This window comes from Chanodichthys erythropterus, chromosome 10 (assembly GCF_024489055.1).
Source record: "Chanodichthys erythropterus isolate Z2021 chromosome 10, ASM2448905v1, whole genome shotgun sequence".
NCBI lineage: Eukaryota > Metazoa > Chordata > Actinopteri > Cypriniformes > Xenocyprididae > Chanodichthys > Chanodichthys erythropterus.
The window spans coordinates 28,364,065-28,415,764 of NC_090230.1; the positions used below are offsets into that span (position 1 = coordinate 28,364,065).

Here is a 51,700-nt window from a genome sequence, read left to right on the forward strand (position 1 = left end):
AATATCAAAAATCCTGTCATAGGTCTACATCTGCTGTGTATTGACATTACACTGATGAAGTTTGAAGCAAATCAGGAAAAAATAAGAGGGTGATCTCAAAACATTTCAAAAAGTGATACACTTCCTGCTGCCAGTTGGTGGCGCTATAACTTTGACTCACAATAGTCACATCCATGTGATCAGACTCCTATAACGAACACACTCGTGAAGTTTCATAAAGATCAATATATGTATTAAGACGTTATAACACATTTCCTGTTTCCTTTTTCTCGCCATAAATTCGTTGCCTCGCCACGGCCAAACCGTTCGAGATATCAAAAATCCCCTGGCAATTTTTAATCATCAGTGTCTTGACTTCATGCTGACCGAGTTTGGTGGCGATCGGATTAATCGTCTAGGAGGAGTATATCAAATTCCAGAGCATGCGTTTTTCAAACAACCCTTAATAGCTGACTTCCTGTTGGCGTGGCGATTAACTTAGAGCGCGAAAGTTGTTCGGCCCGATGAGGTCTATATGTGTACCGAGTTTCATACTAATACGTGCAAGCATGTTTAATATATGGACCAAATTTTCAGACTTTTTTCAAGGGGGCGCTGTCGAGCCCCCCTGCCACGCCCGGGTACCAGCCTCTCCGGCGTCCTAATGGCCGCGGATTCCAATGTGTGTGCCAATTTTCAAGAGTTTTTGAGCATGTTAAGGCCCCCAAAAAGCCCCGGAAGACGGAAAAAAAAAAAAAAAAAAAAATAATAATAATAAATATAGCTGCGAGCAGCGATGGCGGGCCCAAGCCCGGTGGCACCGCCACCCCGGTGGCTTCAGGGCAACTGTGCACAGCGGGCAATAGGCACTTAAAACGGTTAAACATCAAAGGACTATGTCAAATTCACTCCACATTTACTGCACTACAAGGTGCCGCTATAGAGCCCCTCCTCCCTGCCCATTTTCAAAGGATTACATGTGCCAAGTTTTAACATTATTCTGATGAATTTTGAAGCAAATCAGGTAAAAATAAGAGGGTGATCTCAATGTATGCTGAAAGTGACACATTTTCTGCTTCCAGTTGGTGGCGCTATGACTTTGAATCACAATAGTCAAATCCATGTGATCAGCCTTGTACAACGAAGACTAAGCCAAAGTTTCATCAAAATCAATTAATGTATGCAGAAGTTATAACACTTTGTTTCCCTTTTCTTGCCATAAATTCGTTGCCTCGCCACGGCCAAACCGTTTGAGATATCCAAAATCCGTTTGCAATTAAACAACTTCAATGTGTTAGCAACAAGTTAAAAAAAGCTTGGTGTAAATTGGATAAACCCTGTAGGAGTAGTAGTATAAAATTCATAGCCTGTTTTTTCAAAAAATTAACATTCAAACCAAAATAGCTGACTTCCTGTTGGTCGGAGCTAATGAATGTAAATTAGAAAATTGTCCGGCTTGATGAGAATAATATGTTTACCGAGTTTGGTGACTGTAGGAAAAACTAACCCCTCCACTTTTGTCAAAAGGTGGCGCTACTGAGCCCCTCCACCACGCCCATTTCTATGGCTTTGTCCATGTCTACTGGTTGACAATATTGATGTGTGTGTCGAGTTTCATGCAATTTGAAGCATGTTAAGAGCCTCAAAAACACTCAAGAATATTATTACAGTTTGACCTGTTGCCATGGCAACAATATTTCAAATATCAAAAATCCTGTCATAGGTCTACATCTGCTGTGTATTGACATTACACTGATGAAGTTTGAAGCAAATCAGGTAAAAATAAGAGGGTGATCTCAAAACATTTCAAAAAGTGATACACTTCCTGCTGCCAGTTGGTGGCGCTATAACTTTGACTCACAATAGTTACATCCATGTGATCAGACTACTACAACCAACACACTCCTGAAGTTTCATAAACATCAATCAATGTATGCAGAAGTTATAACACATTTCCTGTTTCCCTTTTCTCGCCATAAATTCGTTGCCTCGCCACGGCCAAACCGTTTGAGATATCCAAAATCCGTTTGCAATTAAACAACTTCAATGTGTTCGCAACAAGTTAAAAAAAGCTTGGTGTAAATTGGATAAACCCTGTAGGAGTAGTAGTATAAAATTCATAGCCTGTTTTTTCAAAAAATTTACATTCAAACCAAAATAGCTGACTTCCTGTTGGTCGGAGCTAATGAATGTAAATTAGAAAATTGTCCGGCTTGATGAGAATAATATGTGTACCGAGTTTGGTGACTGTAGGAAAAACTAACCCCCACTTTTGTCAAAAGGTGGCGCTACTGAGCCCCTCCACCACGCCCATTTCTATGGCTTTGTCCATGTCTACTGGTTGACAATATTGATGTGTGTGTCGAGTTTCATGCAATTTGAAGCATGTTAAGAGCCTCAAAAACACTCAAGAATATTATTACAGTTTGACCTGTTGCCATGGCAACAATATTTCAAATATCAAAAATCCTGTCATAGGTCTACATCTGCTGTGTATTGACATTACACTGATGAAGTTTGAAGCAAATCAGGTAAAAATAAGAGGGTGATCTCAAAACATTTCAAAAAGTGATACACTTCCTGCTGCCAGTTGGTGGCGCTATAACTTTGACTCACAATAGTCACATCCATGTGATCAGACTCCTATAACGAACACACTCGTGAAGTTTCATAAAGATCAATATATGTATTAAGACGTTATAACACATTTCCTGTTTCCTTTTTCTCGCCATAAATTCGTTGCCTCGCCACGGCCAAACCGTTCGAGATATCAAAAATCCCCTGGCAATTTTTAATCATCAGTGTCTTGACTTCATGCTGACCGAGTTTGGTGGCGATCGGATTAATCGTCTAGGAGGAGTATATCAAATTCCAGAGCATGCGTTTTTCAAACAACCCTTAATAGCTGACTTCCTGTTGGCGTGGCGATTAACTTAGAGCGCGAAAGTTGTTCGGCCCGATGAGGTCTATATGTGTACCGAGTTTCATACTAATACGTGCAAGCATGTTTAATATATGGACCAAATTTTCAGACTTTTTTCAAGGGGGCGCTGTCGAGCCCCCCTGCCACGCCCGGGTACCAGCCTCTCCGGCGTCCTAATGGCCGCGGATTCCAATGTGTGTGCCAATTTTCAAGAGTTTTTGAGCATGTTAAGGCCCCCAAAAAGCCCCGGAAGACGGAAAAAAAAAAAAAAAAAAAAAAAATAATAATAATAATAATAATCCTTAGAAGAACAAGAGGGCCCTGCGCGAATTTTCGCTTGGGCCCTAATAATCCTTAGAAGAACAAGAGGGCCCTGCGCGAATTTTCGCTTGGGCCCTAAAAAGGGAAAACGTACAATTACAATAGGGGCTACAGCCCCTTCGGGGCTTGGCCCCTAATAAACTTTAAAGATTTAATTTAAACAATTGCTTAATTTTAAAAGATGTAATTGAAACTTTTACAGTTATGCTTTGAAAATAAAAGTTTGCACAAACAAAATAATGTTTCAAGACCACCGCTCTCCCCCTCTGTCTCTGTGACTATCATGTATTGTAGCAAGTCACTTGGAGAGACAATGAGATAATTTGTAAACCATTTAATGTTAAGGACATCAACAAGCAAGGACCGCACACTGAAAACTGTAAGATATTTTTATTTTCATTTAACTAAAACTATAATAATTGGATTCAGTAAATTTAGTAAGTGTTTGTGATTATTAACTGTAGAAGCAATAATCGGGCAAAGAATTGACTCGGTCTTTGTTCAGATTTCAATGGTTTACTGAATGTTCTTGTACAATAAACAGAAATAAAATAAACTCTGGTCAAAAAATTTTTTAGCTCCGTCTTTCTTTCTTTCTTACTAAAGGGCACCACAAACAAAAGGTACTAAAGGCAATCCAAAAAACAAAAAAAACAAAACAAAAAAAACAGAGCAAACCAAACCATTACATAATAAACATGGGGGTGTTTAACAAATATACATATAAATCCAAACATATTAAAATATATATATATATATATATATATATATATATATATATCTTATTCATCCATTTCTAACTTTAATATTAAATTGCATTATTCAAATTATGGCTCCTATATTAATAATGTTTAAAATATATATATACAATTATATATTTTATTTATAATCAATTAAAGAACTAAATGTTTGAAGTGTGTGTGTGTGTGTGTGTGTGTGTGTGTGTGTGTGTGTGTGTGTGTGTGTGTGTGTGTGTGTGTGTGTGTGTGTGTGTGTGTGTGTGTGTGTGTGTGTGTGTGATGTAATTCATAAAATATACCATGGGCCTGTACCATGATGGTAGATGAACAAACTCAGGGTTATAGGATTATTTTCGAGTTGACAAAACCAAACCACTCCAATCCGGCTTTGTTGGTACCATGATGCTGATCATCAACTTTCTCTGTCAACTCAGGCTTTGATCCTGAGTCTGTGAAGTGTGTGCACATGAATCTGTGACATCAGTGGTGAACAGCCAATCACATGCCTTGCAACAGAAATAAACTGTGATTCACTTCTCACGAGAGAGCCAGCGAGATTCAATTCACTGAAAATTAAGAATTTAAACGCATTTACACTAATGGAAAATACTTATCTTTGAAAGAGGACAAATAAAAGAAATGATCTTTCTCTATCAGTCCAAGTGAAGTTAGTTTACATGGTTAATAATATATAGCGATAGAGACTCAAACATACAAGCTCACATGTAGTCATATTTAAATAGTATATTTACACCTTATTTATATTAGCCTACATATGATCAATATTCATTGAAACTAAGTGCTTAATAACAACTGTTAAACTAAACTTGCATGTGTGTAATGGATTAATAAAAATATAGATCATATACAAATCATATATAAATTATATTATCATTAAAACCAGACAATTTCATCATTAAATATTTGTTTTTACTATATAATGACCTTTAATTTGGAGGAAGAGAAACTGGGGGAGTGACTTTATTGCGTTGGGTGTGTCAGTGTCACTTAGCTTACACCTGATTGGTCCAATTTCAGTTTGAGATCTCTAACCCTGAACATAACCTGCCCCGGTAGCAGGTTAGCCGTGGAGCGTAAGTTACCATGGCGATGAATGGTACCTAAAACCCAGGATTGGTGCAAACTAATCTGAAACTTACCTGGCTAGCCAGCTAATCCAGCTTCATGGTACAGGCCCCAGGTTTATTCTTTTGTTATTTTGATCCAACTGTTTCTTCGATAGATTCTTATTTTTGTCACTTGCACAGAGAGAGAGAGAGTGATAAGAGTGGCCCGTGAGCAGGAATGCGGATGCCACCACACATCTGCTCAACACATATTTGACCCAGAAAGTTCAAAAATTACCCCCAGGACTTCAAAAAGCACGGTCAAAAATCATCAGTTTGTTCCACCCCCAAAGGACCCATAGGTCAACAACATATGTATTTCAAAAATGCAGGGATCAGTAGTCATATTGATAACCAATGTCAAAGGTCAACCGTTGAGGAGGAAGGGATATATCCTGAGGGTAAATATCATATGTCATAAAGGTCAAATGTCATAGCTCAGGTCACCTGTCAACTCATCAATCATTTTGACAAAAGCACCATTATAATAACTACTCTGGATACCTTCTGTCCAGCAGGCTTCACCTTCGTAATCCCTGACTTTATGATCTCCTCACATCCGGCTTGCTGGTCTCTGGCTCTTGGCCCTGCTTCTCCTCATGCATCTGTTTCTGCTCCATGGTCCTGGCCCACCTTCCTGCCACCAGCTCCACCTCCACTCTGCTTCCCACCGGTTCTTTTGTGTTGGAGCATCTGGAAGCTGCCCCCTAAGTTTTACCTGTCAGCTGTTAATGCCATTATGTACCAGCAGATGGCAGCCTTGTCCATTATTGTCTCTGTATACTTAAAGTCTCTTGTCTCTGTTAATCCCAGACTACATTTCCTAGAACCCATTGCTCATTATAAGTTTACTGCAGGACTATTCAATTAGCTTAATTTGAGGGCTGGATCATCAAACCGAAAAGTTGAGGGTTGTGGTGACGCATAACACTTTCAATAATTGAGCTAAAATATACCTTAAAAGTATTGTATTTACTTGAAAACGTGAAACCCAACAGTATACAGATATAAGACCATAAGTAAAAATGTATAAATAATTTACCAATTAGTACAACTATTGAATTCTAAAAAAAATATGAATTATACAAGCTCAAAGTTATTGATAAGAATTGTTTTATTTATAATTATCATATTATTATAGGCTTAAATGAAGATATTCTTGGTAAGCACAGGTAAATCCGTACTGGCTACTCTCTACCACTGTCAAATGATTGACACTTGGCTGTGCAGCGTAGATCAAACTAGTGAATCAACTCAACAACAGCGCGATTTGTTCTCTTGATATACGGTCTGTTTGTTTCACTGAGCAAGAAACCTCCTCAGATGATTCAGTGACATAGTGGTCAGAACAAATCTGAATAGTTTCAGACCATTATGCAAGTGTGTTCATTTTAAGAATCGGTACTATAGTTAGAGTTTTTCATACAGTTGGCACTACATGCTGGTCAAAAGACTTTTGAAAAACAAATAAAAACTCTAGATAGTTGCTGAGCACAGGTTTGTAAGACATAACCACAAATATTATCTGGAACAGGACTCTTGTGTGTATTGTATTGTATTATAGTGTGTATTGTGCATTTTTGAAACATTTTCTTGACATCAGCTTCTTCTATGATAGAAAAAATATTAGTCAATGTCAAGATATTTTCTTCATTTTTATTTCTCTCTTCACTATTCCACTCAAAAATGAGAAAAGAATAAATTTAACCTGTTTGATAGTTCAAAATCGTTTTTTTCCCCATCATCATATTTATGTTTTTATTTTCTATACTCTTATGATTCAGTTCATCGTCCGGTATCGTCTACGTTACGTGGTTGTGTTTCTCCTCATGATTCTCCTGTGTATTGTGAGGATTATTAGATTAAAGACTGTTCTCTGAGTTATTTCCTGAGTCGTGCGCTTCACTACAGCCACCGTCGCTGACACTAACAGTGAATGTTAATCTTCTCTAACTAATTTAACCAGTAATTTATCACATGGTACCAGAACAGACACAACTGAAGCCATAAAAACACATTTCAAACTCACCATCCAGACGCCACAAACAGAGCAAAACTAACTTGAGGAACATTTTCTTCATCTGTTCGCTGAAAAGCCCACGATAGTGACTCTTAAAATGTCTGAAAACCCTCAGATTGACCTGAAACACACTGAACTGTGATATTTATCTGGTTGTGTGTGAATCCTCCCATCCTCAGTTAATTTCCGTTCACACATCAGTCTGCTTTAACGTCACGAAAATCAACAAGCTTTTTCTGATCTTACATTTTCAAATGAATTCTGGGCCTGAATGAAAACTAACAGCAGAAGAGTGAAATATTGGACTAGATATCTGAATCTACTGGTGTGTTATTTAGTGCTGTGAGCTGTCAATCATATTTGACCTCTGACCTGTGACTCTAATTTGACTGTTGATGGATTCACTTTATTTCAGTGTAAAGATGTTTAGTGTGGAGTGGAAGATTGTGATCTTCTTATTAGCAGGTGAGAAAATGAAGTAATGCTTCAGCCTCAAACTGCTGACACATGAATCAACCACAAACATCCAGCAGAAGCTGTTTATCCACCGACAGATCAGACCAGTCACACTGATGTTTGAACAGATAAAATAAAAGAGAAAATCATCACAGGGTTCATTTGACTCAAAAGCCAGTAAATCACGTGTATAATGTTTGCCTGTGTTGAGTTCTTACCAGAACCACGAAGTGTGACCATATTAGCCCGGTTCTGTCAACACTGCAGAGTAGAACTGTTTCAGCAGCTCCTGTGGCAGGTTGAACTTCCTCAGCTGGAGAAGGAAGTATAGTGTCTGCTGGGACTTTTTCACGCTGGAGTCTATGTGGAACTCCCACTTCAGGTCCTGAGAGATGGTGGAGTCCAGGAACCTGAATGACTCCACTGCTGCCTCAGTGCTGTCCATGATGAAGAGTGGGAATAATGCTGGAGTGTTTCTCCTGAAGTCCACTATCATGTGCACTAAGTGTTTTGAGTGTATTCAGCTCCAGGTTGTTATAACTGCACCAGACGGCCAGATCTTTAACCTCCTGTCTGTAAGCAGACTTGTCACTGTCCTGGAAGAGGCCGATGAGTGTGGTGTCATCTGTAATCTTCAGGACCTTGCCGGAGGGATCTTTTGTGGTGCAGCTGTAGGTGTAGAGGAAGAAGAGCAATGGGGTGAGCACACATCCCTGTGGAGCACCACTGCTGATGGTGCGGTGATGGATGAGATTTTCCCAGCCTCTCTAGCTGTTGCCTGTTTGTCTGTTTGACTGACAGATGGAGGTGCGGGCCTCGAACCTGGGTGTCTGGCAAGGAGGCTAAATGCTGCAACCTAGTTTCAATCGTGTTGCAAGTGAAATGATCAGATGAACAGCTGACATCTCACTTTGTTGCTTGACAATAAAGTTAAAGCTTCTGAGACCTGGAAATTCGACTCTGAGAGATTTCTTTGAGATCAGAACTGAAGCAACACTGAGACATCGAATTTGCCACAACATTACTGGTGAGCCAGCCAGGAGCCAGGAAGAGGTCTGGATAGGACCATGGTGGCTGGCACAAGGCTTCACAAAACAAAGGAAACAATTTTCTAAATTTCACACGCTGTTATTAAGAAAATAAGAAGTACCTGATAGAAATAAACAGTGACCGGGTGACTTGTGTGTGTGAATAGAGAAAGAATCTGTTTTTCTCTCTCTTTCATTAATGATTCACAGATTATGACTGTTTGAAAAAAAGAACAATATCCATTGATAGAGATAAACTAGAATCAGGAAAGAACACTTGTTTCTCTCTCCTATAGCAAAAGTAAATGGTGACTGTGATAAAAGAGAGAGAGAGAGAGAGAGAGAGAGAGAGAGAGAGAAAGGAGGGGCTGACTCTGACAGAGAGAGGAGGGGTCATGTGAGAAATCTTGTGAGTGAAAAGAAGGAGGAGCTGCAAGAAGAGAGTGAGACTGAGAGAGAGAATTGAAAAAAGCCCTTTATTACTTTAAATCACACTTCATTGTACACAGTTAACAAAAACACACAATTACCTTATGTAAGTACCAAAACAAAAACAAAAACCAAAGAAAAATACATAAAATTACACCAAAAGTGTAAAAAATAAATCCTCTTCAATAACAGTACATAATGCTCCATTACCACACCATTTCATTTCAAATGTTAAAAGATCTTTTGTAGACTTATAAAAACAAAAATCTATCAACACTCGTGATTTCACCAAATTTAAAAACAATATTACTACATCTTCACCAGAACATCTTTCAACCTTGTTTTTCCTGCTCAAATAAATAGCCAGTTTTGCCTGACCTAAAACAAAATTCAAAAGCTGACAAGTAAACCTTTTACGTCGGACAAACTTAAAACCAAAAATAAAATTCCTCATGGAAAACAATTCGCTAAAAGAAATAAAAACATTTTCCAACATTGAAAATAAAGGTTTTAGTCTGTCACATTCCATAAAAGCATGAAAAACTGTTTCTCTTTTTGAGCAGAAAGGACAATCAGCATTAACTTCAGGATTAAGAACTGAAATAAAAGCATTAACAGCAATAGCACAGTGAAGAAGCCTCCACTGCATGTCCCCTGCCCTTTTAGATAACGGTGGCTTATACAATGAGCTCCACTCAGGTTTTACATGCTCTTCAACATCCAATACTCTACGCCATAGCGTGTCAACTTTATCATTCAGTATCTTTTTATTAAAAACTTTTACACATATTTTATAAAAATCTTTACCAGTGGCTTTTAAAAAATCCAAAGACAATGGTCTTTCAGCATTTAAAAAAAGTCCACTACAACCATCTAACTTAGGTGACATGGTAATCATAGGAAAACACTTATCAGAAAGTGTACTAGGAGTGTTAAACTCACCATGTCTATCCATCAGCAAATCTTTTTCCTCAATACTGACCAAAAGTTTCCAGTTCTTTAACATTTGCTCAACCGTCCGCAATGACCTGACCTTTAGACAAGAGGCCACATCTTCTATTCTTTCAAAATCCATTCCAGCTACACGAATCAAACGTCCAAACGTGAAGATCTGCGAATTCCGCAACAGTACATTAAGTCCATGAAAGGAGCAATTGTCATTTGTTAAATCAAAACGAGCTCCATTTATTAGTGGCTCTTCCAAAAGCCAGTGAAGAGAAGGTGCTGTCTCATTTCTCTTTGATTCAAAGAGACTTCAAACCTTAAAAAGATTGCAATAAATCACAGGCAGTCCATTCATGTTCACTTTAAGGGGGTCCGTTAGAAACAGGGATTTGTCCAACCCCAGTCCTTCAGTTCTCTGTAAAATGGAACATGTAACAACCCGCCACCCATTCATTAAAGGTCCATACAGAAATCTCTGTAAAAATTGCAACCGAAAGGCTGCTATCCTACTTTTCAAATGCACCAAACCATGACCACCCTCCTCTTTAGGTAAATACAACACACTCTGTGGGACCCAGTGCAACTTATCCCAAAAAAAATCTACCAAAATCCCTTGAACTTTTACTAGAAGTTGCGCTGGAGGATCCAAACAAGCTAGCTTATGCCAAAGGCAAGAAGCTACTAAATTATTCACAATTAATGTCCTCCCTTTATATGACAATTTTGGTATTAACCATTTCCATCTATCAAGCCTGCCTTTTACCTTATCAGCTACCCCCTCATCTCCCAGATATACTCCTAAATACTTAAAACCCCCTGTTCTCCAGGTTAAACCATCAGGAAGAATTGGTTTCCCTTTTAACCAATTTCCAATTAAGAGTGCTTCACTCTTGTTCCAATTCACTTTTGCTGATGATAAATTTTTAAAATCTTCTAAAATTCTCATTAAAACCTGCACATCATTTTGTCCATTAATTAAAACCACCACATCATCAGCATAGGCCGATAAAGAAATGCTATTTTCACAAATAGGTAGATTCAAACCACAAATATTATCTCTTAATTTTTGCAACAAAGGTTCTATAGCAAGGGCATATAACATACCTGACAAAGAACAGCCCTGTCTAATACCCCTGCATACTTTAAAAGGAGCGCATAAGCCACCGTTTATCTTAAGTACACTCTCAACATCACCATAGAGCACTTTCACTTTATCAATAAAATCCTGACAAAATCCAAATGCTTTTAAAGTTTTCCACAAATAAGAGTGTTCAACCCTATCAAAGGCCTTTTCTTGATCTAGTGAAATAAAACCAGTATCAATGTTAAGCAGCTTGGAGACATCAAAAATATCCCGTATAAGGGCAACATTGTCAAAAATTGATCTACCCGGGACACAATATGTCTGGTCTGGATGCACCACTTGATCTATTACGCTAGCTAACCTATTAGCTAAAACTTTTGAGAGCAATTTATAATCAGAGCAAAGGAGCGAAACGGGACGCCAATTTTTAATTTCTAAAAGATCTCCTTTTTTGGGGAGAAGAGTGATAACTGCTCTACGCCTACTCAAAGGCAACCAGCCTGAGCTCAAACTGTCATTAAGCACCTGCAAAAGGTCCTCCCCAACCTCTTTCCAAAAAAATTTGTAAAATTCAACTGGAAGGCCATCAATTCCTGGCACTTTCCCAGAATCCATGCCTTGAAGGGCCTTGTGCAACTCCCCTATGCTTAAAGCACCCGAGAGCTCTGCATTGGCCCCCTCCGACACTTGAGTCAAACTTTCAAAAAAAACACTCTCAGCATCCCATCCTAACCCCAACTCATTCTTGTATAAGTTTTCATAAAAAACACAAGCTCTTTTTCTTATTTTCGCATGACTAGATAAAATCACTCCTGCCTCAGAGCGCAAAGCGTGCAAAAAACGTTTTTGGCCATTCTTCTTTTCAAGGCTAAAAAAATATTTTGATGGTGCATCCATCTGTTCAATACTTAAAAAACGAGAGCGAACCAAAGCTCCTTGTGTTTTTAACCCGAGTAGATCTGCTAACTGGGTTTTCTTGTACGAGATCATCTCTGTGTAATTTTGATTACTTGTTAAATCAGTTAAACCCTGTAATTGAATTATTTCTGCCTCCAAGGCCTTCATAGAACTATTTAAATCTTTGGTGACATTGAGGGTGTACTGTTGACATAATTGTTTTATTTGGACCTTTCAGCTTACATATATTTATATATAATCGATTTTTAATCTCTATAATAAAAATGTACAATTCAGATTTTGATCTCCATATACATTTACATATATATATCTTCCAAGGGGTTTTTTCCCTCCTAGGACTTTTTTCCCAGTGCTAGCACGCTGGGTTTTTCTCCTAGGGGGTTTTTTCCACCCCTGGAAGTCAGCCGACATTGGCTTAATGTAGCACCATCTTGTATATGTTACATATTACCACGCTTGTTTGTACAGTTTTAACCACTTCCCTTTTTTTTCTGTGCTTCTAATATGTAAAGCTGCTTTGAAACAATTACCAATTGTAAAAGCGCTATATAAATAAATTTGACTTGACTTGACTTGACTTTCCAAAATCCCACCATTGCTGTAAATCTTGAAAAGAACCTTTCATTTTTTTAAACTCTTCCCAAAATACTTTAAATACATCCTTAAAATCATTACTACACAATAAGTTAGTATTGAAATGCCAGTATGCACTATGTGGTTTAATTTGATTTAAAAAGAAAAAACCCAATACCATATGATGATCAGAAAAACTGACCGGTGAAATGACACAACTTTTAAAAATACCCATCTGATGTTTAAAACCATAAAAACGATCTAATCTAGCAAGAGATAGAACATTGTCACGAACGTGAGCCCATGTATACTGTCTCTGTCTGTCATGAAAATGCCTCCAAACATCACATAAATCATTCACATTTATCATCTTAATGAGATGGTCACGTGATGCCATATGGGGCTCAATGTGATTTCTGTCAATAATATTTTCTGTACAATTAAAATCTCCTCCTAAAAATAAATATTCTTCAGAACTACATTTTTGTAACATGGTGCTAAGGGCATCTAAAAAACCCAATCTTTCCGCTGCTGCTGTTGGAGCATAGACACAAACAAAAACAAAAACATATTTTTCAAAAATAGCTCTTATTTTTAAAATTCTTCCTTTTATAACTTCATCAACTTGATAAGAGACTGGACAAAAACTCTTAGTAAATAAAATACCCACACCCCCACTAAGTGTGGTGTTGTGACTGAGGACAGAAATGCCATCCCACTCCTGCATCCAATCAGCAGTATTTTTAACATCACTGTGTGTTTCTTGGATAAAAATAATGTCTATTTTTTTCTGTTTAATAACTTCAAACAATTCAGCTCTTTTTTTACCATTTCTTGCACCATTCACATTTAATGATGCAATACACACTTCAGCCATACTCAAAAATAAAAATAAAATCAGACTATGATTCATATTCATTGATTTAAGCTTTTTCACTGCCATCATTTAACTCCAAATGGACTTTTCGCACTATTTTCTTTAACCTGTACACCTCTTTGTTTGAAAAACAGCCTTCAGCCATGAAATTCCTTGTTTTTTCCACAAACTGTCCAACATCTGGGAAGTACTCATTGACCAACACCCCTCTCTTGTTCTTCGTTGATTTGAGGAACAGTTTAATGTCATCTACATCATAATTACGGCTGGAACACTCACTTTGTGACAATGTAACACTTGAGTCAGATAACTCACTGTCACTCTCTGAATCAATCGGATCAACAACGTCCTCCAGATCTAATTTCTTTAATTGTCTAAAATCATTACCTTTATCTGACTTCTTCCTCTTTAAAGGCACTTTAAACAATGCTTGTTCTGAATCAATTTCATTAGGCCTACCGTCAACTTCCCGAACATCCCCCATAACCATTTCTGAATCTCTTTTACCGCTTGACTCACCTTTGTCTCCCTCGTTCTCAACATCATTAACACTTTCGATGTTTTCCCCCACTGAAACCAAAGCATCCTTCTCCGTCCCAGTCTTCACCGGTCTCACCGGACTCCTCGGCCTCACCGGCCGGATGCACAATGACGTTATCTGCGCCTTCCGCGTCATCCAAGCGATTGTCTTCTTCTTGTTTGCTGGGACAAGTTCGGACCAAATGGCCGACTTTACCACAGCCAAAGCATTTGATTTTGTCAGTGGTAATGAAAACCACATAATCAAAATCATCCACACGGAAAGTCAGGGAGAGATCTAAATCAGCGTCATTGTGTATAATCATATAAACGGATCGTCTGAAAGATACAACATGTTTCAGTAGGGGAGAAACACGGCCAATTGGAATTTTTTTAATCGAGGAGACTAGTTTTCCGTAACGAGACAAGGCTTGCGTTAAAACAACATCGCTAATAAATGGCGGGACGTTCGAGAGAGTAACTCTTTTAGACGGTAATGAAAGTGGAAGAACGGGGATAAGAACACCTTCTAAAATAATTCCCCTCTGAACTACTTCGTTTGCTTTTTCTAGTGTACTCAAAAAAATTACAATAGCGCTATTCATCTTTGAGGCAGACAAAACATTCTCATGTCCCACAATTTCCCCTACAGCTAAATAGCAACTCTCCACACTCGCTGTCGCTGCCACTTTTACACCGTGACGACGCTTGAGTGAACCCAAACCATGAGCACCTGGAACCGCCATGTTCCCCCCACCCCCAAAAAACACTCACCCCCCTCCAAAAACAAAACAAAAAAAACTCAAAAAACGTGCCTAAAACACCAAAAACAACAACAACAAAAAAGATAGAAAAGTAAGAGAAAAAACAACTCAAGCACGAGTCACCACTCACGCTCACACTCACACCGCACTCACTCCCAGCATGCACTCCGAAGAGAGAGAGAGAGAGAGACTTTGACTTCTAAACTTTTTATTTGAACATGTATTTAACCTCTAAAATACAATATATTCTACTCATACAGTACTGCAATGCATATTCAAAACAAATTTCAAAATGTAGCAGCAGCTTTGACGTAGTGGCTCTCAGATGAGAGAAAGCCAGCTCACTCACCACAGGGTGATTGTCAAGAGGGCCCACAGAGGGCAGAATGCTTGAAGTCATGATCTAGCTGGAGTTTAGGGGAGCCGAGGCTTCAGCATAGTGCTTCATACTCTCTCAGAGAGAGGAAACCACTCCACTCAGCCTAGGGTGCTTGATCAAGGAGGCCTAAAGAGGGCTATACACTTGAAATCGTGATCTCGCCTGGAGCTCAGTAGAGCGGTGGCTTCAACTTTTTAGAAAGACCCTCTAAGCTGACTCACTTAGAACAGAATGGTTATCTAGGTGGCCCCCAGAGGGCTGAACACTTGAAATATCAAATACCTGGAGCTCAGATGAGCAGTGGCCTTGGTTTCAAGATGACTCTCCAATTCAGAGGAGGCCAAGCCACATCACAACAGGTGATATTTGTTCTAATGCTACCCACTATATTAAGAAAACAACTCTCAGATGAGAGGAGGCACATGGTAAGGGTGTCATGACAACCTTCCATAATAATTGGAGCTCCAGGGCCCCAGTTAAATTGCCCCAATGTAATAATGTAAAATATAATCTATAAATCTTAATTCCTTTCTATATCAATTCAGTGACCTCATCTCCTTAATGGTTCTAACCAATGGTGAGGTGACCTACAAAGCTCAACCTGTGACTTCAGATAGTGGAAGCCTACCGCCAGACCCACAGAAAGTTTTCAATAATGGAACAAACTCGTCATCAGCCCAGTCTCAGGCCTGATATTATGAGCACCTGGAGGTCGATTGGTATGCTTAAAGCACTCTCATAGTGTGTAGTGCAGAATGACCTGCTGCCACATATGTCCTGCCTTATGAGGACAGCGCTGGAGCTTTCAAAGTCGATGCCTCTCCAGCCGCAAGATAGTCCGCAAACATCATGTCTATAGGGGCATTGACACGTATCTATGCTCACGCAACCCCCTCGGCATCTACATCATTTGCATGATGTAGGTTCAGGTCATACTTAGAAGGGAGAGGTTATTATGTGAGTATCGGTGACCATAAGTCTGAGTGGACATCCATGATATGCGGAGTCCCTCAAAGTTCAATACTTGCACCCCACCTGTTCAACCTATATATGCTGCCACTGAGCCAAATAATGATAAAGAACCAAATTGCATATCAGAGCTATGCAGATGACACCCAGATTTACCTAGCCCTATCACCTAACGACTACAGCCCCATTGACTCCCTGTGCCAATGCATTGATGAAATTAAAAATTGGATGTGCCTAAACTTCCTTCAGTTAAACAAAGACAAAACTGAAGTCATTGCGTTTGGAAACAAAGATGAAGTTCTCAAAGTGAACATGTACCTTCACTCTAGGGGTCAAACAACTAAAAGTCAAGTCAGGAATCTTGGTGTGATTTTGGGGTCAGTTTCAGTAGCCATGTAAAGACAGTAACTAAATCAGCATATTATCATCTCAAAAATATTGCAAGAATTAGATGCTTTGTCTCCAGTCAAGACTTAGAGAAACTTGTTCATGCTTTCATCCCCAGCAGGGTGGATTATTGTTATGGGCTCCTCACTGGCCCTCCCAAAAAGACCATAAGACAGCTGCAGCTCGTACATATTATCTTTTTATTCTTTTAATTCCTTGTCCTGTTTTTATTTCATTTTTAATGTATTTTATATCTTTTATGTATCATCTTGTTATCTCTGACTTTTAATGCATTTTAAATATTGCTGTCTGGTTGAAAGAGCTGGGAGAATTAGGAAGAAAGCATTTGTGAAAATTTGGTAAATTTGGATAAGGGGACAAACCATGGGGATTATCAGTTTGAAGTGCCTTAACAGGTAGCAGTCCTGTCGTGTGAGGAAGATCCATTTAGATCTGCTCTCATGGATAGATCTGTTTAGATCCACTCTGACGGACAACAACAAGAACAACAAGAACAACAAAAACTCCCTAAGACTTCCTAGCTCATCCATCCAGATTGCAAAATTCTCAAAATTCCTCTTTATGTAAAGCACTTTGAATTACCATTGTGTATGAAATGTGCTATTCAAATAAAATTGCCTTGTCTTGCATGCTGATGTTGGTGGATGCAGGTTAATTACAGATTCTTCCATGATCTCTTGATCTCAGTGTGGAGATCAGGAAGTAATGGAGAGCTCACAGAAGCTGAGGGGTTATGGCTGTGTTGTTATGCATGGCACTTTAAGGGGCATGGCCAGGAACGAGGGCAGAACAATCAAAAGTTGATGGTTACATGGCTAGAGAATGACTGTGTTCGGGTCTGTCTACAAAATAATACAACCTAAAACAATGGCCGGAAAGAAACCGTTGGTGTTTCCATTCTTACACAAGTGGTCTCTACACTAAGGTGCTCTCATGACAGCTGACGGCTACGTGATGCACGCTCCATAACACCCAACTCTTCATACACGGGGCAGAGTGGCTGCAGGCCATCTCTTGCTCTTGCTCTTTTCTGCAAAGAAGAACTTTCTTTATTAAAATAGCTTAGAGAAAATGCTGCTACCAGATGAGATTCTGAAATTAACGGACAATTGAAAGAGATGGTTTCAGAATTTATGAAGAATTGATGAACACGGATCAGTGCTTAATTTCCAGATGGCTTCTGAGACGGCTGCCTCGCTATAAACGAAAGCAACTGGACTGTGCAACAAGTGAATGTAACGACTGAGACAAATCAGACACAGTTATTTGTTATATTCAACAAATAATGTATAAAACTCACTCTGGGGTCTGTCCCCATTCCTCATCCCCAGAGAAGACACTGGAACTGTGTTTTTATTGCCCAAAACTATGTGGCCATGTGGAAAAGCAGAGACAAAGAGACCAATAGAAACCCTCAAAACAGACTTTCCTGTATTAATTTATAGACAGGCTGTTCCATAAATGAACATGCATATCCATAGGACATGGCATCCATTATTACTGTTTGTGTATTGTATTGTATTCAGTATTGTTATGCATATTTTATAAGAACCAATGGTTAATGTAAACTCACCTATACCAAGTTTGGTGTTTACGAAGTTGTATTCTGAAGATTTAAATGATTTTGCATATGATATATTGATACCTGTGGAACATATTAGTATTACAAGAATCTTTAAAAGTTTCTTCAAAAACAACTCATATGCAGTTGCCCTACTAGAAAGCAAAGATCTCGTAAAAGCCCACAGAGGAATTTTGCCGCTCGGAAATCCTACCCATCTCATTGGTTAGGTCAACCCTCAAGGGTTTGACTTCTCCCGGATCTTAAAAGCTCATAATGCTCCTCCGTCTCTCTTGCTTCTTCAACGGACTGATATTTTGTTCAACCGAATCACAACAGAGGGCTTATGATAGATATAGATATAGATATAGATATAGATATAGATATCTCACCTAAAATCAATAATTGAATCAATTGCTCTGTATGGCAGTGAGGTATGGGGACCCCTAAAAACCCAAGATTTTTCAAAATGGGAAAAAGAGTAAATTGAAACTCTGCATACTCAAATTTGTAAAAGCATCTTAAAAGTAAACAGAGTGACACCAAATAACTCATGCAGAGCTGAATGAGGACAGTACCCTTTATTGATAACCATCCAAAAAAGAGCTCTGAAATTCTACCAGCACCTGAAATGCAGTGATCCGAGCTCATACCAGGCTGAAGATCTGAGGACAGGAGCAGAACCTGCTCAAGAGCGCCCTCTCACAGCTGGTGCTGAAACTACAGCCAAACCTACACACCACAATCTGGCACAACCAAACTGTTCAATTACAAATACAAAATTACATCAACTATTGGAAAGAGGCCACTAAATTACAAAAGAAGATGGAGCTCAATGTACAACTAAAAAGAGACTACAAACCAGCAGAATATCTGAGCTGTGTGAAAGAACATATACGATTATAGCCTAGCTGTAGAGAGAGGACGGCACAGACAGATGGCAGCCGCGAGAGCAGAGACTGTGTTGACTGAGCTCTCAGACACACTTCCTGCTGTACTGTGATCACTATCTCAACCAATCTGAATCTGAGAGAGAGAGAGAGAGAGAGTTCACCCTTTTCTAGTTCTGACTATTTTACAAACAGAAAGTAGGGGAACAGATTCAGACATATACTTTGAACAACATTTTCCCACCAGTGGACCTGAATACAGGAACTGCCAGTTTAAAATACCTGAGAAAGACTAATCAAATATATCTTTATTGTCTGATTATCCTGGTGATAACTAGATAAGAATATGCAGATTCGAAAGGTATAGCTTACTAAAAAGGTGTGGAAAATATAGTGATAGTAATTTAGATTATAATAACATCAACACCTGTAGAGATGCCAAGGTCAAGACATCAATGATGCAGAGATACTATAGGACAGCCTCCAAAAATGGGGAAAAAGGACAAAAACCTTAAATACAAAATGACCAGCTGAGGAAGGTAGCAGATGCCAGGAAGAAAGGGAAATGGAGGCATCAAGCCAAAAGAGGGAGTCAAGAATAGAGACATCAAGGCCATGTGAAGATAGTCTAAAGAAAAGAGAGATATCTAGTTAAAGTTCAGCAGATGTAATGGAGACATAGTAAGGACTGATGAATGGATAAAGAAAGAAAAGAAAAATTACTAATAAAAGAGCATGAGACTACATCTTGGGTGCAGAAAGCATTTATATTCCCAATATTAAACTGCACAAATAGTATTAAAGTATTAAAAATAGTGTAGGAGTTCATAAAGAATGTTTTACACAAATACACACAGCTGTGACTGCAACAGAGAGCATCTCTACAGAATCTGGAATTATTATTGAAATAAATGTGTGACTACAATTGTTACAGAGACTCTGACAGGAGGATGTTAGTGAACCCAAAACACAAGACGCACGTGAATGTAGTGATCATGAAATGATATCAGAGTTATGACAAGAATAGAAGTCTGAACTTAATCTCACTGATTCTTGAGATAAGAGACAAAACATGTTTGAGATGTTAGTTTTTATTATTGAATAACACATTATTATAAACTGATATATTTGTAGACAAAGGTCTCAGCTAATGAACATGTAAGGGAACAGGTTTTTCTGCAAATGTTTTCTTCTAAAAATGTACATTTATTCACTTCAGAACTGAATTTGTGTCAACTCCGTCAGACACATTAAAAAGATGCTATTTTAATTTGATCCTCAACAACAGTGTAAATACACATGACAAATATACAGCAGTAGTAGTAAAGTGAGATCTGTGTGTCTCTGAGAGAAATATGAACAATAAAGCCTTACAAATAAGAGTTTTACAAATCTGACACTGAAAGAGAAGCTCAAATAATCATCAGTATTTATTATGACAAAAACACACTTGAAGAATCTTTAAAGTTCAGCGTTCTGCTTCAGATTTAAGCACTTCCTGAAAAAGATGAACATGTAAAGCCATAAATGAATCAATCTCACCAATATTAATATATGCTGAATCAGTCATCATCAATCATGTACCTGATGTGTGAATATGTGCTTGATCTCCTTCAGCTCTTCTGGATCTGATGTGATAAACCACAAGAATGACAGTAGCCACGCCCACCAGAGCAGAGAGGACCAATCGGATCACAGCTTCAGTAGGACCACAACAGTGGACTGAGGAATAAAAACATCAAAGTGAGATCAGCTCAGTCAATAAACGCTAATATCATCAACGCTGCCGTACCTGAACATGTGTGACAGAGTTGAGTGATGTTCAGATGTTGAGTCTGGTGGCTGATGGGATTGTTCAGCACACAGCTGTAGGTGTTTTTATCCTGATATTCCACCTCCAGAGGTAGAGAGAGACTGATGCTGAGATCAGACGCACTGATGCTGGACAATGAACTGCTTCCTTTGTACCAGGAGAGAGTCACATGACCCACATTCACCACTGAACACACCAATGAACATGATGATGATGATGAAGAACATTGAGAAGAGTTACTGCTGATGACAGGAACAGGCAGACGAGCTGAAAACATGAGAGAATAAAGAGAAATGAGGATGAATGAAGAGATTCAAGAAACATCCAGAGGAACCAAGATGATCAAAAGTAGAGCATTTAAAACTATTGAATAGAAAGTTAAATATAAACCTGCTGTTCATGTGAAAGTGAGAGAATTAGTCATTTGAACTCATTAGTCATGATAAGATACTTCTTTAGATCTAGCTGTAATAAATAAAACATGTGAAACTGATATTTAACTCACCGTAGACAATGAGACGAATATAAGAAGGATTGCTGGGAGTGTCGGTCCATAGTTCATAATATCCAGCATTTTTCATTGTGATGTTTGTGATGGTCAGAGATCCAGTTTGATTGTCCAGCTTCGGTCTGTCTCTGAATCTCCCATCAAGAACATCATCACGTACAGTGAATCTGTTGTCCCGTTTAATGATTACAGCTATTACAGTGCTTTCAAACCTCCAGAAAAACCGATCATCTTTCATTTCAGTAAGACAAGACTTTAGAGTGAATGAATCTCCCTCCGTCACTGACACTGAAAAAGGGTTTGTCAAAGATAAATAGATTATAATGGTTTATTAAATTAACCCCTTAAGTGTCACAATCCCGCTGACGGGACTCCTCCCAGCCAGCACACATGTAGCTCCACATGGTTTAGCCCAGATGAAATGAACACTTCAGACCGTTAAATGTAACACTGAATCAGTGCTGGAGTCAGAGATGTTCATGAGTCTTGTCTTGAGTCATAAAAAAAAACAAAAAAACAATTCTCATAATCAAATCCTATTTTTTATCCTAGTTGTATTATATAGACAAAATAATATGATCTTTTAATATCAAAATTATATCAATATTTATTTTAATATTTTGATATTAAAATAATATCATCTGTTGTATTTGAAATTAAGGTCCTATGAAGAAAGGGATAATGTACATCCAGCTTGTTACTTTATAATCCATTACAATGTACAAAACAGTCATCCTGGCAACATGTAGCCTGGGTGCCAGCCCGAACCCCGCCCACAAAATTTTTTGGACGGGAAGTTCGGTCTGGACTTGATCCATTGTGGAGTAATTATGCTCGGCTCCCAGAAGGCCGAGCCAATCAAATTGCCAGGGCGGGCTTTAATCGATGATGGACAGGCTATCTGCGGTTACATAACCACCACGTCATCAAAGAGCGCTTGGGTTAAATTGGTTTTCACCAACGATGACTGCAGCTGGAGAAATAATATGTTTAGATTCCGCTATTGTTACAGATCCCTTGTTTCCCTGGACTCCATATCCCATGATCCTCCTGTTCTCCACACCTGCACTCACTTCCCTCGTCAGCTCCTCATCATCACTCATCACCTGCAGCTGGACTCTATTGTCAGCACTCCCCATATATTGCACTCACTCCTTTCACTCCTTGTCGGTTCTCTGTTTTGTTAAGGTGTCTGTCTGTGTTTCTTGCCATTGTTTGAAGTAAAGTGTCTATCATTGTGGAAATCCGTATCTGCCTCATCTCTCTACCAGCCACCCGTAACAGTTATCACGTCTGTAATAAAAGAAATCGACAGCGCATTCATTTTAAAAGACGAACAAAGAACCGCAATCAAGGCATTTGTCGATGGGAAAGATGTGTTTGCTGTCCTTCCAATGGGATTCGGCAAACGTTTAAGTACAATAGAGTTGTGACGTTCGCGAACGAACCGATTTAAACGGCTCATAAACTTGAACGATGGGAGCCGAGTCGCGGCTGGAGGGGAGCCGTTCTTTCTGTCGTTCTTTTTTCCTATGCGCACCCAGCGCAGGCCAACCCTTTATAGCGTGATGATATTAGTTATTATCATAGACTGTAAAAAAATATGGACGTAGCGTCCGTGACGTCACCCATAGAGTTCTGAACAGCAGTTTTGAAGCGAAAATGAGGCCGCGGCCATCTTAGCTGAGCGTCACCGCACGTCACTCCCGGATAACTGAAAATGGGCAAAGAGGCGGGGAGGTGGTTTGAGCTGATGTGATTGGTTGCTGAAACCACGCCTGCCTAGCTCGCCGTGACCACGTTAGCAAGCAAAGGAGCTATCTATCTAGATACTATCTAAATTATTAATAAAGATAAGTTTATCATCAGAAAGTTCTAAAGGTTTACTGTCAATTTACGGTGTTTTTTTAAGATATAGATGCTCCAACACCAGTAATTTGTGTTGGGTGTGCAAATAACAACATAGAAAATTAAAATGGGACTTCATACCTTTATAATAGAGATCGCAAGATGAATCCAATCTGTGACACTTGGGTAAAATATAAATGTCCATTGCAAAGCAAAAAAAAACATTTCACATTTCTTCTGAATGATCTGCTCTCTGTCATCGTTCTTCAAGAAAGGATGCAATCTGAGTAGCGATCGTATCTAACAAACAAATGAGCCTGTGTCCAAAGTATATTTTTTTCAAAATAGTGCAGCAGTTTTAGTTATAATATCCAAGCAGTGCTGTCAGAGTTGTATATCCTCCTGGTATTGTCATTGTAGTAAATCTCGCAATCAAAACTTTCAGCCAATGCCACGATCCAACAACGTGTGTTCTGTGTCTCTTCCCCATGCATGCACACAGACACACATCAGTCTCGAATATTATGCATCAAGCCATATTTTATAATTGTATAAAATAATCGAGAAAAAAAGCACAAAAACGGCTGAGATGCCAAATTCAGCGACAGCTGAGGTAACATGACGGCTCACAGACAGCAGCGGCAATCTACCTGTCACTCAAGTGGCCACGCCCTTAATTATGCAGAACTTTAAGGCTTAATAAAATTTAAACGGATAAGTTATAAAAAAATTCACCCCCCTCAGAGTTGTCATGAAGGGCAAAATTAGCAGTATAGACCAAAACCACAATTTGAACCAACTTGTAAACATGTTTTTTTCTGCTGTAAACTTGGCCAATTTAACATGATGGTCAATGAGATTCTGCTCTCTTTTGGAGCCTGTCCCTAGCGGCCAGTCGATGAATCACAGTTTAAGTTACTTCCGTATTGGCTTCACGAGAGAAAGGGGGAGGTTGCCGCTTGGTTATTAGTTGTGCACGCATCCTTCACGTGAGTACTCCAGTGGAAAAAAACCCTGCGTTCCTCTGTCATTGGGTAGGAGCGGAGCCATGACGTGTGCACGCTGCTGTCACATGCTTACTCCAGTTAAAAAAAATAATAATAATAATAATAAATAAAAAAACCACGTGCGATTGCCTCTCTGTCTCAGTGCCAACGTCAGTAATAGCGGGTCGTTCGTTGCATTGCATTGCATTTTGTGTTCATTTAAAACTTTTAAAGACATTAAAAATGTTTGTAACAAATTCAAGTTCGTAGGGAAGGAAGAGGACAGGGTCGACTTTGACTGCTGACTGAGTTTTCATTTCAATAAGATGTCCAAACAAAAGTCTGTGCAACGCACAATAAACAATCCACATCCACAGATGGGCTTCACTCCAGTAGTGCTCTCCAGCTCAGTCCCAGTGTTTCTCAGTCAGCAGTCCCTCTCTCTCTCACACACTCCTGCTTCTCCTGGTGTTTTATCCTGTCTCCGTGCCAATTACTGGAATTAGAAACAGGTGTTCGTGATTTACAATTAACCCACTCACTTACCAAGCGTCTCCCGACTCTCTCTCCTGCTGCAGACTTCACTGAACCACGCCCTCCCTGCCACATACCCCCACCGCCCGACTCAGGCTGGGGAACCTTCTATAATATCCCGCCAGCCCGAGGAACTGTCTAACCTCCTTTTTGGTCTTAGGGCGCGGACAGGTCGCAATCGCTGCTGTCTTATCAATTTGGGGACGCACCTGTCCATGTCCCAAGTGGAAGCCCAGATACCTTACTTCCACACGCCCAATCGCACACTTCTTCGGGTTGGCCGTGAGCCCGGCCCCCCTCAGCGATCTCAGGACGGCCCTCAAATGCTGCATATGCCGCTGCCAGTCATTACTGAAGATAATAATATCATCCAGATAAGCAGCAGCATATGCACCATGGGGCCGCAAAATTTTATCCCTGAGACACTGAAAGGTGGCCGGTGCCACGAACAGCCCGAACGGAAGAGTAACAAATTGGTGTAATCCAAACGGCGTTGTGAAAGCTGTCTTTTCTTTGGATAATGGCGACAAGGGGATCTGCCAATATCTCTTTGTTAAGTCCAATGTCGAATAAAAGCGAGCCGTACCGAGCCGGTCAAGCAATTCGTCCACCCGTGGCATTGGATACGCGCCGAATTTCGACACAGCGTTCACCTTGCGGTAATCCACACAGAACCGAACTGAGCCGTCCGTTTTGGGAACCAAAACTATCGGGCTCGCCCAGTTACTGCTGGATTCTTCTATTACCCCGCTCCTAATTCTTCCTGAACTACTTTTTTCATGTGTTCAGGTAAGCGATACGGCCGGCTGCGAACCACCACGCCCGGCTCTGTCTCGATATGGTGCTGAATGAGATTTGTACGACCAGGTAGGGGAGAAAACACATCAGCAAACTCTGCCTGTAATTTGGTTAAATCAATGAGCTGGGAGGGCGAGAGATGATCTCCCCCTGGGGCCAGTGCGAGAGATTCTTTTTTTATATTCGCCTCTGGCCCAAGATCATCCTCTCCGCTAATCACCGTCGCCAGCATCACTGATTCTCCCTCATTCCATTTTTTAAGGAGATTGAGGTGGTAAATTTGACGTGCTCCCCTCCTATCTGAGCGTATTACCTCATAATCGAGCTCTCCAACTTGCTGTGTGACCTCAAATGGTCCTTGCCACTTTGCAAGTAATTTTGAACTTGATGTTGGGAGCAATACAAGCACTTTATCTCCCGGTGCAAATTTACGCAAATTGGTCCCTCTGTTATACAACCGGCTCTGTTTGTCCTGGGCCTGTAACAAATTCTCCATAGAGAGCCGCCGTGTGGAGTTTTGTTCTCAGGTCCAGCACATACTGAATTTCGTTTTTTGATTGAGACGGTCCGTCCTCCCAAGCTTCTCTTATGACGTCTAACACCCCTCTAGGCTGACGACCATAGAGAAGCTCGTAGGGGGAAAACCCCGTGGAGGCTTGCGGGACCTCTCGCACAGCAAACAACAGGGGTTCCAACCACTTGTCCCAATTTTTGGCATCTTCCTGTACGAATTTACGAATCATTGTTTTAAGCGTGCGATTAAAACGTTCGACCAGCCCGTCCGTTTGTGGGTGAAAGACGCTGGTACGAATCGATTTAATGCCCAATAATTCATAAAGTTCACGTAACGTCCGTGACATAAACGCCGTGCCCTGATCAGTGAGGATTTCCTTGGGAATCCCCACTCGGGAGATTAAAGAAAACAGTGCGTCAGCAACACTCTTAGCGGAAATGTTGCGGAGAGCCACTGCTTCTGGATATCGTGTTGCATAATCCACAATGACTAATGCAAAATGATGTCCTCGTGCTGATCGCTCTAATGGCCCGATAAGGTCCATGCCAATTCTCTCGAAGGGGACCTGCACTAATGGGAGAGGGCGCAAAGGCGCTTTTGGGGTGGCCGGTGGGTTTACCAACTGACATTCACGACAAGCCGCGCACCACCTGCGCACATTCTCGTGAATGCCCGGCCAAAAAAATCGGGTCATGAGGCGATTTAGTGTCGTCACCTGTCCTAAATGACCAGCCATTGGATTAGAATGAGCCGCTTGAAAAAGCATTTCCCTGCGGCTCCTAGGAACTAACAACTGGGTTGTATCTTCTTTTGTCTGAGCGTCTTGGGTCACTCGATACAACCTATTTTTTATAATTGCAAAATATGGATAAGTAAGCGGTTGTCCAGGATGGAGAGGCTGACCGTCAATGGTGGTGACCTGTTCAAACGCACGTTTCAGCGTCTCATCCTGAGACTGCTCCAAGGGAAAATCATCGCGCTCCGAGAGGATAAGTCTCTCGATTTCGCTCTGTTCCCCTGAGGCAGTACCCAGTGGTCCCCGTTCAGTCTCTCCCGCCTGCACACTCGCGTTCCTCTCCAGTGCATTTTTTCCCCAAGAGGCATCCGTACATAAAGCCCCCAATAATTCAGTAAACGCTGGCCAATTGGTTCCCAAAATTAACGGATGCCGGAGGTGCGGGTTAACTGCCACCTCAACACTATGCTTTTGACCCCTGAATTGAATAATAACTGGCACCATAGGATATTCCACCACATCCCCCGTGCACACACCGCACCCTAACCAATGCGGCTTGTATCCAATGCCCCGGACGAAATCAGGCTTTGATGAATGGAGGTTTGGTTACAACCCGAGTCCACCAAAGCCTGATAGGTACCCCCCTTGATACTCTCAGGTATCTGGTACCGGCCAGCCTGACCAGGGGCAGTCTGCGGGTCGTCCGGGACCCGGATCATTGTCCCCACTTCAATGACAGGAGACCTGTCCACAAAATGCTCCGGGTCCCCGCAACGCCAACAGACCGGCCCAGACCTACCCGCCGCTCTCGTGGCAGAGAGTGGGTTAAATTGTTGACGCGGAGAGAGGGGAGAAACAGGAGTGGGGTCCAGCCCGATAGCAGACAGTCCCGCCCCCCTGGGCAGGGCTCTAGGTCCAGAAACTGATCCAAGTTCAGTTCCGCCCCGCCCCCGGACGAGACCTGGGGAGAGAGACAGGTCTAGAGAGAGAGGGGAACAGAAGGAGAGAGAGAGATTGATGGTAAAAGTTCGCCGACCCCTGGGCACGCCACCATATGGTCCTCTGCCAGATGGATGGCCGAATCCAGCGACGTGGGCCGGTGGCGCTGGACCCACTCGGCCGTTTTCTTCGGAAGCCGAGTGGTAAACTGTTCCAGTACCACCCGATCGATGACTTGCTCCACGTCGCTTCCGTCGGCCAGCAGCCATTTGCGGCAGGAGTCCCGGAGCTGTTGGGCCATCAGGAATGGCCGGCCGGACTCCCCCAGCCCCAATGAGCAGAAGTACTGGCGATGTTGTTCCGGGGTCCGGCCGACGCGCTGTAGGATGGCCTGCTTGAGATCGTCGAAGACCAGGAGGTTCTGTACAGGGAGCTGCTGCGCCGCCACCTGCGCTTCTCCTGATAACAGGGGGATCAGGCGCACCGGCCACTCCCCCCGGGGCCACCCAGAAGCCTCAGCTGATCTTTCAAATAAGTCCATGAAGGCCTCTGGGTTATCCTGTGGCCCCATTTTATTCAGCGGCAGGTGGGTGGGCGCAGCGAGTGTGCTGGTGGTCTTATCACGAACCTCCTGGTCAATCCAGCTCCGGAACCTCTCGCGGTCTTCCTGCTGGACCTGTATGATGGCCTCAAAGCGGCGCTCCTGATCTGTACGCAGGTCCAGCAGGGCTTGATGATGTTCCTGTTGCATGACCGCGAGGGATGAGATGATCTCCGCAAACGGCTGGGCAGAGGTCGAGTGCATGGCGGCGGCTCCCTTCTTCCTTCCCGGGTTTCGGCACCAGTGTAACAAGTTCAAGTTCGTAGGGAAGGAAGAGGACAGGGTCGACTTTGACTGCTGACTGAGTTTTATTTCAATAACAAGGTGTCCAAACAAAAGTCTGTGCAACGCACAATAAACAATCCACATCCACAGACGGGCTTCACTCCAGTAGTGCTCTCCAGCTCAGTCCCAGTGTTTCTCAGTCAGCAGTCCCTCTCTCTCTCACACACTCCTGCTTCTCCTGGTGTTTTATCCTGTCTCCGTGCCAATTACTGGAATTAGAAACAGGTGTTCGTGATTTACAATTAACCCACTCACTTACCAAGCGTCTCCCGACTCTCTCTCCTGCTGCAGACTTCACTGAACCACACCCTCCCTGCCACAATGTTCTTTTGTGATACTGTTCTTGTATTGAAATTTTTCACTAAAAGCTGTTTTGCACAGACATTCATTGCAGCCCACTTTGTTATTGGTCATTGACTTGAAGGGGCTGATGTCCTATTTGCAAAGTTAACAGTAGTTAATAGTATGTAGTATGTAGACATTTCCATTTTATTTATTCTAATTTTATCTACTTTAAATATTTTTTGTCTTCTATCAAAATGTTCTTGTGTGATAACAATGTTCTTGTGTGGAAGTGTTTGTAGTAAAAGCTGTTTTGCACAGAAATTCATTGCAGCCGGCTTTGTTTTTGATGTTTATTTGTGAGTAGGTATTGTATGAATAACATAAGTCAACGTAGCTTCACACACACACACACACACACACACACACACACACACACACACACTTTGTACTAAAGGTAAATCCAAAATAGTGATGTCACTGTCTAAGCAGAGGGATTTGTGCAACCCTATGGAATATAGTCCACACATGACAAATGAGGTAATAATCAATATTTCAGAATAATTCAAACTCAGATATTGGCGTGTGATATCCGAGTTTTAATTATTTGACTACAAATCTCACCTCATCATTCCTCCCAGTGATTATTTTCAGGATAAACTGAGATGCCCCCAAGCTGGCTTCTTAAAACTGACTAAATATTTAAAAAGAGCCAAAGACGATCCGGATCCCCTCAAAGAGCCATAAATCCCATCACTAAAGTACAAGTTCAACATACGTCACTTGCTGCGTTGCTCTGATTGGTTGTAGATCTATCCAATTGAGTGCAGAGTTGTTTTTTTTAACTGGTTCGGTTAAGACACACCCCATAATTCAAGTGCAATGGAGCAGTATCAGACTCACATTCTGCCTAGAATATGAGGATGACGAATTCAGGCAATGCAACACGAGTAGTCATTTTCAATACAGTCGCTAAGTGGACACAAGATGGCGCCAGTGAGTCAGTTTGTTATACAGCAGCTTGTCGTACAGCTTCGTTGTTATTGACAGTCATTATCAGAAAATATCAAACCTCGGAATAGTTAAGAATGTCAATTGAAAACTCTACACATGCTGATTGTAATACATTAAAATATGAGCTTTAAGTAATAAATGGATTAACATCTCTTTCTATCTCTCTCTCACGGTCTCATTCAGCTTTTCTGATTAAAATCGATTTATCATTGTATTTCTAGAAGAGATCCAACACAAACTTAATAACATTTTGCTCAAATAAAACTCAGTCATTAGATCAGTGAATTAATCCACTCTGCTGACTGACAGTAGCTGATCATGTTTCTCTTGTTTTTCTTGTCATAACAAACAGCAACAACAGCCAACAAAAAATGAACACTAAAGAAGTCAAGAGTAAAACTGCCTAACTGAAGCAAACACCGACCTCAATGATGGTGACAAGCCAAACTATTATTTTCAACAAATCATCAACATCTAAACCTCTGGTAATTCTCAATAACAACTTTTGTAGATGCATGTCAGAAATAAAGTCAGAGAATCTTGTTGTTCCTCTGTCCTTCAGTGTTTCTGCTCGTTATCACCTAATTATCTCATTAACTCCAGCACTGATTCAGTGTTACATTTAACAGCCTGTAGTGTGCACACTGAGCAGTGTTCATTTCATCTGGGCTAAACCATAGCAGTGCTGGCTGGGAGTTCGACCAGCGGGACGGTGACAATTAAGGGGTTAAATAGTTTAACATTTAAATTTGTAATAAACAACATCATCAAATTTAAAAAGGGTGTATGAATTCATTTCAATTTTGTCATTAAAAAACAAATAAAACTTTTTTTAACTCACCAATGACAGTGAGATCGAAAAAATGCACCGTACGGTTGATCTTTACTTGATAATATCCAGCATGGTTAGTTGTGGTGTTTCTGATGGTCAGAGATCCAGTTCGTTTGTTCAGCTTCAGTCTGTCTCTGAATATCCCATCAAGAACATAATCTTTTACAGTGAATCTATTGTTCAGTTTATTGATTTCAGCTATTAAAGTTTTTCCAAACGTCCACTGAATCACATAATCATCCTTTATTTCAGTAAGACGAGACTTTAGAGTGACTGAATCTCCCTCATTCACTATCTTCATATAACCAAACACTCCTGAAGAAAAGAGTTTTTCACAGATTAAAGCTTTAAAATCACTTGATGTTGGTTTGATGAAGCTTCACTGAAATACTTTGAATCATTTAAATGTGACGTGAATAATATTCTGTAGCAGCACAAAGACAAAAGATGATGAATGAAAAGAGAAATAGATTTATTTATGGATCAATAACTAAAAAAGACACTTTTAATGTTTAATGTCACACTAAAACTAATGCTGTTGAGTATCTGAGCTTCATATTTATATTATTTTATTGAATCAATCCATAATAACTGAGTTTAGAGCTGAATTCAGACTTGATCTGACAGTAAAATCACAGTTCAGTTATTTCTATATGAGACGAACTGTAACGTGTTTGTTCTGTTTAGGTTTAGTTTTCTCTCTGTTTCCATTTGCCTGTGTTCTCTATCATTAGTTCATTAATCCCAGACCTGTTTCTATTCTTCCAATGATCTCCCTGTTATTTAAAGCCTGAGTTGTGTTCAGTTCTTCGTCAGGTATCGTCTACGTTACGTGGTTGTGTTTCTCCTCATGATTCTCCTGTGTATTGTGAGGATTATTAGATTAAAGTTATTCCCTGAGTCGTGCGCTTCACTACAGCCACCGTCGCTGACACTAACAGTGAATGTTAATCTTCTCTAACTAATTTAACCAGTAATTGATCACATGGTACCAGAACAGACACAACTGAAGCCATAAAGACACATTTAAAACTCACCATCCAGACGCCACAAACAGAGCAAAACTAACTTGAGGAACATTTTCTTCATCGCTTCGCTGAAAAGCCCACGATAGTGACTCTTAAAATGTCTGAAAACCCTCAGATTGACCTGAAACACACTGAACTGTGATATTTATCTGGTTGTGTGTGAATCCTCCCATCCTCAGTTAGTTTCCGTTCACACATCCGTCTCCTTTACCGTCACGAAAATCAACAAGTTTTTGCTGATCTTACATTTTCAAATGAATTCTGGGCCTGAATGAAAACTAACAGCAGAAGAGTGAAATATTGGACTAGATATCTGAATCTACTGGTGTGTTATTTAGTGCTGTGAGCTGTCAATCATATTTGACCTCTGACCTGTGACTCTTATTTGACTGTTGATGGATTCACTTTATTTCAGTGTAAAGATGTTTAGTGTGGAGTGGAAGATTGTGATCTTCTTATTATCAGGAGAGAAAATGAAGAAACACTTCAGCCTCAAACTGCTGACACACACAGAGACGACAAACATCCAGCAGAAGCTGTTTATCCACCGACAGATCAAACCAGACACACTGATGCTTGAGCAGATAAAATAAATGAGAAAAACATCTTCATTCGACTCAAAAGCCAGTAAATCAAATGTATAATGTTTGTGTTGTTACAACAAAATCCATGAGTGAACATTAATGCAAACATACAGTAACCTGTAAATGTAATCGTTCATTTAGAGAAATATCATTTGGTTACCAGAAAGTTTTGGTCTTGGGGAAATTTGATGAGAAATTAGTTCATAATCAGATGTTTTGCTTTTGATTGTAGACCTTGGTATTTTGGCGAATCTGCGCCAAATTAACTCTTTTAAAACTCTTATTGAAACACATGTGAGTTTATCTTTTCATCTGGAGAAACTGAGAAGTGTAGATTTGCTACTAAAGAAGTGATCTTTGATGACAATCTTTCTTTTGAAAACTGCATTTAAAAATGTCTCTAAATTCAACACTCATGGCGCAACAATAAAACACACTTTTCTCAATTTCGAATTATATATACAGTGGTCTGATTTTTTTATTTTTTGCATGTTTGTCACACTTTAAAGGTGCCCTAGAATTGAAAATTTAATTTATCTTGGCATAGTTGAATAACAAGAGTTCAGTACATGGAAAAGTCATACAGTGAGTCTCAAACTCCATTGTTTCCTCCTTCTTATATAAATCTCATTTGTTTAAAAGACCTCAGAAGAACAGGCGAATCTCAACATAACACAGACTGTTAAGCAACAGTCGGGATCATTAATATGTACGCCCCCAATATTTGCATATGCCAGCCCATGTTCAAGGCATTACACAAGGGCAGCCAGTATTAACGTCTGGATCTGTGCACAGCTGAATCATCAGACAAGGTAAGCAAGCAAGAACAACAGTGAAAAATGGCAGATGGAGCAATAATAACTGACATGATCCATGATATCATGATATTTTTAGTGATATTTGTGAATTGTCTTTCTAAATGTTTCGTTAGCATGTTGCTAATGTACTGTTAAATGTGGTTAAAGTTACCATCTTTTCTTACTGTATTCACAGAGACAAGAGCCATCGCTATTTTCATTTTTAAACACTTGCAGTCTGTATAATTCATAAACACAACTTCATTCTTTATAAATCTCTCCAGCAGTGTGTAATGTTAGCTTTAGCCACGGAGCACTATCAAACTCATTCAGAATCAAATGTAAATATCCAAATAAATACCATACTTACACGCGATTAGACATGTTGCATGACGAACACTTTGTAAAGATCCATTTTGAGGGTTATATTAGCTGTGTCAACTTTGTTTATGCTGTTTAATGCAAGCGCGAGCTCCGGGGGGCGGGAAGCGTGAGCAATTAAAAGGGCCGCAGCCTGAATCGACGCATATTTAATTATGCCACAAAATAGGCAGTTAAAAAAATTTATTAAAAAACATCTATGGGGTATTTTGAGCTGAAACTTCAGACACATTCAGGGGACATCTTAGACTTATATTACATCTTTTGAAAACACGTTCTATGGCACCGTTAATATTTCAGATTAATCAAAGATAACACAAGTAAACACAACATGCAGTTTTTAAATGAAGGTTTTTATTATGAAGGGGGAAAAAAATCCAAACCCACATGCCCCTGTGTGAAAAAGTCTTGTTAAAACATAACTGTGGTTTATCACACCTGAGGTCAGTTTCTCTAGCCACACCCAGGCCTGATTACTCTCACACCTGTTCACAATCAAGAAATCACTTAAATAGGACCTGCCTTACAAAGTGAAGTAGACCAAAAGATCCTCAAAAGCTACACATTGTATTGAGATCAAAAGAAATTCAGGAACAAAAAAGAAAGAAATTGAGATCTATCAGTCTGGATAAGGTTTGGGACTCCAGCGAACCACAGTGAGAGCCATTATCCACATATGGAGAAAACATGGAACAGTGGTGAACCTTCCCAGGAGTGACGACTCATCCAAGAGGTCACAAAAGACCCCACAACAACATCCAAAGAACTGCAGGCCTCACTTGCCTCAGGTAAGGTCAGTGTTCATGACTCCACCATAAGAAAGAGACTGGGCTAAAATGGCCTGCATGGGAGAGTTCCAAGACAAAAACCGCTGCTGAGCAAAAGGCTCGTCTCAGTTTTGCCAGAAAACATCTTGATGATCCCCAAGACTTTGGCGAAAATACTCTGTGGACTGACGAGACAAAAGTTTAACTTTTTGGAAGGTGTGTGTCCCATTACGTCTGGCGTAAAAGTAACACAGCATTTCAGAAAAAAAACATCATACCAACAGTAAAATAAGGTGGCGGTAGTGTGATGGTCTGGGGCTGTTTTACTGCTTCAGGTCTTGGAAGACTTGCTGTGAAAAATGGAACCATGAATTCTGCTGTCTACCAAAAAATCCTGAAGGACAATGTCCAGCCATCTGTTCGTGACCTCAAGCTGAAGCGAACTTGGGTTCTGCAGCAGGACAATGATCCAGAACACACCAGCAAGTCCACCTCTGAATGGCTGAAGAAAAACAAAATGAAGACTTTGGAGTGGCCTAGTCAAAGTCCTGACCTCAATCCTATTGAGGATGCTGTGACATGACCTTAAAAAGGTGGTTCATGCTCGAAAACCCTCCAATGTGGCTGAATTACAACAATTCTGCAAAGATAAGTGGGCCAAAACAACCTCCACAGTGCTGTAACAGACTCATTAGTTATCACAAACGCTTGATTGCAGTTGTTGCTGCTAAGGGTCACCCAACCTGTTATTAGGGTTTGGATTTTGTTTTCCCTTCATAATAAAAACCTTCATTTAAAAACTGCATGTTGTGTTTACTTGTGTTATCTTTGATTCATATTTAAATTTGTTTGATGATCTGAAACATTAAAGTGTGACAAACATGCAAAAAAAAAAAAATCAGGAAGGGGGCAAGCACTTTTTCACACCACTGTGTGTATATATATATATATATATATATATATATATATATATAAGAAATAGAATGTTTGTTTAAAAGTTCTCTGGTCGTTAATAATGTTCTTAGCACAAAAAAAAATATTTATACATTGTTCATGGAACGATTTTACCTCAAATGTTTAACATTTTTTAAATGTCACTACTTGTTCTGAGAACATCCAAAAGTAACGTTCCAATAATGTCTGAAGAACGATACAATAGAGTGTCCCCTTAACATTCACATAACCAAGAAAAACAATGAGGTTTTGAATGTTCAGAGAAGATTCCAAAATAACTGAATGGGAATGTTAGCAAAAGCTCTTAGAACTTGTTTTTGTTATATTTGAGCTTCTTCTTTGTCTATATTGGAGCATTAATAAACCCACGTCATGATGTTTTACTTCACTATGTGCTACAACAACAACAAAAATAATTTTGATATCTGAGAAAGAAGTGCCCAACTTTTGACGATGTATCCTGTGTAAGATTTCGTTTATCTATCATCTCTATGGCCAGGAGGTCTTTTAATAGAACAGACCGACAGCTGCACACACACACACACACACACACACCCAAGTGCTGTTATAAATACTGAGGTGTGTGTGTGTGTGTGTGTGTTTAGTTTCAGAGATGGCCGACAGAAAGAGCAGCAGCGGCTCTCGCCTGACTGTCAGGAGGAAAGAGAAAGCAGAAAATGAGGCAAAGAAAGAGGAGAAACTTCCGAAAGAAGGAGAAAAACCTCCTAAAGAAGGAGAGAAACCTGAGGTAAATGGGAAGAACGCGCCCATGGAGAATGGAGAGGCCGCCGCCGCCGCCGCCGCTGGTGCGGAGAATGGAGCCGCAGCGAACGGAGATAAACCTGAGCCAATGGAGCTGCCGCCGTTTGAGATCATCACAGGGTGAGTCTGAAAACACAGAGAGACACGACAGAACATCAGACGAGAAGCTAGAACTGAACCTTCATTTACAGTCCATACCTGTACGACCTTCTTTCTTCTGTGGAACACAACAGGAGATGTTGTTTCTGCTCTCGAGCTCAAAAAAAAAGACAGAAAACATCATAAACGTACACTTAATTAAAATAAAAGTTCTTTATTAGCATCAATGGTTCCATGAAGAACATCCATGGAGCCCCTTATGGTTCTTTAAGTTCTTCAGATTATTAAAATGTTCTTCACACTTTAAAAAAATGAAGAACTGTTCACTAAACACCAAAATGGTGCTTCAATGTCATCAAAAACACCCTACTGGAACCTTAAAAGTTTCGTAAAAGTAGTCGATGTTACTTGTGCGCTATATTTCAAGTCTTCTTAAGCTATATGACAGTTGTGTTTGAGGAACAGACCCAGTCATACTTTTGCTCACAAACTTGCTGAATCACAATCGGTCACATGATATGTGATAACCAATGGTGCTTGGGATCAGTGGCATCTTCTAGCGGAATATGCAAATCTACACAAACACGAATGACAACAGATGACAAGAATAAATTAATAAATTAATAATTAAGGGTCGGTTCCTCAGACAAAGCATTGTGACTTCAGAAGACTTGGAAAACTTTTTTCTTGAATGTCATTGATGGTTCCATGAAGAACCTTTAACATCAAAGGTTCTTCACACTAAGAAAAAAATGGTTCTTTTAAGAAAGTAATCATTCTTCTATGGAATTACTGTTTTATTTTAAAAGAGTACATTTCTCCAGAAGACAGAATCTTTTGTGCAGTGAAATGGTTTCATGTTAAAGGTCCTTCATGGAACCATTAATGCCAATAAACAAGTTTTATTTTTAATAATAATCTGAAGAATCTCTGCTATAAAGAACCTACTGTGGAATGGAAAGTTTCCAGGGATGTTGAAGGTTCTGCATGGAGCCACTGATGCCAATGAAGAACCTTTGTTTTTAAGAATTGTGTTTCTGTAGGGAATTGCATGAACGTTCAGGTCAAAAGCTTGTGTAGAGTAGATAGATTCAACCCAACCCCCACCAAGGTCAGTCCTGACAGGCGGTGATGTGTCTCGCTGTCTGCAGTGTGTCGTCTAAAGAACACGCTCTTAAAAATAACGTTAGAACATCCACCTGGTGCTTTGAAGACTCTAGAAACCAAAACACAAATCTGAAGAACCTGAAATAACAAGAACTTTATTAGTCTCCAACAAGTTCTCAATTGAATCTCATGTAGGCATCAACTTCCTCTCAGATGTTTCTACTAAAATTCCCAAGGAGAAATAAAAACAGACTCAAATGAGTCAGCAGTCGTCGAGTCTAGAGCTGCAAAATGAACGTGGAGCAGCTCAGATCATCTGATGAGAAATCATTTCATATTTCTGATTAGTATCTAGGGCACAGATTGAGACATCATTGAGATGTTTGCTGCATATCTAAAGGGGTTAAAATTCTTTGAGTTTTGGATATTTTGCATTTCCGACTGGCGTTTAAGAATCCAAGCGGGTTTGATGACCCGAACGCTGATGAGTTTGATTCTGTCGACACATTAAAGCTGTGAATTGTTGTGGATCATCTAATAGCAGGTGCTCATTACAGATGAACCGGGTTCATCTGGCAGCAAACACACACAATACTTCCAAACCGTCTCACCACACACGGTTCTGTATATGGGTCAGACTCCAAGAATAAAGTTCTGCCCCCGCTGAGGGTATTTATAACCCTGACAACCCTTCCATCTGTCAGCCTGTGAAGGAGCTGTTAAAAACGACCACAGAAACCCCCTCGGAGGCTGCAGACTCTGGAATGCTGGGTAATAATACAGCCGAGATACTTTTATACACATTTAACCTGTTAACTGTAAATAATCACCCCCCTTTTGGAGCATAGCATGAACTTAAATGTTTGCAATTCATGAATGCTTTGGAATACAGACCTAAGGTTGGTTCTTTTTAAAGAGACACTCAGGAGATTATTGCAGAAGTGAAAACACATCAAAAAAATTAAAGTGTAAAAAAGTTACAGAAGATTAAACTTACTGTAAAGCAAACTAAATGTTTTATTTTACACAAAATACATATTTTACAAAATAATCTGGACTCTAAAATTGATAGAAAACCAAAGTCACATGTCTAACCAAGTTGTGTTCCAAACTTGAAGTTGATGTCATAAAAATTGAGATGCTAAAAGTATCATGTGACTAATCTGAGCGAAATACCTTGTAATGTGAAGAGGTTCCAGTAGAGGATCTTGAATTCACCCCCTTTTGTGTCCACAGGGATCGCATGGACCCATTTTTCTTCAAGTTCCAGTTTAAGAATGTCGAGTACTCGTCCGGCCGGAATAAAACCTTCTTGTGTTATCTGGTGGACCAGGGCTCGGACGGCCTCCTCCGGGGCTACATCGAAGACGAGCACGCGGGCGGCCACGCCGAGGAGGCGTTCTTCCAGCAGGTCCTGCCCAACTATGACCCCGCCTGCAAATACACCATCACATGGTACATGTCGTCCAGCCCATGTGCCGTCTGCGCCGGAAAGTTGGCGGAGGTCCTGAAGTCCAGGAAAAGCGTCCGTCTGGCGATCTTCTCCGCGCGGCTCTTCGAGTGGGAGGAGCCTGAGATTCAGGCGGGGCTAAAGGCGCTGGCGGCCGCCGGCTGCAAACTGCGCATGATGAAGCCGCTGGATTTCACCTACACCTGGGACACGTTCGTAGAGAACGACGAGGAGCAGTTCACGCCGTGGGAGGACTGTCAGGAGAACTACGAGTACTATCAAGACAAACTGGCCGACATCCTGCAGTGATGTAAGAGAAGATCATTAGCCTACGACAAAACCATAAAAACATTTTTGTTACTTGATATAAAATAAATTTAAAATCAAAAATTAATAAAAAAAGCCGTACTGACTACAAATATACTCACTTGACTCCGTCCGCCATCTTGGATTAAAGATAGCTGCAATGAATTCTGGGAAAGCCTTGTTTTGTGAGGGAGCACCATTTTGAGATTAGCAATGTTCAAGGGTTAGTTCACCCAAAAATGATAATAATGTCACTAATTACTCACCCTCATGCCGTTCCACACCCGTAAGACCTTCGTTCATCTTCAGAACACAAATTAAGAAATTTTTGATGAAATCCGATGGCTCAGTGAGGCCTGAGCAATGACATTTCCTCTCTCAAGATCAGTTAATGTAATGTATGAGCGTTTTGAATCTTTTGTGTCGAATCATGATTCAGATCGTGCGTCAAACTGCTGAAGTCATGTGACTTTGGCGCTGATTCGACACACTGATTCATAACGCTCCGAAGCTTCCCGAAGCAGTGTTTTGAAATCGGCCATCACTATATAAGTCATTATTTTGTTTTTTTGGCGCACCAAAAATATTCTCGTGGCTTTATAATATTAATATTGAACCACTGTACTCACATGAACGGATTTAAATATGTTTTTAGTACTTTCATGGATCTTGAGAGAGGAAATGTCATTGCTCCCTATGGAGGCCTCACTGAGCCGTCGGCGTATTTCATCAAAAATATCTTAATTTTATAAATGAAAAAAGGTCTTACAGGTGTGGAACGACATGAGCGTGAGTAATTAATGACATTATTTTCATTTTTGGGTGAACTAACCCTTTCAGAACAGCATGCTATACTACTATTTCTGCAAAATATAGAAATGGCTGAAATAGTATGTGTAGTCCTTCATTTGGTCTGTCTATCTCAAGTGTGTCTCATATATCGCAGGGATCATCTGATGATTCAGGTCTCACTTTAGCTTCTAGGTCAAGATGTTCTAGGTGACGTTTGAGATATTTTAGACTATTAAAACTCTCATTTTGTCAATTAAAGCCATTGTTTTTATCTTTTGCAGGGTAATGAAATGATAGTGGACGTACACTTGTACAAAAGTGAAGAGAGAGTGTTTGTGTGCATGAGAGAGAGAAACCCAAACCTTTCACTTTCTGCATCAAGAGAGTTTAGTTACTTGTGATTTCTACGGTTAGGGTTTGAAATCCAAGAATCCTGTAAAACTGATGGATTACTTTAGTACTTTTATGTTTTCTGCAGCGAGAGGATTTATACTTTTTAATAATTCGTTTCAAGTTTGAATGAATCACTGCGTTTTGTTCATCTGCTTACTTTTCTTTGATATGAAGCATTTCATATTTCATACTGTTTTATATTCTGACCCAGTTAACAAAATACTTTTTGCCAGCGTTTCCATTAAGTTATGAAAATGTTATTTCTGAATGTTCTCTGAACGTTCAAAACATACAGTTTTTAGTTATTGTTTCTTGGTTATGCGAACGTTAAGGAAACATTCCATTTATCATTCTTCAAACATTATGGGGACGTTACTTTTCGATGTTCTCTGAACGTTTAAAAAAGACAAACATCCAACTAAAACGTGTCAGAAATAAATCGTTAGTTCATAACTTTGAGAGAACGTTGCCTGTTAGCTGGGCGGAACTTAAACTTTACTTCATAATTTTATATTCATGCACAAATTCATACTGGGCACTGTGAAATTCTGAAAGTTTTGTATTAATACTTTGCAAACTAAACTCAAATTAGATTTGCAGCTGAATTTGAAATAGTTGTGCAAGCAATAAATATACTAAATGGAAACGACCTTCACTATTGTTAGAAAAACGAATAAAAATGTATTGTTTTGGTGTCGTGCTTCATTTTGTGTATTACAGATACAAACACACAAACATTCATTACACCATATTTAACCGCATTGAGTTCTGAAATGAACAACAGTTTACTTAAAAGCATCTTTAATCACACACAATAAATCAAAAATACGATCTGTTTATAGCCATCCGTATATATCAAGAATGATTTGAAACCCATCCAACACATCTGCCCATAAATAAATCAACACTTACAAAACAAAAACAGCGTGATATTTTTATACATAAATTTTTGGACGTGTAGGTGATTAGTGAAGACCATGGTAATGCGATTGCACGTGGTGTATTTCAAAGAAATATTCTAAACTGACTATATTTCTTGAATACATGTTAAGGACAGATTTATACAGGTGAAGATCACGGATGAGCCGCTCTGCGTCTGCGCAGAGGGAGAAACGCGCCAAAACTAGATCGCTTAAATTCTAATCAATAACTATCCAATTTTGTTGATTATAAAGGCAGCAATCTAGTTTTGTTCATCAGCGTTTCGCCAGTCAGTCTCATTATAGGCGTGGTCGGACTGTCATTGGTTAGTTTTCCGGGGAATCAGAATGGTGCTCGTATGGCGCTATTTCTCTCCGTCCAGTCCAGCAGTGAGGTGAGGTCTGTACATGTCGCTCAACAGCGTCTCTAGCGCCCTCTTGTGGCTGCTGCTGTCTCTACCGGGCTGAGGACCGCGAAAGCGCCACCTGCTGTCCGGCTCGTCGGTGGTCAGTGTGCGGGTCTGTGCGGTGTGAAGCCCCTCGATCGCACTGGACAGCCAGATCAGTCTCTTCAGACTCTGAATGGAGCGACCGCGATCATGCATCAACTGATGCTCTGTGACCGCCCGTCTGCTGCAGAGAGGACAATTCATCTCAGAACAACTCTTGATAGATAGATAGATAGATAGATAGATAGATAGATAGATAGATAGATAGATAGATAGATAGATAGATAGATAGATAAAATGATTAGTTAATTTCTGGATGAACATTTCCTGGTTATTTACTCACCTCCATGTCGTCCAAGATGTTCATGTCTTTCTTTTTTCAGTCGAAAAGAAATGAAGGTTTTTGATGAAAACATTCCAGGATTATTCTCCTTATAGTGGACTTCAATGGACTCCAAACAGTTGAATGTCAAAATTACAGTTTCAGTGCAGCTTCAAAGAGCTTTAAATGATACCAGACGAGGAATAAGAGTCTTATCTAGAGAAACGATTGGTCATTTTCGCCTTGTAAGTGCTTTCACTTTCCGTATTCTTCAAAACGCTTATGCTGTATGTCCTACACCTTCCCTATTCTACTCACGGAAAAAAACGAAACTGGCTCTGCGTAGGACATACAGCAAAAGCGTTTTGAAGAATGCGGAAAGCGGAACCACGTGCAAGGCAATATTTAGTGTTGATAAAGCATATACAGTTGTATTTTTTTAGAAAATGAGCGATGGTTTCTCTAGATCAGACTCTTATTCCTCGTCTGGGATCATGTAGAGCTCTTTGAAGCTGCACTGAAACTGACATTTTGACCTTCAACTGTCTGGAGGCCATTAAATTCCACTATAAGGAGAATAATCCTGGAATGTTTTCCTCAAAAACCTTCATTTCTTTTCGACTGAAGAAAGAAAGACATGAACATCTTGGATGACATGGAGGTGAGTAAATTATCAGGAAAATTTTATTTGAAAGTGAACTAATCCTTTAAGAATGCTCGGTCTCAGTTAATCACGGTGTTCCACAGGGCTCAGTGTTGGGTCCACTATTATTCATTTTTTACCTCTGGTCATATTTTTGAACTTAGATAGATAGATAGACATACCTCTCATTCTCCTGACACTGTACGGCTGCAACCACCATCAGTATCATGAAAGCGACGCGCTGCTGAGATCTTTGCGTCTTCAACATCATCTGCAAACTCATAAACTCCTTGAGCTGAAGAGCAAAAACATGAACTTTACAAACACATGACTCAGTTAATGAAGCTGCTAACTTGAGCGTTAACTTCTCCGGAGGTCAGTAGTACTCACATCGTCTCTCTCTTGGACAGTGAGGCGGCCGTCTGTTCTCCTGCTGTCTGCAGATGCTTGACTGACAGACGGTCAGTTCTCAGGGCTTATATAGACCGCTGGCATCCCCAACACAGGAAGTGACCTCACACAGTCAGACTTCAGAGGAAACGATCTGAAGAGCTTCTCCTCCTCCTCCTCAAGCCCCCCCAATTATCATGCAAATATGCTTTAGTTGCTTCAATCAAGTCATTTATAATGGATGCATCAAACTACTGATTAATTCACAGGTTGAGCTCAAAGGCACCTGGGATTGAATTTTGGTGCCTTTTTCGTGGGTTGTGAAACTGCTGAGATGTGAATCAGCTGAAAACAGGAGAAAAGTCTTAGTTTGAGAGTTAAAAACTGATGATGAAAGGAAAAGTCTAAACAATAAAGCTACTGGTGTCCATAACAAGCTTTCTAGTTAAAATGCCTTTTCGTTAGAACTTCAAAACTAAGCAATGCCGTCGGCGTGTTTCCACGTCAGTAGAGCATCGCTAAAGAGACTTACACCATGGCAACCCGTCTTGGATGTGGTTTCTACAGCTGAGAAATGCAGTCAGCGTTTGATGATGGGGACGTCGATGATGATTGCTGCAAGGTCTGACATCTCTGATTAGCAGCCGCCAGATGCTCTCAAACCTACAAAACTACTGAAAAGGGATAGTTCAGCCAAAAATGACCATTTTGTCATCATTTATGTAACTCCAAACCTCTATGGCTTTCTTTCTTCTGTAGAAAACAAGAAGAATACTAGCTTACAGTGGCCATAAAACATACAATAAACATGTTGAGCTAGATAGACGGATCAATAGATAGATAGATAGAGAGAGAGAGAGAGAGAGAGATCACATATTTTAGTAAATTAGGTATCATTTGTAAGCTTAAAGGGATAGTTCACCCAAAAATAAAAATGATGCCAAGCTTTACTCACCCTCAAGTCATCCTATAGGTGTATATGCCTATCTTCTTTCATACGAACACGATCAGAGATATATTTAAAAAATATAGTCGTTTACTTGTTTACTTATAGAACATCATGCCATTGTGTACTACATCGTGGAAGTTAACACTTTTTGGACGTACGTCGAATGCGTATGGCTGTCACGCCAGAAGCTCCTTATTTTAATTTATACAGTTTTAAATATGAATATTTTTGTTTTTACAAAACTGCATCAATTCGCTACAAAAGGCCTTTATTAAGCCCCTGGGGTCATATACACCTAGAAAGGCTTGAGGGTGAGTATATCATGGAATAATTTTTTGGTGAACTACTGTATCCCTTTAAACACTCTAAATTTATCCTGCGAAAATAATGGACATTGCGTTACCTTTGAAACAGTATTAGAACCTTTTAGTAGCTCAATTTTTGTGATGTCAACTTCAAATATGGAACACAATACGACTTTGATTTTCTAGTCCAAATGATTTTGTAGAATATATATTTTTATTTAAATACAACATTAGTTCAGTACATTTACTTTACAGTAAATGATTATAAATTAGGTGTCATTCAAAGCTCAAAGGGTTAGTTCACCCAAAAATGGCCAATTTCAAAACACTGCTTCAGGAAGCTTCGGAGCGTTATGAATCAGTGTGTCGAATCAGCGGTTCGGAGCGCCAAAGTCAAGTGATTTCAGCAGTTTGAAAAGGTGATCCGAATCATGATTCGACACAAAAGATTCATAACGCTCCAAAGCTTCCTGAAGCAGTGTTTTGAAATCGGCCATCACTATATAAGTCGTTATTTTTTTTGGCGCACCAAAAATATTCTCGTGGCTTTATAATATTAATATTGAACCACTGTACTCACATGAACTGATTTAAATATGTTTTTAGTACATTAATGGATCTTGAGAGAAGAAATGTCATTGCTCAGGCCTCACTGAGCCATCGGATTTCATCAAAAATATCTTAATTTGTGTTCTGAAGATGAATGAAGGTCTTACGGTTGTTGAACAACATGAGGGTGAGTAATAAATTACATTTTTTCATTTTTGGGTGAACTAACCCTTTAAACGCTCAAAAATCATCCTGTGAAAAATCATTTTGAAGTTGCGTTACCTTTGAAATGGTACTTTAAAACCTTTTAGTGGCTCAATTTTTGTGATATCATCTTCAAATTTGGAGCACAACTTGGTTAGACATATTTTCTTGCATTTTTAGAGTCCAAATGATTTTATAATATATAGTATAAAGTATGTTTAGTTCAGTATTATAATAATTAGATTTACAGTTTACATGAAAACCATTTTGAAGTTGTGTTACCTTTGAAATCTTTTAAACGTCTATAACCTTTTGTGCATTTACATTTTTTTTTTTTTTTTGATGTTTTCAATTCTCTGTTGAGTGTCTCTTTAAAAAGTACCAACCTTAGCTCTCTATTCCAAAATATTCTATTTTATTCTCTTTCTCAACAGATTTAGCATCTCAAGATGCACTTTGCTGGATTTGACATGAATAACCCTGTTGGTTTTTGTGTACTTCAATACACAAAAACAGAAATGAGAGTTGCTACAGCAAAATCTCCATTAAGGCATCATTTCTGAGGAAGATTATAATTTGTGTTTGCTCAACATTGTGCCAAAACAAAACTGTGGCTAAATTGTGCATTTAAACAGGAGCCACACTCATTTTATAGCTCTTTTCCTCTCTGAAGCCCCGCCCCGCCGCGTGCGTGTGGACGTTCATTACGCGAGCGCCTCCGTATTTCCGCGCTGCGCCATTTCAGAGCGGATCTGATCCAGGAATCAAACACACACCCGGTCAGAAACACGCGACACTGACGGTAAATTTACTTTTATTCGCTTTCATTCTGTTGTAATGCTTTTGATTCTGTCGTTTGTGGTTTTTAGTGACCAGCGTTAGCAGACAGCTGTGCGTTTTTGCTTAATTTTGGGTCTTTCAGGCGCCATTTTACTATTGACCCAGATTAGCTGTTAGCAGCTTACTTCGAGTCTTTTATCGCGCCTCTTAAATTAACAATGATCTTAATTATATTTACAGCACCTATCGCGCGTTAAAGAGACAGATTGTGTTTCACAGTGTTTTGTGTGTAGTCGCGTGTGAACGCCATGCGCCATTTTGAGCAGCGAACAAAAGCAAAAGACGCATTTTTTTCATTACTGTTATTTTCGTAGCCTATTTTACTTTATTTTCAGGCGCTAATCTTTATTTCTAGATTCATTTATTTTGTTCTGTTTTAAATGCGTAACATACCAGTTTTGTAGTAGGTGAAAATAAACAATTTTGCCTATTAGGAACTAAAAAACAACACAAATCAACGGTGTTTGATTCTAAGGGCTCTAGGACAAAACCAATTATTTTATCTTTTATCATGTCAAGACAACATTCAACATAAAGAGCAAGAGAATAAAAGAGAGAGACGAGTATTGAGGGGGATGGAGACCGAAATCAGCCACACCTCCATTATCATCTCTCTAGAGATTCTCGGGTTTGTTATTTAAATTGGTGTATAAATGGCACGGTAATGACACACAATTCACGTTTCTATCGGATTTACAATTTTTTTTTTTCATGTTTTTTTTTTTTCATGTCAAATCTCTGGGATGATGCTGTAAACTATAGGGTGGTTAATTTAACCTTATATATTAATATATAAGGTTAAATTAACAATTTTGCAAACAAGGCAGATTTCATATTAACGTTAAAGTAACTTTTAATGAATCATAAACTTGTTTTCATTATGTATTTTTTCAATGAAATAAAATATTGAACAGGTTAAAGGGTTAGTTTACCCAAAAATGTCATTAATTACTCATCCTCATGTCGTTCCACACCCGTAAGACCTTCGTTCATCTTCAAAACTCAAATTAAGATATTTGATGAAATCCGATTGCTCAGTGAGGCCTGCATAGCCAGCAATGACATTTCCTCTCCATTTACTAACTGAACTAACCGTGAACTAAGTGTAAGTTAAAAAGTAATATCTAGAGTGCATATATTTATCACATTTATTGTTTGAGTTTGATGATAAAATCAACAGAATTTCAAAGTTGAGACTCTTTCATACACAAAATAACAAACTCCTCTCATTACGCTTATGTAACTTATATTGTGCAGATTGAGCCATGCATCGCGACTGCCCTCTGGACTGCAAGGTGTACGTTGGGAATCTGGGGAACAATGGGAATAAGTCCGAACTGGAGAGGGCGTTCGGTTATTACGGACCCCTGAGGAGCGTGTGGGTGGCCAGGAACCCTCCTGGCTTTGCGTTCGTTGAGTTTGAGGACCCTCGTGACGCCACAGACGCCGTCAGAGAGCTGGACGGACGGTGAGTGTGGATTAAAAATCTAGTTGTTATAAGCAAATTACCCAACGGCTTCGATCTAACCGACGGGTCACGCAGGACTCTCTGCGGTTGCCGAGTGAGGGTGGAGCTGTCCAATGGCGAGAAGCGAACTCGTAACCGGGGTCCGCCTCCTTCCTGGAGCCGACGTCCACGCGACGACTACCGCAGGCGAAGCCCGCCTCCCAGGCGCAGGTAAACCTGTTTTCCCTCTCACCTGTCTCTCTGTAGATTGTGTTTCAGAGGAAACTAATGCGATTCTGCCCCCTCCGCCAGTCCTGGAGGCCCCTGCTCCGCCGGTGCCACGTGACCCGGTTCTGATGGGTGTCTGCCGGAGATCTTTAGCTCCTCCATCTTCATTGTCATTGATAACCATTAAACAATGATCTGACTGGGCTTTTCAAATTCTGATAGATTTGTTTAAATGCAGATCAGCAAGTGATTTGGGCTAATCTCAAAACCCGGGTCGCGTTTCACGCCGAAATTAAAAGTAGGACCAAGAAAAACGAGCCTTTTGATCGTGTGTTGCGTATCGCTTCACGATAAGGTTCCGTTTGTTCATATGACTTCTAATCTTAATGTTGAAATTAACATGAACTAACAATGAACAGTTGTACACGATTAACCAACATTAATAGTCTAACAGATGTACTGCATTACCTGATTTTAACTAATGGGACCTTATTGTGAAGCGTTGCTGCTTTTTTGCATCTTTGTTTTGATGACAATTTAGCACCTTTTTTTTCTTCCAACTTCTCATTACTGTGATTGTGGTAATTCAACTTATCCAAAATGTAAAGATTGATGTTTTTTACACTTCTAATGAGAATTTTGGCGCGATGGATGTGCTTAATTGTCCTTAAAATGCGCTTTTGGTTTCGGATTGAGATTTGACCCGGATGCGATTTCGCACGCATTGTGAGATTCTTCTTGTTAATGTTAGTTGTGCAAACTTTGCGAATTGGCCGTCAAAGCCCAGTCGCTTGTGTTCAGTAATCTGCTCGGCTCTAGTAATGGTTGGAATGCAATCTTTTGTTGACTTAACTTTACATGAAGGTTGTTTTTATTTTCTTATCTTATCATCTATATTAATAAAAATGAACCCCGTTGCAGAGTCACCACCATGCCTCTCCTCACCACCCTCTGAGTCAGTCTACTAGTCCTCTTTCAGCATCATGTGACCAGCGTGCCCCAATCAGCTGGCTGGGTTGGTGTCACATGACCCAGGCGTGGCCAGTCATCAGGTCGCACCAGCCCATTGGTTCCTGAGCATGCCGTTGTCAGCTCCTCTTCCTCCAACCTTAACACCCAATCGGCAGCGGCCCACTTCACATTCCTGACCAATCAGCGTTTTACGTTCCCCAATGTCTACACTACCAACCACCAGCAACAGCCTTCGGCTAACCAATAAAAGCAGGAAAAATCCACTACATCCAGCCCCCATCCGCAAGCCAGCTAATCAGCTCGCAGCATCTGGCCTGCACTTTCCCGCCAATTCTGCTCCCCGGCCGCCAGCCGCCTCCCCTTCGCCTTTTCTAGCTTGTTGAAAACCGAAAGACTAGTAAGTTTTTCCTGCTTCATACAGTTTAATGCTGAATACAGATATAAGATGAGGAGAAATCTCCTGTTGAGTTGAGAAACACAGGGTTGGTATGAGATCTGAGATGTGCAGACTCCGTTAAGGTTAGGCAAAGCAGACTGATGGGGAGCCCAAACGGAGGTTCAGGTTACATAAGAAGCATGGGCTTTGAGAGCTGCTCTTGCTTTCTTTCAGTGTCTTCATTCTGTGGGATTGTTTGCAGTGCGTTTCTGTTGAGTTTCTCCTAGTGCACTACTGTGTAGCTCTCTGTACACGAGCGTAACGCTCTTAGCGAACCCTCATGTGGCGAGATCTCCACTCCACCCCTGTATCAGGGCGGTGACGAGTGTTTGACTGTTAGCAGGCTGGAGTTTCAGGGCTTTTGAGGTGCGTTCCCGTGTCGATCGCCGCGCTCACTCGCTCTGCTTCTCTTCTCTTCTTCAGATCTCCCAGGAGGAGGAGCTTCAGTCGCAGTCGTAGCAGGTAAGAGTTTGCGCAACCTTGCGCGCAAAAAGGCTGCGTTATTGTGCGAGCACTTTATCATATCTTTTTTAGTAATATTTTGAAAATTTATTTTCCGTTTTGTAATTTTTAAACATGTCTGTAGTTTATTTTAGTTTTTTAGTTATATCAAGTTGAACTAAATTAAAATGAGATGTTGCTGGAAAACGAGCAAGTTTATTTTCTTCAAGTAACAAACATTTTTACAGTTGTAGTTAACTATAATAACCCTGGTTCTGGACTCCGTCTAGATCTCTTTCCAGAGAACGCAGGAGGGAGAGATCGCTGTCCCGCGACAGGAACCACAAGCCTTCGCGATCTTTCTCCCGATCGAGGAGGTAAGTGTTTCGCTCCTTTATATCGTCCGCCCAGAAACTACATCCGACACAGAGCTCACATCTCGATTTTTTTCCGTTTACAGTCGTTCCAGATCTAATGACCGGAAATGAACCACAACTCTGAGAAAAACGTTGTGACGGGAAAACGTCGATCAAAAACTTTGAAAAGACTTTATTGCTCCGAGTCCCCCATTTATTTTGTTTTTTTTTATGAACATTATTTTAGCGGTTCTCTTTCCTTCTGTAGCTGCGGTTTTAATGCGACAGCATTCCATCTCACACTTCTTTTAAGAATTTTTTGTTTTGTTTTGTTTTTGTCGGTGAATGTGATTGGTCCTGCTGCGCTGAGCTCATTTCCTGTCGCCTGAGCTCGACCGCAAGCGTTTTGCTTTGTTTGTGTGCATCAGAGGGGGAAGGTGTAACGGCACTGTGTCGCCAGCAGGGGGTGGAATGAAGAACAGCTTTCATTCTCGTGTTTGTTTTTTTCCTTGTAGTGTTTGTACTGTTTATAATGTTGACCTGAATTAAAACTCATTACAAAATATCCTTGTCTCTTTCTGAATTTTTACAATTCTTGTCCATTTTATAGGGTTGTCTGAATTTAAATCAAATGTTTTGTTTGTAATGTTTGTGCATCTTTCATTGACATTTACTCAGATTTTATCCAAGAATTGCAAAATAAACAACACACAGGGTTAAGACATTAATGCATTCGCTTTTATTTACAGCATTTATTATCCTTGCAAATGTTAAAGTCTCCATTCAAAGATATAGGCTTGTGTACAGTAAGGATGACTGACTAGCTGAAAATCCTGGTTAAATATTAAACTATAATATCTGTACCTTGTTTGAGGTTTTGCTGTAAGTTTCATTTTGGATATAACTTCGCAAGTGTATTTTTAGATTCCTGTTTTAGGTTAAATCGCTCGAGGAATTTGGACGGCCAACAATAAAAGTACAAATATAATATAGAAGGTAAAATCATTCTTAAATGTAACAAGTATATACAGATAGTGTGCGAGAGGTAAGATGACGTGTATCAGTGTATGTGCAGTATGTTGTAGTACCAGCAGAGGGCGAACTTTAACCCTACATTGGTTCTGGTTTTGTTCATAAATTAAGTATATAAATGAAACTTGCATACAGGACAGTACTACAGTGAGTACAAAAAAACGCAATGGTGTAATGTAATAACTAAACATTTCACACATTTATAATATTACTTTTTTTATATATAGTATTAACTGCATCTTTATGCATTAAAATACAAGAAAACTCATGGGTTCTGGTTTGGTGAGGTGTAAAGGTAGGTTCAAATCCTTCATTCAGGACTTTTCTTGACCACTAAATGATGTAGTAATTCAGACTAAACCATCTACTGCTGAAATGCCAGCAGTCATTCATCTAACCCTACAGTCACGTGGTTTCAAAAGGCCACAGATCACAAGATAACCTCTTATTTAAGCTTGACTTAAGGGGTGGTGCTTGTCAAAGTCCTTGAAAACCCCTCCACTTTGAGAACAAATGTTATGTAACTGCTGCCAGAGGTGTGGTTGGTTAAATCTATCTATTATGAGTGAGTAATGATGGATCATTCGCTAGTTTACAGACCAGAAGACGTTTATGTTTTTCACCATTTTAAATCCCTTTTTGCTTTTAGCAGTTCACTCAGTCTTCTTTTGGTTTAATACATTTCTAAAAGTACAAGTCTTCCATGTATCTTTCAATTAATATGAGCTCATAAGGCTCATTGAATTCAATCATATTAATATCTTTTATAGCCACGAAACGTTCATTTAAACCCAATGAATCTCATTGAATGAACAGGTACCACAGAAACTCAAACCTTCCCGCTCTTTCCCTCGAGTTACTCATGGCTCCGTGACGTCACGTTCTGATGAGTCACGCGTCGGGTGGCTGGCTGATTTTCCCGCGGCTTCCTCGCGCTGTGGAATGTTCTGTCAGACTTCCAACAAAACACCGCGAACACTAATGAAGAGAGGTCACTAATTAATGAATGAAGGCCTTTCCTGATGATTGTCGTGGGAAACATGGACTCGGTCTCATTAGTGAACAAACTGTGATTGATTGACTAATTGATTTTCATTTTATTTAGTGCTGTCCTGTTTACTAAAGACACAGTATTAAAACAAACACTTTAGCTAATGTATGTTTTGTATAATGTCTAAGTTAATAGGCTACATGTTC

General features: G+C 40.0%; 4 protein-coding genes across 4 annotated transcripts; 2 read left to right on the top strand and 2 right to left on the bottom strand.

Annotated features, from left to right (window-relative positions):
- Nucleotides 1-17,390: 17,390 nt before the first annotated feature.
- Nucleotides 17,391-31,689, bottom strand: LOC137028253 (SLAM family member 5-like). The gene is made up of 6 exons (XM_067397021.1): nucleotides 31,638-31,689; nucleotides 30,610-30,915; nucleotides 20,703-20,990; nucleotides 20,495-20,632; nucleotides 18,674-18,780; nucleotides 17,391-17,489 (listed from the first exon to the last, which is right to left on the bottom strand). The coding sequence occupies exons 1-6, from the start codon at nucleotides 31,687-31,689 to the stop codon at nucleotides 17,391-17,393; spliced, it is 990 nt and encodes a 329-aa protein (XP_067253122.1).
- A 4,034-nt stretch (nucleotides 31,690-35,723) lies between these two features.
- On the top strand, nucleotides 35,724-40,686 carry apobec2a (apolipoprotein B mRNA editing enzyme, catalytic polypeptide-like 2a). The gene is made up of 3 exons (XM_067398895.1): nucleotides 35,724-35,993; nucleotides 38,316-38,839; nucleotides 39,909-40,686. Exons 1-2 carry the CDS (start codon nucleotides 35,725-35,727, stop codon nucleotides 38,836-38,838), a joined length of 792 nt encoding a protein of 263 aa, XP_067254996.1. The 5' UTR covers nucleotide 35,724; the 3' UTR covers nucleotide 38,839; nucleotides 39,909-40,686.
- Nucleotides 40,687-41,305: 619 nt separating this feature from the next.
- Nucleotides 41,306-42,637, bottom strand: pth4 (parathyroid hormone 4). The gene is made up of 2 exons (XM_067395749.1): nucleotides 42,537-42,637; nucleotides 41,306-41,573 (listed from the first exon to the last, which is right to left on the bottom strand). Exons 1-2 carry the CDS (start codon nucleotides 42,635-42,637, stop codon nucleotides 41,306-41,308), a joined length of 369 nt encoding a protein of 122 aa, XP_067251850.1.
- Nucleotides 42,638-45,426: 2,789 nt separating this feature from the next.
- Nucleotides 45,427-50,048, top strand: srsf3b (serine and arginine rich splicing factor 3b). The gene is made up of 6 exons (XM_067398896.1): nucleotides 45,427-45,553; nucleotides 46,849-47,059; nucleotides 47,135-47,269; nucleotides 49,098-49,136; nucleotides 49,406-49,492; nucleotides 49,576-50,048. The coding sequence occupies exons 2-6, from the start codon at nucleotides 46,857-46,859 to the stop codon at nucleotides 49,601-49,603; spliced, it is 492 nt and encodes a 163-aa protein (XP_067254997.1). The 5' UTR covers nucleotides 45,427-45,553; nucleotides 46,849-46,856; the 3' UTR covers nucleotides 49,604-50,048.
- The last annotated feature ends 1,652 nt before the right edge of the window (nucleotides 50,049-51,700 follow it).

Bases quoted from the DNA above. Each gene is read 5' to 3' on its own strand.
- apobec2a (XM_067398895.1), top strand. From the start codon at position 35,725: ATGGCCGACAGAAAGAGCAGCAGCGGCTCTCGCCTGACTGTCAGGAGG. The intron at 35,994-38,315 runs GTGAGTCTGAAA...TTGTGTCCACAG, and splicing joins CCGTTTGAGATCATCACAGG to GGATCGCATGGACCCATTTT.
- pth4 (XM_067395749.1), bottom strand. From the start codon at position 42,637: ATGAGTTTGCAGATGATGTTGAAGACGCAAAGATCTCAGCAGCGCGTC. The intron at 41,574-42,536 runs GTATGTCTATCT...TCCTCTCTGCAG, and splicing joins CAGTGTCAGGAGAATGAGAG to CAGACGGGCGGTCACAGAGC.
- LOC137028253 (XM_067397021.1), bottom strand. From the start codon at position 31,689: ATGAAGAAAATGTTCCTCAAGTTAGTTTTGCTCTGTTTGTGGCGTCTG. The intron at 20,991-30,609 runs GTGAGTTAAAAA...TCATGTTTTCAG, and splicing joins TTTCGATCTCACTGTCATTG to CTCGTCTGCCTGTTCCTGTC. The intron at 17,490-18,673 runs GTATGAGCTCGG...TCTTCTTTGCAG, and splicing joins GTCCTCAGATCTTCAGCCTG to AAAAGAGCAAGAGCAAGAGA.
- srsf3b (XM_067398896.1), top strand. From the start codon at position 46,857: ATGCATCGCGACTGCCCTCTGGACTGCAAGGTGTACGTTGGGAATCTG. The intron at 47,270-49,097 runs GTAAACCTGTTT...TCTCTTCTTCAG, and splicing joins AGCCCGCCTCCCAGGCGCAG to ATCTCCCAGGAGGAGGAGCT. The intron at 49,493-49,575 runs GTAAGTGTTTCG...TTCCGTTTACAG, and splicing joins TCTTTCTCCCGATCGAGGAG to TCGTTCCAGATCTAATGACC.